Source organism: Euprymna scolopes, chromosome 25 (assembly GCF_053919585.1).
Source record: "Euprymna scolopes isolate OS-2025 chromosome 25, ASM5391958v1, whole genome shotgun sequence".
NCBI classification, from domain to species: domain Eukaryota; kingdom Metazoa; phylum Mollusca; class Cephalopoda; order Sepiida; family Sepiolidae; genus Euprymna; species Euprymna scolopes.
Genome location: NC_136506.1, coordinates 21,207,309 through 21,279,397, shown reverse-complemented (window position 1 = coordinate 21,279,397; position 72,089 = coordinate 21,207,309).

The following is a 72,089-nucleotide window of genomic DNA, read 5'->3' as shown; positions in this document are numbered from 1 at the left end:
TTAATAGTCATCCACATACTGTTTCTTTGTATCACAACTAATCAGTGCGACAAGACACACACCTTTTTCCATATATATTTATATATATATATATATATATATATATATATTACATGGGCATCACTACGTATCAAGGCCTTGAGGTCACTCGAGGATAAGGGTTAAAAAGTGTACAGTAGAAATTGGACAATATAGTAATCGTTAGTAATGGAAATTAGGTGAATTTGGTAACTTATATGGAACAGCTCATCAAAAACTTGTTTACGTTAGACTTGAAGACAGCCATATTGTAATCAGCTGAAAAGCAGGAAAATGGAAGACAATTCCGTAGGCGTGTAGTTCTAATAAAGAAGTTTTGTTCATGGAATCTACGTTTAGGTTGAGGTACAGATAAAGAGTGATGGAAATATTTATAGTGATTTCTGCTAGACGGGTGTTTCTTGTGAAAGTTTGGCGAGGGGGGACCATAGATTGAAGCTCAGCCGAACACTTGCCATGAAAATAACGATAAAGGAGAGACAAACTCGCAACAATTCCTCTGTGAGAAAGAGGTGGCAGGAAAGAGAAAAGGACATCCCCTACGAGGATACGAAGGCTATTTTTAACTCTATCAAGGCAAGATAAGTCCTTTCTAGCAACTCTTTCCCAGATATGGCAACAGTACTCCATCCTTGGACGTACCTGGCTCTTATATGGATATCAGCAGTGAGATATCTACTGGATCGATAGAAGGATCCCACCATTTTCCCAGCGGCCTTGGTAACGGATTTAATGTATGCGTTCCACTTAAGATCAGGAGTAAAATCAAACCCAGAAGCTTATCAAAACATGAGGCCACCCCGAGACGAGAGCCATTCATTTCAATTGATGCCAGATGGGGATCAGAGCGTTGGTGATGTAAAGATAAAAGCTCGGTTTTAGATGCATTAAAAGTAACCAGCCACGCCTTTTCCCATTGTACCAATTGCTCCAAATCAGAGGAGAGAGAATCAGAGAGAACTTATTCGTTTACGGCCTTAGATGTAATACCATAGATACTAGTGTCATCAGCATAAATGTCTACGAATGATGTAAGGATGTGATTTGGAAGATCATTAATGTAGATCAGGAAGAGAGTTGGGCCCAGGATGGACCCCTGAAGGACTCCAGCATTAATGAAATTTATTTATCTTCAAAGTGCACTTTTATACATTTTAGAAAGTAAGGTATAAAATTTAATTTAAATTGAATCAAAAAATTATCTTGGATTTATTTTACATTTTGTTGCAATTTAAAAACATTAACTTTCATTTAGCAATTAATGATATAGATATAACATTTTCAATGATTTTTTAAAGTGCAACAGAATGTACATTACATAAAATAAATCCAAGATAATTTTTTGATTTAATTGAAATTAAATTTTTGTAGCTTACTTTGTAAAATTTATAAAAGTGCACCTTGAAGATAAATAAATTTCAAATTGAATCGTGTATCTTTACTTTTTAAACCATTTGATGAAATGCTTTTCTAACTTGTATAACGAAGAATTATACTATTTCACTATGCCCACAACACCATCTTCCTTTGTTTTACTGCCTCCTTCTCGGAATTAATGTATTATACATAGGGTTTGAATTTCATTAAACACGAATATATTTTTTAAGTATTAATGTGGCTTTATTCCCATGGGTCAGTTGGAAGTTGCTTCGTATTTACATTCGACAAACATAAAGTAACTTAAAAATGAAAGAACACGTCGTTGTCTTAACCGATAACGTGTGTGCATATGATACTAATTCAATTAAAGGATATATTTTAGATTATTCGGACTACTGTTCTCATCTTAAATGTTTTTTACAACCTTTCGACCGATGTAACTTTCAACCTTTTTCGGGAATCTTCATGTCGAACTCCGGAATTTGTACGGAATTCCGAAGGAACTCGTTTATTTAATCCACCGTGTTAGAATATACACGTGCTATCAATTATAACAGAGTAGAATTCTAAAGTAATTCTCAATTGTGTGAGTGTGTATTTGTGCGGGAGTGTGTGATCGCCTGTGTGTGTTTTTGTGCGAGTAAATCTTTCCAAGTCCAAGCGGAAACTTCTGGCTGAAAGTTTGATATTTTTAACTCATATTCTTTACTCCCATCTTTAATAATATCCCACAGGTTTCAGACGCATAGGTATACTTTTAGGGGTTTTAACTGCCAAGGTGCGCCGGGCCTTGTTAAAAGCGTATCACGTCACAGAGATTTGTTTCGCTAAAATGTCACCGAGAGCCAGTTTTGTGTAAAAAAAAAAACGTGATTTTTATTTAAGACTAGCATTTCAGCCCGGCGTTGCCCGGGTGTTAGAATGTGTATGATGAGCAAAAACAAACAAAAAAAAAAGGTCAATTTTTTTTAACTTTGCCCCCTATTATGACCCCTTAACATTTATTGTTTTGGGCTCAAATCAAGTTATTAAGTTAGATCCATGTCCAAGGAACATATATCTAAAATGTCAAGTGTTTTAACCCAAAATTGTCGCAGGAGATTGATAGAGTTCTCAAAGGTCAAATCGTTGAACTTTGACCCCTTAACAGCCAAATTTCTGGCCAAAAACCGATCACAAAGATTTTCCCAAATCTCAGTACTCTGTATATCAAATTTCGAGTCTGTAGACTTTAAGTTGACAGAGTTATTCCGTAGGGAAATATACACACAGACACACAGACAGACACAAACACGTTCACTTTTATAGATATATAGATAGAAAGATTAATAGATTAAACAAAAATATATACGAATACATAAATATATATGGAAACAATTTTTTGTTTACTGTAAAGATTTTACGCAAATATTACGCAAGTATAAATGATGTAGAATATCTGCATGAATATAATTACTGGTAATAGTTGACTCTAGATGACCATCCCATAAGAAAACCCAAAAAACTAATAGGGGATTAATCAAAATGAATGTTTAAAAGAATATGGAAATTAGTTAGATATTTTGCTAGTGAATGCATTTCCACAACTCATATATAAGAAAATAGTATTTCCTTTTTAAATGATTAGAAAATAAGGTTTTTAATATGGATATCAATACACACAAAAGAAAAACGAATTTATAGGAGTATAGATAGATAGATGTGTATTTTGGCCAGTATTGTTGTTGTTGTTGTTGTTGTTGTTGTTGTTTCTTTCACCGTTACGCATTTCATATCATAAATTTGGCATGCATGGCACAAAAAAAGAAGCTCAGTATCTTATCTTGAAAAAAGAAAAACTCGGTAAGTTTCTTACTCGCACACATGCACTTCCTTGTTACCCGGAATTATGTTTCACGAAATTGAAGGAGAGAAGAGGGATAATGTATAGAGATGGAGAGTTAATCTGAAAATGAGAGAGAAGCAGGATGAATAAATATAGGGAAGATAATGATGACGGAAGAAAGTCTTTTCATATGTCTCATTCATTGACAATGTTGCTGAAAGGGAAACGATAACGAAATACCAGTCTCATGTACGACATGAAAAGAAACTGGAATCTTACGAAGATATCTATCATTGCAGTTATTATAGGAGAAACCAGATTCATGAAATGTCAAAACTACATAACAAATATACCCGTTGAATCAAGCGCAAGAGAAATTAAAACAATTTCACTTAAAGGAACGCTAAGAATATTAAAAAAAGACTCTCGGTTGAAATATATTAGTCAGTCGGTGAATGTTTGGCATCTGCTAGGATTCTCCATTCCCAAATTAAAACTGATAAGAATATATTTTTTAAATAATAACTATTTTATGAATCTATTCTAGTATAGTTTGATTTTAATTTGAACAAGACTTCCATTGACTAGATATGGAGTGTTTTAAAGTTGCAAAGCACTCTTACATAAGTTACACATTATTCCAAACAATTAATGTAAAATCTAGTTATTTCCGTTTAAAAATAACAGTTAATTTGATCTTAATAGGACCAACATTATAAACGTTGACTGATCCGTTCCACATGATTTCCACACACTAGTCGATCTGTTCTAGTAATAAAATAAAACAACGTGAAGTACTGATACTTATTCAATATGGCATTATGCTAGCGTAGTTACATCAATAATAAAGAAAAAACGCATGAGAGAAAATAACACACACACACACACACACACATATATATATATATATATATATATATATATATATTAATTTGTAACATTTCGTACGCTATCACACAAAACAGCCGGTCAGCCCAGTCCGATATATATATATATATATATATATATATATATATATATATATATATATATATATATATATATATATATATATATTTGTAACATTTTTGTTTCATCATTTGTTAATTAAATTTATAGATCAAAATTACTTTTACGAATTACTTTGATTTTAGCCCTATAGATGTTATATCTCTATCTAGAAACAATATATATATATATATATATATATATATATATATATATATATACAGATACTTATATATATGTGTGTATGTATATGTATATATATATACATAGATATGTATGTATATACATATACATATACATATATATGTATGTATATACATATTCATACATATATATGTATGTATACACATATACATATATATGTATGTATATACATATACATACATATATATGTATGTATATATATACATACATACATATATATATATATATATATATGTATATATATATATAATCGCACAATCTGACCCTTGTCTTCGTGGGAATGCAAGTAAGTATAAATTTTTATTTATTCTATTTTATGTAATATACAATTTCCTCAGTATTTAAGTTTCAGCATTCACCGACAGATTATGTAAACACCGTTTGTCTATTTTATTATTTTATATGAAAAAATATGAGTGAAACACTTTAATCTGTTTTATTTGTAACGAAAACAATATTTTAAAAGTATTTCCGGTTTTAGGACTGTAGAAAAATTTAAATATATAAAGCTATTTAAAAATAAAATAAAATGAGAAAGATGATCCCGTAAATTCCCGATTTAAAAATAGTTGTTATGAATTTGTTTTTATTGAAACCGAAAGCCGTAAACAGGAAGGTCTAATTTAACAATATCGCCCACACCTCAGCAGTCTGTTTTTTGCCTAAACTGGTACTTTATTTTTTTCAAACTAAAGACAGCCAATAAATGTTAATGATCGGTCTGTATTACGTTGCTTTATGATTGAGAAGGTAGTATGAAACGTTTTTCCCAATCTGTGAATAGTACTTTCCTGCTTTATGGACAGTCTTTAATATAATACAGGGCTTCACATCCATAACTAGGTCTTGTCGGTGACTTACATTTATCTCCAGTGAATATTTTCTCAGGGTTCGGTTAAAAATATTACGCTTTTTTTCTGGAGTACAGGATTATATTTTTTTTATGTTTCTCCTACGTACGCGACGCCAGATTCCTCAATGTCTTTTTAATATTTTTTCACGATAATCACTCGTTTGCTGTGTTGATGGAAGACCTTTGTGATCTTAGGCTTTCATCGCTAGTAATTCAGTCTTTTGCTGATACAAATCTGTGTCGTTTATTAAGCATTTGAAAACGTCAATTTAAAAATTTAAGCTATTTTTAAATTGTTGCAATGTTTATTAACTACTGATACAAATGTTAAATAGTCCTCATTATCTTTCTTTTTTAAATTCACCCATTTCTATTTCTTATGAAATGACGATGTTTCGAACTAAACATTTCTGTTAAGAGTATTAGAGTTTTAGACAAAATTAAGTCAAACGATTTCCGCGGTAAAATGTAATTCATGAATTTTTTGCGTTCTGTAGATTCCAGTTCTCCAAGCAATAAACGGTGTTTTAGTGTACGCTTAATCGGCACAATCAATGCTATACAGAGATTCATGCCTTTTTTAATACAATGCGAAAGTCTTGTATTCGTACATGACATTCTGTATAGCGTTCTAGAATGCGTTGTGTAAGGAAGCCATGTAAGTTTCCGTGATATGGTTTTGTTTGTTAAAAATTTTAATAATAAGACTGTATTCCCTTGTGATTTCTTGTGTTTTTTTCCCGCTGTTGCATGCATTTTTCTTTGTTTTCTTGCTGTGGTTTCAGTATTCTCTCTCTATTAAAAAAATGTTTCAATTTCATTTGACATTTCAACATTTGTGTCAAATTTAATTTTGAATCTTCAATTGTTCCTCAATCTCTTTTAAGGTAGTATATATAGGTTTGATCGTATAAAGACATAATTCACTGTTCCGCCCATAGTCCTTACTTTCCTTAACGTTCAACATTATGTAGATCAACAAAACCATTAATTAGACATCTCTCTATCTCAATGAAAAAAAATCACCATTTTCTTAGAAGAGAAAAGATTTCAATCAAATTATTTCCTCGCATTTAGTTTTCTTTTTAATTGCAAATTCAACGGGAAAAAGCGAAAATAGAGAAGTCCGTTTTGTTTCAATAAAATAAATCAACTTACGGATTTTTCATGTTTAATGTTATGAAAGCTTATTATCTTTTATTATTTGTTTTTTTTTATCAGTGAACTGTACTAAGAGTTGTTGTCTCCTTGAAAAAAATCTTTAGACTCTTGTAGGATTTAGCGTGACTTTTCTTATCATAATGCTCAACACAATATAGGCTAACAAAATAATCAATTACACTTCTCTCTATCTCAATAAAAGTTCCTCTTTTTTCTTTGTAGAAAAAGTTTAACTCAAGTTATTTTCTCACAATCTTTACTTTTCCCTACGCTACCCACTATGAATGATTTATCACTCGTGTTTTTTCAAACACTATCTGTTCGTTCGAATACTTCTTAGCAAGATCAATGCTGATTTGAGTTATCCCATTGCAATACCAGATTGCTCGTCCGAATAGAGTTTTTGTGGAATATTGAGGTATTTTATTATTTATTTTTATATTCAATTGTGGGAAAGCTGGAGTATTTAAAAATTTTGGTTTCCCTCGTGAGTTCGCGAGTTGTTGTGGCCCTAGGAAAGAGTCATTTAGAAAGACGCGAATAACAGGGTTGGGTAAATAATAATATAGAAAGAAAATGAATACAGAAAAAGTTTGTTCCTATTTACAATGCCTCCCCACGGGACAGGGTTAGACACCAGGATCGTTTTTTAATGTGGAGAAAAGGAACAAAAATAAAAATTGTCTCAGTCGTGAAGGATTTCTCCTCCACTGACAGAGAACAAGAACTTGAAGTGCAGCATCTGAAGAACTACACTTTGATCTTGTCCCGAAGGCCAAGTTTGTTGGATGGACAGCTCTCTCGTTTGGTTAGGATATTTTCCCCCACGGAAGTATTAAACTCTAGGTGAATATAAATGTTAACAGAATCCATTATGAGTGAACAGTAAATACCCATAACACATACTTAAGCGTGACATATTCACATTTTTAGTTATGATTCAATAATTAAACGCTAACAAATATTGTTTTGTACATATGTTTCAGAAAATATTTATTATATCCTATTCATCACAAACTAAATTCTTTCAAGGTTCATTAGAGACAAAACTTTAATGGACTTGTTAAATCATAAAACATAAAACAACCACATAAACAGAACTCTTCCATCTTATTTTTACCATTTTGTCTTGCAGTTTTTGTCTTAATAATTGAGCTGAATTTGACGTGCAATGTTTACTTGCGTTATTAACATTTAAAATACTTTACTTTTTTGATAGGTGTAATACTAAGCGATGTGTTTTGTTGCCTTATGCTAAGACAACAGTTATTATTGATATTGTTATGTTATTCGCATTATTTTGATTTTTCGGACTATGGTTCTCATCTTCAGTATGAAAAAAAATAGATGCTGAATATTTCGGTCGATCTAATCGACTTTAATCGGGCGTACTCAGGAATCTCTCATCGAAACTCAAGAATCTCCACCGAATTTCAAACAGAACCCTTTATGTAATTCACGAGGATATCATTCTCACGTTCCGCCAGTCATGAGTGGATAGAAACCTTAAATAATTCGTAATTGTATTTTTAGTGTGGGTCGCACTGAGGATTGCACCTTTTACCCCCGGAAGATTATTTTAAAAATTATTTGAATTTTACAAAGTATTTTATCAACCAGGTCACTGGTCCTAGCACATTAGAAAGTTCCCTAGTTCGACAAGACACATCAATAGAAGGTCGGAGGTTACATCTACCGCAAAATGGTAACACTCACATTCAAGATGAGAACAGTAGTACAAAGAATTAAAATAATCGTCCCCAAAAATTAGAAACGTATAACATTATTATCTTTGAACTTTCTTCTTTTAAAGCATATATACATACACAAATAGTAGTTGTATGGATTTACTAATTCCCATATTTAGATGATTCATTTATTTCTCTTCGCAGTACTTCGGTTATTCTCTCTCTCGCACAAAAGAATACAGTCGCCATTTCGTACGCTATCACACAAAACAGCCGGTCAGCCCAGTCCGAAAAGTTCAGATAATGTCATTCCAGTCTATTAAATCATTCAGAATCGATGTTTTTGTTGTGTTTTATTGCGTAAAAGCTATATTTAAATTATAGTGTGCTTCAGTACGATATGCTCAGTTTAAATAGCAAAAGCGCAAATCGGAGACAAGTTAGGAGTCATTAATTTGATTTGCAATATTGGCAGTGAAATTTCAAGCAAAGGAAAGGCAACGATGCTTGCATAAAAAAAGAAATACAAATCGCAATGCAATAAAAAATATATTGAACTCTCTCTCTCTCTCTCTCTCTCTCTCTCTCTCTCTCTCTATATATATATATATATATATATATATATATATATATATATATATAAATGTTTTTATTTGTTTTTGTTAGCAATACTTTCTTGAATGAATTACATTATGTATACGTGCATTTTTACCTAAATGTTTGTTGGGAATAATTTTCCCATTGACCAATCTGGTACCCACTTTAATGGGGAGCGGCATATATATTATTATTTTAAATATAATTATGCACTGACACGTGTTTCGTCGTCCACGACTCATCAGAGTGGCTGAATCTAGCGAGATTCATCCACTCTGAAACACGTGTCAGTGGATAATTAGTAGCCGAATGGATACGGCCTCCGCTAATCGAGCCAGAGATGTCTCGTATCGCGGGGTTCGAATCGTTCGACTGGTAGTAATCGTGACACCCTGCACTGAAGAATCCCGAAAGGATGAAACACTAGTATCTGTAGGTATTTAATTATTATAGTAAAAAAATAATTATGACAGCCCCTTTAAGAAATTCGTTTCTTATCGTTGAGCACTTTCAGTTGAATTAAAAGTCGGTCAATTTAGCTCTTATGCGTAGATCATCGTATAACGATTTGATCACTGTCTGCCTGACGTAATGAACATTTAAATTAAAATGTTTAAATTTCAACGCTATTTCACACGGTTAATAGCCGAATGGATACGGCCTCCGCTAATCGAGCCAGAGATGTCTCGTGTCGCGGGGTTCGAATCGTTCGACTGGTAGTAATCGTGACACCCTGCACTGAAGAATCCCGAAAGGATGAAACACTAGTGTCTGTAGGTATTTAATTATTATAGTAAAAAAATAATTATATATATATACATACAAAACGACATGAGAACAACATCCGTGCCGTCGGTTTAACATCCAGTGTTCACGGAAAGGCATATATAAACAAAGGCTTAGAAAATAGACCAATTACATATATATATATATATATATATATATATATATATATATATATATATATATATATATATATATATATTACAGAATATAAGAACTACATCTGTACCGTCGCTTTCACATCCAACATTTCTGCACTTTGCTTGGGTTCTCTATCATTTGCACTACTCATGTGTGTGTGTGTGTAATTCTGGGGGAATTAGACCTAGAGTCTAAAGAGCAGAGTTTATTTTAATGTATTAGTAAATGTACTAATACTATTAAAAGAAAAAACAGTGCTAGTTGTAATGAAGATATATAATAAGCTCGATATGTATAGATATCATAGAGCTATCTTAATATTAATTTAAATGATTCATGAGTTTGGAATTGAAAATCAGTTTACAAAAGGAAAAAAAATCAAGAGTTTGTACGATCGTTTGAACAATAATTTTATAAAAAACATTTTTTTAAAAAATTTAAACAAAGTCTCCTCATCAGCAAAAACAGGGTGGGATGGGGCATTTAAGACACAGAAATAAACTAGCATCTTTGTATTAAGTAAGATATTCCTGGAAAGATTAAAAAATAATAAAAATAGGTTATTTATTTTTTGGTCGATAAATAAAATTAAAATAAAATAGGGTGGAAAAGTTAGGTTAAAAGGAAATATTATAATTAATTAAAAAATATATTTACCTTTTTTTTCCGCCCGTTTTGAAAATTAGTTCTTATTTTAGTTCATCTCTTTCTTGGCATGTTGTACAAAGTTGTCTTTTAAGCCATATTATTTTAAATGAAACGCTGATAAATTCATAATTGCCAGTTTATTATCGTTGGAAACGCTATTTTAAACTTAAATTTATAATCAATTTAGAAAGGGAGATAACTGCCATTTTTTTAAATGTGACATTTAAATAAAAAAGCCTTTATCAGTCTAAGGGAGATAATCACTAACTATTTATTGAATTAATTAGAATAATAAAGTCTATAATAGTAATCCTATTAATCTCTGTGGTAGTAGTTAAATAATAATGTTTATAATAGTAATTATAATAGTTATAGCACTAATAGTAATACTTATATATATAAATTTAAAATAAAAATAGATAATAACATAAAATAGAAATGGAAAATAATGGTAATAACATACTATTTAAAACAACAACAACAATAATAATAATAATAATAGTAATAATAGTAATAATAATAGTAATAATAATATTTATTAAGTTATAGATTATAAATGTCTAAAATAGTAATCAGAAAATTTTATGATTTATGGTGGTTTAAACCTGTTGAATTTAAAGCAACATTTATGAATTCATCCCGTCAGAATTTCGTGTTTTAAGTTTAAGAGAATTGATTTGCTGCCATTATATTTTAATATAGTTTTTTTTTACACAGTGATCACCACTTATCAAGGCCCGGAAGCCACTCAGGTATAAGGGTTATTGCAAGTACATTACGTTAGTGTGGAGATTTGATGAAGTGTTTACTTAAGGGGGCGGTTCATTAGGAATTTGTTAACGTTGGACTTGAAGACATCCAAGTTGTAGTCCGGTGGGAAGCAGGCAGACGGAACAGAGTAAGGGCTTCGTATCTACAAAGTGCACAGAATCTTTCACCCGACATGTACGCTTTAAAAGATCCAAGTATTTTTCATTTTAAATTGAAGGAAATATTTTCGTCATTAAGTTGTCAAATATGTTTTGATAAAGATGCCTGGGGTTTCCAGGATTGAATTTTAAATGAGTGCGTATGTGTGGAGATTCTGTGTTTAATAAGTGCAGATGTGGACCCAAAGTAAATTGCATTTTGTTTAATATATTTATAATAATTGTTTTCAACTAGATTTAGAGTGGTATTGGAATGTAAAACGTTCGGTTGTATTTGATTGGTAGATTGTTAAATGGGGGTGTTGTCGTTTATTGTGTGCTGAATTAGTATGTATGAAAGGATTTATATAGTTACTGTTATTATAATTTATATTTGGGGTTTTAATATTGCGCAGCTATAGATTACACTCTTTACTTTGCATGTACCTTGTAAAGGACATTTATTTTTTTCTTCTACAGTTACAGCTTGGCATGATTTGCATATTTGTATTTCGTATCAGCCTAATTTTTTTATTGTTGGAATTAATTATTTTTTATGTAGATTTGGCATTGTTGAGTAAGATACTTTGATCGTGTTTTTATTAAAGATTTTACTGTACACATGAGTTTCTTTCTAATATTAAAAAAAATAAATCAGAACTAAATAGAATAAACAAAGAAGCAAAAAAAAATATCTTAACTAAACTGTTTAGTTTTACTTACGCCCCAAAAGCGACATCATTAAAGAATACATCGCGTCTTCGGGAATCCAGAGATTCTAGTGATTAAAAAAGGTAATAACCTACTACGAACATTATATTAGCGTCTCGATATACTAATTTAATGTTCGTAGTATGTTATCTCTTTCTATTTACATTTTTAATTAATAACATCTCCCGATCGAATAATTTACAATCTGGAAACCGTGACACGTGCGCATGAAATGGTAGTACGGTATTAATATATAGATACCTACAGACACTATTTCTCATTCTTCCAGAAGCATCAGTGCCGGAAGTTCATGAGATTCGAACCTCCCAACGACGCTATCATTGTCCCCATTTCCAAAGAACATAACCACAAGACCACCATCAACCGCATCGATATCCAAGCGGATTTAACCATGTATAAACGCATACATTTTAAAGGCTGTATTTGTTTGAAGTATGATAGTGAGATTGGCAAGATCATTCAATTAATTATCTTGTAAGTAGCCTTGTCTATATGTATTAAAGAGTTATATATATATATATATATATATATATATATATATATATATATATATATATATATATACCAAATGTTTCACACAAATATCTTTTATGTGTCTGGGAGTATACGTAGATATATTTTGAAACGGAATGCCTCCGATAAGTATCGAAAATCGATAATCGAATAAATATGACTGACGAATAAACGGGTCGATTTTTAGATTATTCAAGCTAATATCACAATGCTGATGATTTCCTGTAGTAACATAATATGTAACTTGCTATGGACATATATTTATACATTAAGTGTATTTTTATAGAATGAAAAGATAATAATAACTTATAGTTTTATAGAACTACTTAACGGTAGAATACATTTTATAATGTTTAGTTGGCCAAATAAATTATTCTTTATTATAATAATACTGTATCTGAAAACACATTGAAAAAATATGTATACTTACGGGGAGACCCGACATTGCACGGGATTTAATGATAATCAATTAATATTTCATACTTGTCATCAAAATCCGTAAAATCGCCCAGAAAGAACCTTCACGTGCCCTCATGCAGTAACTTAGTCTAAAATATACGTTATTCTACATTGAACTCTAAAGGACCTACTGTTTCTTTTATAACATTATTTCTTATTAACTTTTTTTCCAGTTAACAAAAGATATTAAGGGATTTACGTGCCGGGTTTGAACCTACAGACCACGTCATGAAAAACAAAAAACAAAACAAAAAAAAAAACAACAAAACAAACCCCCCAAAACAATAAAAAAAAAAACAAAAAAAAACAAAAAAACCCAAAACAATAACAAAAATAAACACGCTATCAACATACCCACAGTAGAATTTTCACGACCCGTTGTTCTATCATTCTTACTAAGCGACGGCATGGAAAAAATGGCCTTGACGATGATAAAGAAATTAAAATAGCATTTTCGATTATCAATTATCGGTGTTATTCTGAGATAAAGCTTAACTAATATCACTCCAAAACTTATAAACTGAGGTTCTGTAAATTTTTAAAGAAAATCTGTTCAGCCGTTTCTGAATCCATAAACAACGAACTCACACACACAGACAACGTTCTATGCATATAATTATAAAGATATTGATAGCGATTGTATTAATTCGGACCTTCGTAAGAGTTGTTTTGTAAATACCAGTCCTTTAAAAGTTGTTAACAAAAATTATGTCTACGTTTTAGTTTGGTTTTGGAACAGAAATCACTACATAGTATATAATATAAGGTTTTAGAGTTTGCTTAGCCCACAGAGATTAATCACACAACCCGCGTCTGTTTTTAATCTACAATATGATTTGCAGGTGATAAATTTAATAAAACGTTTATTTAGTTGCTTATAAAGTGAAACATAAGAGTATTGAGGCTGTAAATTACCTAACTTCAAATAGGCAGTACCGACCCTGGTGTCTAACTCTGTCCCTTGGGGAGGCATTGTAAATAGGGGCATCACTAGAGTGATAACGGTGGCTAAGTAATAAATAGTACGGACTGATAATCTGGGTGTGAAAAGTTCGAATTCATTTATTTCCGTAGAAACATTTTAACTTAACCTTCTCAATACACCGAGATCTTTCTAGAAAGAGTTCTAACTAGAAAGATATCAGGGAAATGAATGCAATCATAATTATCCGATTTATTTGAAATGATCAATCAACAGCAACAGCGAACGTATTGTTGATATTTATTAGTGGTATTGACCATCATCACATCAGGATAATATCTGCTCGACGGGAAAAGTATATGCTAGTGTACAAAAGCCATGATACCTTAAAATGCCTTAGCAACCTGGTCGATAATTTTCGATCAGGCCGCTTTACAAATTTTGCTATAAACTCCTACTCAAATAGAGACGCCAGCGACTGGGAGAATAATAATTTAGACCTAACGAGAAAGAATACGTTAAAAGAGATCGTATGAGCACGGGTAAAAACATCAGCAGCCGCCGATGGATATATAGCCAGCGAAGGTATTAGCAAAAGCAGCCGTTTGAGCACGTATGCAGATTAGCAAGTGTGTGCGAGCTTGCGCCACAAGACAAAGAATAAAAACACAACACGCGGTCGAGGAGAAAAGTAAAGTGCGCCGGAAAAGATGGACGTGTAAAGTAGAAGGCGAAAAATGGCGGCTTTGGCCAGTGTGAAGTCGAAAGAAAGAAAAACGCGATTCGGATTAGATGAACGCGTGACCCTGTGGTGGCGGCGAGAGACTTTTAAGCTGGTGTCAATACGGCGGGGTTTTGGTAATCTCATAAAAGGCGAAATGAACAGTAAAAGAAACCAGAAGCAGGCATTGTTTTGAAAGTAACGGCAATAATTACATTTTGCTAAAAAAAAAAATACCCCCCCCCCCAAAAAAAAAACGGAACCAGAATTTTTTATTTTGTTTGTTGTTTTGCAACGATACCAGACGGCGGGTTCCGAATGAGCTTTGCACTGTAACGAACACGGTTTGAGCGTAATGACCACATTACAATATCACAGCCCAACTAACAAAAACTGTTATAACAATAGTCTGATTTCTGCGGGAGTGATCGTTGAGGATCGTTCATCTCAATCAGCACTATTCGTGGAAACGTCTCGAGTGTGCTATTAGCATTCCAAGAAAATCCGGCAGGATATGGGATAATATATCGCGATATAGGTTTTAAATAAAAAACGACATTTTATGAATAAACTATTATTTGCTGTGTTTAATTAATGGATTATCCAATGTTTATGTAAATAATTTTATCATAATCAGAGAAAGACATTTTTCTGTTAAGTGAAATATATGGTTAGAATATAATTACATGACTTTTGCTTCCGGCATTCTGTGGAAGACCAATAAGTGTTCAATTTGAGTACGGGTCGGTAAATCACTTTTCCATAACCTGAAAGGAAAATACATTCTTTAAAATAAATATACATGGAGAAACGTTTGATGAAAACCGGTATTCATTTTTTGTTGTTGCAGATCATCTATTAGTTGGCCAGTTGTGTACAAATCTGAAGAGCGGCGCCAGCTTTCTATCATGTCTGAAATTGACATCATGTTCAACGAGCTAGATCAAATCTTCGCTACTGTACTGTACAACTCATGGTCCACACCTATTCAAGTTATGAAAACAACACCCTCAAAAATCATCGCCTGATTGCCACGGTTTACTGAGACGTGCCCAGGGTGATGAACACAAAGTTTCCAACCACAGTTATAGTCTTTGCTGTGGTTTCAAGTGAAGATCATATCATGCCGTTTCACATCTTTGAAGTCGGGTTGAAAGTCAACACAATCAAGCGGTCGCTGGCAGACCCTGGGTGTGGCAGCAGGACTCGGCGCCGTCCCACTATTCAAAGAGATTCAGACTTGGCTTTAGAAAGAGTTCTACAACCTTGTACTCTTCTCTCACTGCCCCCCCCTTCTCCGACCCGAACCTGCTGGAATACTTCGTTTTGTCATACGACGAGAAGATCATTAACATGACTACCAACAACACCAAAGCCAGTCTGATCGCCGCCACCCGTCGAATATTCGACGAGCTCCTGCCGGCGGTTGTGGAAAAAGGTATGCTCCTAGTCTCCGAACTTGTATCGAGTCAGTGATTGAGTCTGAAGGTGGCTACATTGAATAGATGTCAGTACTACTCTATAATCAAGTTACTTGAATTGAGTTTTTCGATAAAAGTTTTAAAATAAATCTGTATTGTTTTATCATGTATTATTCACAGTATTTTGTTCGAGTCCTGTCATATGCAACGTTTTGAAGTGTGCAAAGTTGAATCTGAATATTTTATACTGAATACAAAATTTCGAAAAGAATACTTTATTAAATTCCCTGGGCTAGATTGCTCTCGTTGCAAACGATTTTAAATAGTTCTTACTTATATTCTTAGTATCCCCTGTACTGATTACAATTTAGCCGAAATGATGTGGGAATAATAACCAAAATTGGAACAAGAGCCTGAATAATCCAATAATGTAAATTATTACTAAAAATATGAAACCTGCTTAAACCTGATTAACAAGGGACGGCATTGTTTCTTGTTTCTGTTGTTCCAGGATGCTTATCTGACATAGCGAAAGTATAGGAATAGCAATCTTTTATATTTGGACGTCTCAAAGACATAATGTGTTGCAGGAATAACATTTAAACTTCTTTGATGTTGGAACTTTACAAATGCATTGATTGTTACTGTTGTTACACATGCAAGTAAAAATGATCTATACTTCAAAAAAAAAGAAGAAAAAAAGAAACTCACTGTTTATTGTGTCAGTTATTCATAGATGCTTCTCTCGATTAGTAAGAAATATGGGAAAAGTAAGTTATAGGATATCTCAAATGACCTGACACATTTGTAGGTAAAAAATAATTTAAAAAAATATATATTTTTTGAAATATACGTTGAACGCAACTTTATTTTAATTATGTCAAGTTTAATTTATATCTGTATTTATGTATTTTATTAAATAAATGTTCTCGAATCATTTGATTTTTTTTTTGCTTGATGGTATTGATTGGTCCCCAAAGATCGCATAATCTAAACCTAACGATTTTTTATTGACAGGCTATTTGAAGTCAGCGTATTCAGCCCCAGCCCAAGATCTCTTCAAGAATAAAAACGAGTTATTCGTTATTCGTTATTCGTTCTGAAATTGCTGCTATAACGTCCAATAATAAATCAATCGAGTTATTGCAAACTTTCCTGAACGTCTACGATCGTGTATTACCAATGATGGGAAATATTTAGCCGATTTAATATTAAAGACTGCGTGAAATAAAATGACATTATATGTACATTTAAAAAAAAAATCTTTAATTGCTTTTTTGACCAACAAATGTGTCATATAATTTTTGACACCCTATACCTTAGGAAGTATAAAATACACATGGTTCCGGTATGACACTAAACGTGTTTGGTATTAGAAATACATCGATTGTTTCTATTGCAAGATATGCAAGTCCAAATGGCCTATATTTCATGAGAGTGACATGTTTAAGAAATATTCTCTGGATACATTTGTAATATTAAATGATGATAATACTGAAAGATTTTGATGTTTTTCAGTAACTGAGCATCAGCTATGTAAACAAATTATATATATATATATATACTCATATATATATATATATATATATATTTATATATATACAGAGAGAGAGAGAGAGAGTGAGAGAGAGAGCGAGTGAGAGAGAGTGAGAAAGAGCGAGTGAGAGAGAGAGAGAGAGAGAGAGAAATAAAAAGGAACAACCCGAGTTATGTGTTCATCAATGTTTCTCCTTTATTTTGAAACGTGGATGAACATGTAACTCGGTTTGTTCTTTTTTATTTCTCTTTTTCGTCGGAATACTATTTCCATTATTCTAATATATATATACTAGCAAAAGTACCCGTCGTTGACTGGGTTAAAAAACAGCCTACACAAAATGGACTCTGAGTTATTAAACTATGATAGGTTATGAAAAGGAAGGGTTGTAAAGAGATAGCTTAGAATTCGGGGTTATCAAAACCAAAGAAAAATATGATGAAAGTAAAAATAAAATAGATAAAACCCATAATTTATTATACCTGTTCATACTGAAACACTTATCACAATATTCTATAGATCTATATTAAAAAAATCTTGTAAAACTTTGTGACATATTCCCATTCTATGAGGGGTCAGGTGCGAAAGGACATCCCATAATTTTATTATCACATATTTCTTCAAGTTGAAACACAATTATCAAAGTATACTTACGCAGATAGATATGAAAAGTCTTTATTAAAGTTTGTGCATATTTCCATTCTATGGCGGCCAGGCGCGAACGTAGACCCCACAATTTTATTATACCATCCCTATTTAAGATAAAACATACTTACCAAAGTATTCCTATGTACATCTCTATCAAAAACACTTGTAAACGGTTTTTTTTAAATTTTTAAATTTTTTATTTCCATACTTTGTGAACCAGGCGCGAACACAGACCTCACAATTTTTATGAATCACCGTTCTGCAGGATCAAATATACCCATTCCTGTGTCTCGATACATCTATCGTTATACGTAATCAGTTTTTTTTTAAATAGTCAACCATGTAGGAGCCTATTCGTGACCAGACACACACACACACAAACACACATTCAGCTTTATATTATATATATATATATATATATATATATACACACACACACACACACACATATATATATATATATATTTGTATATATACTTCCACTCAGTATAGATCATGAAAACGATCACAAGATGAAGTAAGTGGAGCGATTGGTAACATATCCTCACACAAGAAGATCACGTGCAAAACTTTCTCACTAACTCGAGCCTTTTAATGTTTTTATGAAACAAACACATTCTATATTTCTGTATGAATTGTTTTGTTTGCATTCTCTGTAGAGTGTTTTCAGCGGCGATGCTTCCCTGTTCACCATGACAGATAAAGGTTACGCGGGAGAAAATTAATGACGCCGTCCACATACCAACAACATTGCCGACTGAGACCATTAGCATGGCAACATAGTTTGGTGAATCTTAGCGTGACATAAAACATTAGAAACAATTCGATATCGCTGTTTCAAATAGAGTTTGGACTTTGTGATAAATAAATATATCTATATCTATATCTATATCTATATCTATATATATATATATATACACTACTTAATTTACTCACATAAAATTAATATACGAAAGTATAGATTTATGCGTAAACTTTAAGTATTTACTTCAAACGTGCTGAATACGTAGGTAGAGCTAGTTAGTAAGTTATAAAATGTACATGGCGATTAAGCTACACTGAATATTCCGCGTTTCATCCACTCTAGGATTCTTCAGGCTTATGCACATAAGCCTGAAGAATCCTAGAAAACAAAATAAAACAAACTATAAACGCTTATTATACTTGAACTAAAATGTTATAAGCATAACACTAATTATTTGTAAAAAAAAAAACGTATTTCATCGTTTTATCTTACTTCATTGAAAATCTGGTAATGCTGTACAATATAGATATAGAATGAGTAGGCTTGTAAATTCGCTTAGGGAGAGAGGAAGAAAGGAAGCGAGTAGGGAGAACAAGAGGTAGGTCATATGAATACAGTGAAATTTCCCGGAAGGATGCTTCACATACCTTCCTGCAATAACTTACCCCAAAATATATGTAATTCCACATTGCACTCTAGAGAACCTACCGTTTCTATTATAAAATTATTTTACATAAACTTCTTTCCGGTAAACGAAAGAAAAACATTAAGAAATTTACGTTCGGGACTTGAACGTATAGACTACATCATGCAAAAGTTAAAACACGCTATCTACTTACTCATACCAGAATTTTCACGGTCCGTTGTTCTATCATTGTTGCTAAGCGACGACATGTAAAAATGGATTTACCGATAGTAGATAAATTAAAAAAAAACGGTTTCGATTATCGATTGTCGGTAATTATCTGGGCTATTGTGTGGAAAAAACTTAACTCATATCACTCTTAGTCTTATACACTAAAGTTCTGTAAATTTTAAAGAAAATCTATTTAGACGTTTTCGAATTCATAAGGAACGAACTTATATACACATAGACAAATTTGCATTTACATAATTTTAGAGAAGAGATATAGATATAGAAAGTGTATATAAGCTTGTTTTTCGTATGAAGATGAATTGGAAAAACAGGGTAATCTTTGTACATCTTATTTATTTTGATAAACAACGGAAAACAAATAGCAATACGACTTTATTATATTGTTGTATTAAGAGGTGGATTAGCAATAAAACAGTCATATTAAATAGTCAGTGATAGGAAGATGATATATATTGTTCTGAAAACGACAGCAGATAAACGTATAATTGTATGTGTTGTAGTTTAGCCAGGAGATATGACATCGACGTATAAACTCAGTCATGTTGTATCAGAGAGTTATCACACAGGTATATATTACAGTTCATATTAACATAAAGATATCATTATTTTATAATAATAAAAATATATGCTTCATATTTTTTCTTTCTCCAAGAGTACTATCTTCACTGCTGAGCTCCGTGATTAAACATGAAATGAGACCTATGTTCTTCCTTGTTTTGTGAAACCACAGAACGACACTATATTTTTAAAATATAAATTTATTTCAGCTGTCTCAAGTGGAGTCTGAAATTCCTGTCCACATGCTTGTTCTTCATAACGTCGCCTCCTAGCAGGAAACACGTCTGTTCACGTCCGTGACTAAACTCAAACTCTAACCCTTTCTCTAACCTTCCTGACCTCTTGACCTTAGTTCTTTATATCATCATTTAAAAAGCACACGTATCCCAAACGTGCGCACTTTACACGTATGCCTGCTCAATGTTATTTTGTTTATTCAACCTAGCTAATTTATGTAAACATCCTCAGTTAAAACCCACTGCTACACTTTATTCGATAAAAATAAATAACTCGAAATATAAACTATTTTAACAATAGCACTGGATCGATAGATACATAAATACATATGCAGATAGATCGATAATAACTAATTTCACTGTAATCGTGTTATTATTTAACAATATGTATATTATCACTATCGAAAAAACCTGGTAGAGAAACAGAATTATTAATACCAACCACCGAAAAAAGCAAGCTTTAGGGGTAGAACATCTAGAATATAGAGGCCTCAACACTGAAGACGTTATTTAAAAGCAGGTCGGCTGGCTCCGGTTTATTTTTATTTAGGGTTTAGAAGTGAGGTTGAAATATCATTTTCTTGGTTTGTTCGATACATTTTAATATACAGGGTGTTTCAAAAGTCTTGGAAACATTACAAATGTGTATATCTCATGAACTATTCCAGGTAGAAAAATGAAACTGGTGCCATTTTAAAGCTTGCTTAATCAAGTTTTTGGTCATACTAATGATTTTTGTCTTATCTTTCCAGGTGCAGTAATGGCGTTCTCTAAACAAGACAAGGCATTTTGCGTCCTTCAATTTGCAAAGACTGAATCGTGGACATGTGTTTAACGTGCATTTCGCAGGAAATTTAAAAAAGAAGCCCCTGAAAGGAAATCCATTGTCAGATGGCATGCTAAATTTGTGAAAGATGGGTGTTTGTGCCCAAGTAAGCGAACAGGTCGCCCTTCAACTTCAGAAGATGCAGTTGAGCAAGTTCGGACAGCCTTTCAGCGAAGCCCCCGTAAATCAGTGAGAAGAGCCAGCAGGGAACTTCAGCTTGCTCCAGCAACTGTCTGGCGTGTCTTAAGGAAACGACTGCAAATGGTACCTTACAAGCTCAAGTTGGTCCAAAAGTTGAAGGACACTGATAAGCCACTTTGCCGTGACTTTTGCATTGCAATGCAAGAGAAGTTGGAAGATAACGGCTTTGATGACCGGCTTGTTTTTAGCGATGAGGCGACCTTCCATCTGAATGGCAAAGTTAACAAGCATAACACTCGCATATGGGGTACTGAGAATCCTCATGAACTTCTTGAGCATGAGCGAGATTCACCAAAAGTGAACGTGTTTTGTGCAATTTCCAAGAAAGGTGTCTATGGACCGTTCTTCTTTGAAGAGGCAACTATCACTGGTGAATCCTATCTCAACATGCTGGAAGACTGGTTAATGGCTCAGTTGGAAGAAGCAGAATCTGATGACTTCATTTTTCAACAAGATGGTGCACCTCCACACTGAAGTCTTAGAGTACGGCAGTTTCTTAACACAAGGCTGCCTGGTAGATGGATTGGGAGATCTGGGCGAGGTGATGACGTTCTCATGCCATGGCCTCCTAGGTCTTCAGATCTTACCCCATGTGACTTTTTCCTTTGGGGCTTTGTCAAGCAACAAGTCTATGTGCCGCCCCTTCCAAGAGATATTGATGAACTAAAGGCTCGAATAACGGCAGTTGTGGGAACCATTGACGTCAAGATGCTGGATCGCGTTTGGCAGGAAATGAACTATCGACTAGATGTCTGCCGTGTGACGAATGGTGCTCATATTGAGCAACTTTGAAGATTACCCACAAAACTTGAAACTTTAACCTTTCCAACGGTTCCAATTTCATTTTTCAACTCCTAATAGTTTTTGAGTTATTAAAAATCGTTATGTTCCCAAGACTTATGAAACACCCTGTATAATATCATATGTCCATAACGAACGTCCATAATGAAAGGCTTCACCTAAAAAATGTTTTGTTTATTTTTATGATTAATTCTTCATCAGGAATTTGCATGCATGATTTATTTTTATTTTTTTGATGGTGGGGGGGGGGAGCAAAAGATGATTTGTAATGGAATCATTTCAGCGCTTCTTTTTACCGGAAATAATCTCATCTAAGTGGGCAAAAATGAGATGAATCTTCGTCGTTTGAAACGCATGTCAATCCAGAACTCATCCAACTTGAAATCGTTCACAGCAGATCACTGAAGCGGAAAAAATGTTTTCAATCAGAATTGCTAAACACCGTGATTATTTGCTATTTTGCCATATTAAAATGTCTTTCTCTTTGTTTAATGTAATTAAAAGCAAAAAAAAAAAAATGATTATTTCTCCATAGCAGCATTCCCCATAGATGATGAGTGTTCGAAACGGATATGATTCAATTGCATTATAACGATTAACGCCAGCTTCAAAACGGTTTCAAATATCCACTATATTTCTATCTATCTATCTATCTATCTATATCTATATATATATATATTTATTTATTATATATACATATGTATATATATATATTTATATATACATATATATAACAATATATATGCATATACATATGCATATAACTGTATATATTAATTATGTAATGTATTTTTTCATATTATTAAATCTTACATTACCTATCTAAATACATGTTTCCCCTCGATGAAAATGGCGATTAAACTGTCTACAATGATGTATTTTTGTACTTTACAATTTCAAATAAAATTAAAAATGAATAAATATTCAACATCAAAAAAATTATGTATTTGTAACATTTAATAATATAATGTTGTGTATTAATCAGTAAAATTTCATATTATCATTTATATAAATACGTACCTGTATATACAGTGTATCACAAAAGTGAACACGCCTTCCCATTTATGCAGATATTAAAGTATATCTCTACACGGAATAACGCTAATAAAATGACACTTTGACATAAGGAAAAATAGTTTGTTTATTGCTTATATAACAAGGTTAATCTATTTTCCCCTCAAAATAATTAAAAATATAACCATTAAAAGCAAAACACCTGTCAACAAAAGTGAGTACACTTCTTGGGGATAGTTATTAATATTAACATATACTATGTCAACTGTCAAGTTTTTTTTTTTGTTGCCGGCATCATTATCCAGAACTGGCTTTACTCTCCTGGAAATGGAGTTTACCAGAGCTTGACAGTTAGCCACTGAAATGCCTTTCCACTCCTCCAGGAAGACGTTGTGGAGCTGACAGATATTATAGAATTCGTGCACCTCCACCTTCCGCGTTAGGATCCCCCAAAGATGTTCTGTAGTCAAGTTTGGAGACATGCTTGGCCAGCCAATCACATTTTCCCTCAATCTCCTCATTAAACCAGTGATCATCTTGGAGGTGTGTTTGGGGTCATTGTAAATACCCTGCAACCCAATTTCTGGAGAGATCGATCATATTTTGCTGCAGTATTTCACAGTACACATTGGACTTCATGTTTTCCTCAATAAAATGTAACACTCCAATACAGACAGCACTCATGTATCCCCAGACCATGACATTCCAATCACCATGCTCGATTTTAGGCATGACGCACTTATCTTTGTACTCCTCACTTGGTCTCCGCCACACATTCTTTAAGCCATGCGAAGCAAACAAATTAATTTTCATTTTATCAGACCATAGAACATGGTTTCAGTAATCCATGTCCTTTCTTAACATGTCTTCAGTAAATTCAGCAGGGTTTTCTTGTATATCGTCTTCAGAAGAGACTTCCTTCTAGGGTGAAAGTTATGCACGAATTTGATGTAGAGTACGTCGTATGGTCTGAGTAGTAAGAAGCTGACCACCCACCTCATCAATCTCTGCAGCAAAGCTGACAGTACTCCTACACTGATTTTTCAAAGAAAGCATATTGATGTGACGCTCAATACATGCGCTTAGCTTCTTTGGACGACCTACTCGATACGTATTCTGATTGGATCTTGCTCTTTTAGCATGCTCGATCATCTTAGCTACTGCGCTGCAGCTCAGTTTCAGAATGCAAACTTTTTGTAACGTTGGTCACCTTTATGTAGTGCAACAATACGGCTTTTAAGACTCTCAGAGATTTCTTTGCCATGTGATGCCATGTTGGGACTTTAAGTGAACAGTGTGAGAGAATGTAAGAGATAAACTACAAATTGAACACATTTGCTCCCTATGCATACATGGGCCTAGTAACAGTAATTGGTCCCATGATAGAATTCCCGAATGGTAATCTATCTGGGACTAACCAGGCTCAACATTGTTTAACTTTAATGATCTACGAGAACCGCCCGTCAACGCGATTATGCCGTGTACTAACTTTTTGATATATATATATAATATATATATATATATATATATATATATATATACATATATATATAATCCACATACAGTACTGTTTTGTTATATCACAAACACCTTTCCCCAGCTGTAGATCGAACCTACAGCCGTCGCGTAGACAGTAGGCAGCTCTAACCATCCGGCTACGAATCGGTGCCGTAAATATTTCTCCTCGATTGTGTGTAAAATCCACGCCCGCCCATTGCAGAAAGTGCTCAAACCATCATTCATTTGTTTACAAACAAATAAATAATGGGGATCGCTTGATTGCGTAAATACGCCTCGGGTAAAAATATATTGCTATATTTGTATATTTTGGTAGCAAGTTGTTATGTAAACACGACCTAGTTATTCTTTTTTCCGATCTTTCTGGATATTTTTTCCATTTGCCGAGCGGACTTTTTAAATATAGCTGAAAGTTATATAAAATGACGTCCAAAAGTTGTTGTTAGGTCATATTCTTCTCAAAAGCGATTGTTGTTATTATCTTTGATTCTCTTCTTTTTTTTTTGAGACTTGGTGTATTTATAAGTTTTTTAATTGGTTATTTTAATTTCGATTTTCTTATTGTATTTATTTACATTCTTGCTAGTTATTAATTACTATTAATATATTTGTCCCGGTATTAAATGAGATCAGGTTTAAAAATGGGCTGTAGTTTTTTTATAAGTGTGGCTTCTAGTAATTTAAGTCGTCGTGTGCAGTTGTTAAGGTACCGAATTTTAGTATTGTTAGTTAAGATATTTCTAATGTCGGACACCTGTAGATTTTTTCATGTGATGTTAGGTGTTGTTTTATGGCACTACTGTTAGCTAAATGATGTTGTGTGGCCTATGTATGCATTGTATGAGTTTTTAGGGTGCGTTCGGAGATAACTGTATATATATATATATATATATATATATATATATATACATGTGTGTGTGTGTATATATATGTGTGTGTATATATATATGTATATATGTGTGTATATATATGTATATATATGCATATGTATATATATCTCTCTATATATATATCTATACACACACACGCGCACAAACGCATACTCATATATATATACACACGCACCCACACATACACACACACACATATATATATATATATATATATATATATATATATATATAGGAATCGGCATGCTTAACTGCTAAAGTAGTTTCCTACTCAGCATTGTTCAACATTTGAGTATTATTGCAATTTTATGTGGAAATTTTATGTATAAAATATTATATCTTCTAAAAAGCTACTATGCATGTACGTACAATTACTATATATACATTTATATACATGTCTTTCATTTATATATATATATATATATATATATATATATTACAATAGAAACATGCGAGTATGAAAGTAATATATTTCAGGTTAAACATGGAAAAGTAAAGGACTAGTTTTTATAACTGGAAAAGAAAAGGACAAAATATTCTCGTAAAAAAATATAATAATAAATTTATGACTTGAAATATTGCAGCACTAAGAATTGCTTATATAATGTTTAAAATTAAATTTAAAAAAAAGTCCTTAACGTTGCAATATTTGCGGATATAAATCTATCATATTTTTTACTAGAATATTTTGTCCTTTTCTTTTCCAGTTTTAACAACACGTCCTTTACTTTTCCATGTTTAAGCTTTACCATATTACTTTTCAGGTCTGCATTTTTCTATTGTAATCCATGATTTTTTCCGGGCTTTCAGTAAATTCACTTGTTCTTTGTTTAATTTCTGTCTTATTTTTTGCGCTCATAAACTTATTATACACATATGAAATAACAATCTTGGACACTCATCGGCTTTCAATAAAATCCCTCCATTTATCTCGGGTCCTGGATATGACCTTAAACTATATCCAGTGGTGAGGCTCCAGGTTGCGGGCTTTGGGGAGTGTGGAGCCACCCTTTAATTGCCATTGCTCCCAGGTGCACTGTGACCCGGAGTGGTAGTACCTGTTAGGGTCCCAACTATGGGTTAAATAGAAACCGACTTGAAAACAACAAATATATTCTATTAAAAAATCTTTCTCCAAAATCTTTGGATTCGGCATTAAATAACCTGAAAAAGGGTTGATAAGCCGTAAAACAAAAACAACCAACCAATCCATTTATTTCCCTTTCATTATTTCATTCTGTCTTTTACACTTGTTTTTTATCTTTTCGCCAGAACGGTGAATTGGTAGCGACGTGGTTGCTATGGAAACCAGTCATAAAAAAACGTCGCTCTGCCCTCACGTTTTTTTACGGTTTTGATCACCAGTAAATTCGTCAGAACTTGTTTTACTGAACGAAAATTGAATTTTTTTTTTGCACAAAATAGCTGAGAAGGTGATCTATAAACTGTAATTGCTTGAAATTTGGTCTGAAAATCAGTGAGCGGTGAAGCTTTAAAGCAGTTCTAAATGACTAAAACTACCACTTAACAATATATTAAAACACTATCGTGTGGATTTTTATCTTAGTGAGCTTATTAATATTAGACTTTTTAGAACATGTGAGCTCCGACGTTGTTCGATTCTGGAATGAATTATACGTATAAAGACACACACAGAAATTTTTTATTATTTTTATCACAAATCTATCTCACTTGAAATGTCAAACTTTTGCACAGTTATCTACTGTGGTGACAATGTTTTCGAGGAAACTTCACTTCATCAAATAGCAATATTTTTCAAATCGCAGGTGACTGTATTGACTGTGAACTTAAATGTAAGCGGAACCGCAGAGAATACATCCTCAGAACATAGAATAAAGTTGCTTATTTTTTGTTCAACGTAGGTTTATTTATTACTAGCGAGGTGAGGGACGCTCGGCTTGGCTCGGTCGTAAAATATTCTTTAATTTAATTTTAATTTGTCCAGATTTCGTTCATATTATTATTAAGTCGTGATTTCCAAAAATAAAATAATAATATTGGGATACTGGATTGGAAGCAAAAATATAGCATTCAAAGCTCGTAACGTTACCACTGTACCCATGTTACATGTATATTAACTGATTAAAACAACACTAAGATGGATATACAAAATGTATAGCGATGTATTTCAATTTTGACTCTTTATACCCCTTAAAATCTATTTTAACCGTCTAAAGACCCATAAACGAACGGTTCATAAAAAATCCAATCATTTGAAGCCCCTAACACTACTTGGCGAGTTTAAGTTTCGGGAGAGATAGAGTTTGAAAATATGGAAACAGACAGACAGACAGACATAGAAAGTTTTATAAATTAGATTTGCTATTTTTTATTATGCTAATTACTTGTTGGTTTATTTATTACTACTTGTTCATGAAACCCTGATGAATACAGGAGTTTGCAGAACATGTGACCAAATCCAAAACGTTTATTGGATGACGAACTGTTTCTATACATGCACACATCTAATATATAAACGGCTATATATCTCTGTATATCTACATGTCTGCCTGTCTCTCTGTCTGTCTTCATATTTTCAAACTCTACCTCCATTCAAACTAAACGTCGTAGAGGGGCGCCCGGGACCTCAAATGATTGGATTTTTTACAGACTGTTCCTTTATGGGTCTTTAGCCGGTAAAATTGTTAAGTTGTCAAAGAAGGTCAAAATTGAAAAAAAGAATCATTAAACTTTTTGTACATTAATCTTAGTTTATTTTTAATTTTTAATCAGTTTATATGCGTGTAACGTAACCAGCTTTGAATGCAACAGTTTTGTTTTCGATTCTAACTGATGGTACCTAAATCCTTTTTTTTACTTTGAAAACCACGACTCTATAATATATATACGAAATCTAAACAAATTAGCATATTATCTTTAAACGTATTTTACGCCCTGGCAAAGTCGGACCTCCCCTAATATATATATATATATATATATATATATATATATATATAATTTTATTATTAATATTATTTTATATTTTATTTATTTATTCAGTAATTGCGAGATTTTAATTATTTAAATTTTACTCTAATATCATATTTCAGAATATTTGACATGAGGATTGAGTATTCGTATTATTTGGATCCCTCGGACTACTGATAATGTCCACGACATTTTAGTCGATGAAACCTCCGACCTTCTTCACAAGTATCTTGTCGAACTGGGAATGTTTATTTCAAACTTGGGAATTTCTACGGAATTTCGAACAAAACCCTTTATTTACTTCACGGGGGTAGCAAGCTCCTGTTCTGTCAACGATGACTGGAATTATATCCTAAGTAATTCGCAATTAGATTTTTCTGTTACCCACATTGAAAATTGAGACTTCCACATTCAGGAGAATATTATATTTTACAATTAATTTTTCAGGTACTCTAACATCGTCATCACCATCAGCAGCATTGACATCATCGTCTTCGTCGTCGTCATCATCATCATCATCATCATCATCATCATCATCATCATCATCATCATCGTCGTCGTACTCATTATCGTCATCATTGTCGTTATCATCATCATGATGACCATGATCGTCGTCGTTGTACTCGTTATCACCATCTTTGTAGTTATCATCATCATCATCATCATCGTCCTCGTCATCATCATCATCATCATCTTTATTATAATCGTCGTTGTTGTACTCATTATTCTCATTATTGTCGTTATCATTATGATCATGATCATGATCGTCGTCATTGTACTCATTATCGCCATCTTACATCACAATCATCATCATCATCATCGTGGTCGACGTTGTACTCAATATCGCCATCTTTGGCAATATCATCATCATCATCATCATCATCATCATCATCATGGTCGACGTTGTACTCAATATCGCCATCTTTGTCAATATCATCATCATCATGATAATCATTACCATCATCGTCGCCATTGCACGCCTTATCGTCATCATTGTCGTCATCTTTGTCGTTATCATCTGTTATTTTATATATTGATGTATTTGTTCTTTTTATTATTCTTTTCATTCCCTATATTTTTATTTTTTTCTTGTTTCACTTATGTTTTAATTTTTATGGTTCTTCTCATATCTCCCACTTTTCCACGGCTACCTTTTTGTTCTTCTATAAGTTTTCATTGTTAATTCTTTAAAATGTGTGCTCAAAGGCCTAACAGACTGTGAAAACGGCGATGTCGTATTTAAATATTGTCGGATTTTTTTTTCTGATATAGCTGAGAACCCCTAATTTTTCTCCATCCATAAAATACCAACTTGTGTTCAAATAATTGCATACAACAAGTCACAAAATCACAAAATGAATGTTGGCACGTGGCAAAATGCCCAAAGTGGAAAAATTCACGAGTTCGACTAGATACACCTGTAGAAGATCAACGGTTACATCGATCAAAACGTTTTGATAAGACATGCAAGATGAGAACAGCAGTCTGGAGTATCCAAATATTACGAATGATTAACCCTCATCTAAAAAAGTCTGTAACGCAACACGTTTAGTAATACATTTAGCGGTTTCGTCAAGATGAATTAATATATGTGTTTGTATACACTTATATATGCGTATTACGTTTTGCAGAAAAAAAACCCTCTTAAACTAATTGAGAGATGATTGTGAACTTGTGGATATATATTCTTGGCACCACGAAGAATAAGATAAGCCAATCAATTTCTTGCTATTTCTTTACAAGTGGGGCATCGCTTCTCAATGCTATATAGCTATTGGGGAATAAGGATCAATTAGTGTCAGTGGGTCGATTAGCCAATCTAATAAGGGGTAATGATAGACATTAGGGAAGAATTTGATTATTATAACTACTAGTTTCCATTAGACTTGTAAACGACCATATGTTAGTCAGCTGTTAAAAAGCGGAACGATATAAAGATTGACAAACAGGCAGTTCTAGAAAAGAAACTTAGATTGAAATTGAAATTCGCATTAACTTTTCGGCACAGGTTAAGAGTAGGAAACATTGTTGACAGTGTTTGTAGCTACATGTGTATTTGTTGTTAAGCTTTTTTCAGAGACGGCATTATACTGAAGTGAAACACCTGCCATGAAAATAACAACAAAGTAGATAAAGACTAGCAACTTCTGTAAGAAAGAGGTTCTAAGGTGAAAAAAGAAAACCAGTTAGTGGATTACCGGATTTGAACACTATTAAGGCAAGAAATATTGCTGGGTGAAAACAGTACTAAATCTTATGACGTATTTGATAGTAGAGGATTGTGTTGTCTAAGTTCACATCTTTCACTACAGTTCAAATCAAGAAAACAATAGATTTACATAAAATCTTGAGTTGGATATTACATTAAAAAAGAGACTCATAATCGGATATATGTACGTGCAAAATTCTTAACTATTAAATTTCAAATTATATATTTATATATATATATATATATATATATATATGTATATATATATATATATATATATATATATATCGTGGCGTAACGGTTAAAGCACGTGACCAGAATATATATCGTCTGGGGTTTCAATCTAGCTACATTTGACGATCAGTAGAACCGTGAAACACGTGTTTGTAGAATACTGTTTTATAAGTAAAATAATCTATTATATAAATTTCATGCATCTGTTGGTGTGTGTATGTATGTATGTTTATCTGTCTTTCAAAACTTTTTACAGAGGCGACGGATTTTCACGAGATCGGTATCATTTTGAAGCGCGAACATTCGGGGGACAAATATCGAAAGATTGGTAAAACATATTAATTCCTTTACTCTCAACCGGGCACTTTTCTTCAGGGATGGGTCGCTTTTTTGCCGATATTTTCGAAAGTCATCACCTCTATTCGATTGTCTAGCCTTAATTTCAACATACGTCACTTTCGATTTGGCGATGGGCGCAACAGCTAACGTGTAACTTTTTTTTTTTACTTTCTTTTCCTCATTCGCGGTACGGGTTCACGCCTGCCTGCCTTATTTTTTTTGCGCTCACAATTTTCGTTTCTTTTTTTGCTCAACCAACACCCTTACACACACCTCCACTTTCTAAGCCTGCCTGCCTACTACAAGTTTCTTTTGTTTCTCAACACACCCCTACAAACACCCGGGCAACGCCGAGCACCCATGCTCTCACCTATCTGATTAAATGTATGAATGTATGTTTGTATGTGTACCTAAAATTTTCGACAGAGGCAACGATATTCACGACATCCGTATCGTTTTAAAATTCGACCCTTCAAACGACAAATATCGAAAATTTGGCTAAAAATATTAATGCCTTCGCGCTCAACTGGGCGCTTTATTACAGGGAGGGTTCACTTTTTTCGCCGATATTTTCGAAAGTCATCCCCGCTTTTCGATTGACTAGATTTAATATAACCCTTCGTCACTTCCGGTTTGGCGATGGACGCAACAGTAATGACGTTATATTTTTTTTAACGTTATTTTTCTCCTTTGCGCTACGGGTTCGATCCTGCCTGTCCCCTACAGCTTTTTCCCCCTTTTTTTCTCAACGCACACCTTTAAACACCCGGGCAACGCCGGGTACCCAGACTAGTAAAAAATAAATAATATTTGTTTATGTTTCCATCCAAACATATCGGCAGTCTTCTAAGGAAATATATTTTCCTATATCTCTGAGGTTGGAGACGCTAATAACAATATTATGGTTCAAAATCGATATATATTACGGTATTATTTATAATGTTATCCAATTATATTCACGGGTATTACCGTGGGTGCCATAAGTGTTTGATACAAGGCAAACAGTTAATTTATTTTTTATTACACTAAAACAAAAATAATACACAAATGCTATTGTAATGTATTTTTGTATGGTGTTTGATAAGAGATTTGTATTTATCATACAAAAATACATTACAATAGAACTTTGTTATTGTTTTTGTTTTGTGTAATAAAAATAAATCATCTTTTTGCTTTGTATCGGATATTTATTGCACCCGTTATATATACTGTATTGTATTTTGTTACTAATTGTTAATGCCGCCCCGCTCCGGAGTTCTACTGTACATAGATATACGAATGCTCTATTAAAGTTCTTTTTCCTACAAACATTGTTTGTAAAGGAGTTCCAAACATAATGTTCTTCTCCCTAATAGGCTTTTTAAATATATTATTGCATATATTTCTTTTTGATCTCTTAAACTGGCTTTTAGAACAATAGTGACGTCAGCTTCGAGAAGGTACACCATTCCTCGTAAAAGCCAATGTGAGAGATTTATTTTGGCTGCAAATACCATGTGACTTTTTCATATTTGTCGGGTTTACTTCTAGTGAAAATTATCCTCGTGCCAGATTGTTTTGACAAACCCCTGCACAGAAAGACTTTAGACACTCAAGGATAGCATCTAATAGGTATTCAACATTTCTATAAAGCTTTCCTAAATCACAACGGACATGGGAATGGAATATGTGCGTGAATGCGTGTGGGTGTGAGTTCAAGTATAATATACTTTTAACGTAAGCAGTTATGATGGCGGCCATAATGCAGGTCTATACATCACGTGCCTCTGTTTTTGCATTTATTGCGTCGATAAAACCCGCGAAAAGGCGCTCATTAAATGCACAAAAAGCGGAAATAAAATGGACGCTCGGTTGATTTCTTTTTCAATTTCTTTTTATATCTTGCTTTATTTGATTTGTTTATCTGTCTAAGGAATCCCACGTGCTGAACAAGTTTCGCGCGGGAATGCCGATTCCTCGCTGAACATTTAATAAGGATTGGAAGACATGCACAACAATTAGCCGATAACAACCTCTTGATAACGCGCAAGCATTATTAAACAAAAATAGTGTACCGTGCATTTATATGGAAGTGATTAGTTTACTGATGCGTAACGGACACTACTACTACTACTACTACCATCACCACTACTACTACTATAACTAAAACGTCAACAAAATAACAACTACTACTAAAAATAATAATACTAAAATTAAGATATGTTAATAAAAAAAGATAATAGCATATATTACAGAGCAATCTCCCATCTGAACTCCAATCTGTTTCTCCTAGCCAAACCTTCATAAAAACACTTGACTAGCTACACCCATTATCGCCAGTTTCCCTCTACTGTCTCTCTCTCTCTTTCTCTCTCTGTGTACCTAACTAAAAACGAAGAATCCACGAACACAACTTTCAAGTCTAGTGTTAACAAGTTGTTTTTTAACCGTCCCCTTAAATAATCAAATGGTAACCAACTTACATGATTAAAGATTACTACACTAGCACAGCACATTCATTAACACTTATCCTCGAGTGGCCTTCGGGCTAACATAAGTGGTGACTTGCTTTGTAAAACAAAAAAATACAACAAAAAGACGTGATTAAGTAATTCAAATAAGAGCCAAGAAAACTCTAATTATATGTTAAATGATCTTTTACATCTTTGAAAGCGTTGTTACAATTTGGAAAAAAAAATGCAATTTAGAATACCGGTGGAACGCTGAAATTTAAAAGTAAACATATATTGGTTAAACTCAATTTTTGCTGAAATCTTATCTTCATCAGAGATTTGTTTTGTTCGCTTAATTTCTAATTTCTCTATGTGGCAAATCGTCACACAGACGATTCAAGTCCGTGCATTGTTTAAAGGGTAATTTTAAATGTTTAATTTCGAGGCGGTCGCGTTGCAGCGTAAACCGGTTGAAATGATTTTATTCCTCTTTGGAATCATGGCAAACTTTTAAGAGTCATTTAGTTCTTTTCTCCTAAAAAATGTACAACCAGGTTTGGCAAGTGGAATTGAGAAGGAGGAACACTGTTGCCTGCAAAAATGTCTATCATTCCTCGATAAAAGGCCCCTCAAACGATTAGCAATACACTTCTCAAAGAGAGATGGTAAAGCCTAGAAGGATGAGCATCCTAGACCTGGACAGAACTAAACTCCCACTGCAAAACCAACAGTGACAGTATCATTAGAGAAACGGTTCACTGTTGATTTTGGGGGTCCAAGAAAAAATCCCTAGGCACAAAGCTAAGGCAACACATGATTTTTGAAGATAAAATTGAATTTGTTTATGATCCAAATTTTCGTCGATATCTCACCTTTATCAGGGATGCCATTTTTTCTCTTGATCAGAATTTAAGCAGTCAAACTGAAGCTTGCTTCTAAATAAAGATCGAAGCATTTAAACTGATTGGACTTCTCTCGACTTGACCGCTATAATTGCCGTCTAAAGCAAGACTTTAACTTCAATCTACTGTGCTACTGCATTCCAGATAGAGGAATGACAAGAAATAGAAGAAAACAGCCGCGCATGCGCGGTCCCCCTCTTGTGTTGCATGTGAGATGACGCCACAAAAATAGTGAAGAAATGATGAATGTGAGAAGTGTGAAGGGCCAATGTTGCCTTCACAGTTTCACCAAGTTTCAGAAAAATCTAATGGATGGGGCAAAAGTTATGGGATCAGTTCTTTTGCAATTTGGGGGCATTTGTGACCCTTTTTGAGTTCCTGGAACGCCGAATCCAAGTGAAAATGGACACACGATGCAGTTTCACACATTAAGATATGTATATTTGCATTCAGCACCATAGAAAACTACTATATAGTCATACATATTAAGTTCTTGAGTAATATGAAAAAACAGTTCCAAATAGGCATGTTTTTAGTCCCAGCGGTATGAGAACCAGAATTTTGCCAGGGTCACACATACTGAATTCATTTTGAGAACAACACCCTCCACATTTTGGCCAAGTTTCAGGAAAATCTAATGGATGGACCAAATGCTATGGGGCAAAAAGTGTCATTTTTGGCCATTTGGGGGCATTTTTTACCTTTTCTGAGCCCCTGAGGACGCCGAACCCTAGTGTAAATGGATAACGCTGCAGTTTCAGGTCTTAACACATGTATGTTTGAGTTGACCACCGTGGAAAAACACTATATAATCAGATATATCAAGTTTTGGTTGAGAAATATGAAAAAAGAGCCACAAAAAAGGTGTTTTTAGCACTGATGTGACCGGGGACGCGAAGCAGAATTTTGCCAGGGTCACCCATACTGGATTTATATTATGGGCTCAACAAAATCTAATAGATGGATCAAAATTTATGGGGGAACATGTGTCATTTTGGGCAATTTTGGAGCATTATTGACCCCTTTCAGCCCTTGGGGGCGCAACGGGAATTTTTGTTAAAATAATTTTTTCACAGTGCTTATCTATTTTATAAAATACAATTTGTAGCAAAATTTCAGGAAAAACTAATCGACGGTTATCTGGCAATAGTCCGGACTTACGGGCGCGCGGACGCACGAAAGCACAGAAGCACGGACGCCACTGAAAACATAGGCCCCTCACGATAAATCGGCGGACCAAAAAGAAATCGCTGATGAAAGTGAGATATTACTGATAATTTGGATCGTAAACGCATGTCACTTAATTTGAAAAAAAAACATTCTACGTTTTACTGAGTTTCTAAATTACAGATTTATATATATACTAAACTAATGTGGATCTTGCTTGCATGCTTTTCTCTCTCCTGTTTATGATGACATCTATTAAAATGGAGGTGGTATAACCATGACTAATTGATGACGTCACTAAATTATGAGGTCATCCATTAGAAAAGGAAAATGAGAGATAACTGTAATATTGCATTACGTCATAACGTGGTATCGTCATCCCCGACAAGGAGGGAAGTAAGATCATTTATTAAATAATGTTTGTTTTTGGATCGGGCGCGGCTACAAAATTATGTAGAATCTGGGTTGATCGATGGAGAACTAAAGTCTCTCAGTGGCCGTTGACAATCAGCGGGATGAGGGTTCACATAAAGACCCCAATCATCAACGTTCTGACCCCCGCCTGAAATTATTTGAAATGAATGGATCTAATCTTAAGGAGGCTCCATGTTTTGAAAAGCATTTTGGTCTGACCTTTTCTCCTGATCTGACAAACTGTTGTCAAGATCGCTAGAAAAATAGTAAAAAATTTAGATCATTCTACAGCTCGATTAAATATCTTTTACTGCCGATGCAATGCTCTCTCTTTTTTTACAAGAGTCAATGAGTGTACAGTAGTCAATGGGCCAATATAATAGTAATCGTTAGTAGTGGAAGTTTGATAAATTGAACTACTTAAGGGGATGGCTAATCAAGAACTTGTTTACGTTGGACGATCAAATTGTAGTCAGCATGGAAAGCAGGGAAACGGAAGTGAGTTTCCCAGGAGCGCAGTTCTAAGAAAAAAATCTTTGTAATACTGTGAGGTTCTGGTTTCAATCCATCAACCACTACTCTTATTGTCCTATCAGAGAGAAGTGTTTTAGTAATCGATAAAACATTTCCAGCTATACCGTATCTGAACGTCTTGTAATGTAGACCTTTATGCCATAATCTATTAAAGACCTTTAATATGTCAAGAGTAATTGCACTAGAAAGAAATCCCCCGTCGAGGGATTGCCTAATCCTTTGGGATATAGCCGTTAGCAAATCTGCTCTAGATCTAGCAGAACGAACACCGTACTGCATGCAATTCTCTACTTATATAAGAGCCAAGTACGTCGTACTTTGGAGTACTGTTGCCATATCTAGACAAGTGCTGTTAGAACCACATTATGCTGTCATTACAGTGTTCAAAACTGACTTCATAACCCTATAAAGGATTCACATTTTCTCTTCTCTGAAATCTCTTTTCTGCAGAAGAGAAGCTGCGATTCTATCTCTGTCGTTATTTTCCTGGCAAGTTCTCGTCTGAGCTTATTATCTATGGTCCCCTTGGAAAACTTTCACGAAAAACACTCGTCTATATTAAACCACTATCTGTAATTTCCCTCACTCTATACCTGTTCCTTAACCTAAACGTAAATTCCACGAACAAAGCTTCTTTTTCTAGAACTGCACGCCTGTTGAAGTCTCCTCCATTTCCCTGTTTTCCAGCTGACTTCAATATAAGCATTTTAAAGCTCACCGTAAACACGTTCTTGATAAGCATTTGACTTAAGTAATCCAATTTACCTAATTTCTGCCATTAACGATCACTACGATATTGCCCGATTGACTACCTTAAACTCATTAACCCTTTTCGTTGATTGACCTCCGGACCGTGATAATTGGTTACTCTTTTGTAAAAAAACAAAAAGATATTGATAGTTGGACTAAAGACCTTGAGCAATGCATTTGTGTTTACTCTTATTTCCTATCATTTTTATTAGTAGAATAAAGTGGAAGTTTATGAAACATTTTTTCGACATTATGCATCTTTTTAACAAACGGATTAATTCTAACTTTGTAAGAGCAAGGTTACAAAGAATTATAATATCCACACTATATCCGCATCACTATGTATTCAGTTACTGTTATGATTGTATTTCTAATCTAATTTGTTATACTCGTTATTTTTGTTATGATTTGTATTTTTCTTAACTACATTAATACGCCATACGGTAGATGCAATAGGTATCCGATACAAAACAAAATGTTAATTTATTTTAATTACACGAAAACAAAAAACAATAACAAAGTTATATTCTAACGTATTTTGTATGGTTTTTAATAAGAGATTTGTATTTATCGTACAAAATGAAACATAAGAAAAACACTTTGTTATATTTTTTGTTTTCGTCTCATAAAAATGAATTAACTTTTTTGCTTTGTATCGGACACCTATTGCACCCACTGTATCTTTTTTATAGTTTATTTGCTAGGATGAGAACATTTGCTGCTTGATGAGTTACTCCTTATAGACTACTACCACTTCTTGTCATATTTGCTGCTTGGTGGGTTACTCCTTATAGACTACTACCACTTCCTGTCATATTTGCTGCTTGGCGGGTTACTCCTTATAGACTACTACCACTTCCTGTCATATTTGCTACTTGGTGGGTTACTCCTTATAGACTACTACCACTTCCTGTCATATTTGCTACTTGGTGGGTTACTTCTTAAAGACTACTACCACTTCTTGTCATATTTGCTGCTTGGTGGGTTACTCCTTATAGACTACTACCACTTCCTGTCATATTTGCTACTTGGTGGGTTACTTCTTAAAGACTACTACCACTTCTTGTCATATTTGCTGCTTGGTGGGTTACTCCTTATAGACTACTACCACTTCCTGTCATATTTGCTGCTTGGCGGGTTACTCCTTATAGACTACTACCACTTCCTGTCATATTTGCTACTTGGTGGGTTACTTCTTAAAGACTACTACCACTTCCTGTCATATTTGCTACTTGGTGGGTTACTCCTTATAGACTACTACCACTTCCTGTCATATTTGCTGCTTGGCGGGTTACTCCTTATAGACTACTACCACTTCCTGTCATATTTGCTACTTGGTGGGTTACTCCTTATAGACTACTACCACTTCCTGTCATATTTGCTACTTGGTGGGTTACTCTTTATAGACTACTACCACTTCCTGTCATATTGCTTGGGTAAGTTTACCGCTTATAATTCTATGGTTCATATAAACTTCATGCCTTTACTTTCCGACATTTGTTCTGGTGTGCGTCTCGGTCATTATTATGCTTGTTCAAACTACATGCGGTTTCATATTTTTGCGTCGATTATAATGCCAACGAATAAAATTTTTCTTATTGTGTTTGTGGTACTATATCTCGGAAATACTAAGTCGAATTAGCTTAAAAGTTGTTCGGCCCTTTATTATGGCATGGTGCAGCGAACTAAGTATTCAGAATAAGGATGGATCAGAATTAGTATTTATACCAACAATGGACGACCATATTCAACATCCATTGTGTAAAAAACACTTATTCTAAATCAACTGATTATAAGTTCTGCTCGTTTTTAACAGTCTGATATATCAATTATTTTCGCACACGTTTTTCAGTGAACTTGGTAAATGAAAATATGATGTGGTTTAGTGTATCATTTATTTGTTTACAGTGTCTACATCTACGGCTTTCCTGAGTTTTGCCTATGTTTGCTTTCATATCATTCGGCGTAATCGCCTTATTTTGTTGTATCAGTCTACAATTATTCTATTCATCTGATGGCTTCCTTAGTAGAATACATCTGTTTCGTGTGTTTTTTATATGTTTAGTATTATAATGAACTCATCTATGTAGTTTTTTTCAACTGTTCTTGCACAAGGTTCGAGTACCTTCGCACACTTCGAAAAATTATTGGTAATATAATTATAAACGTCGTGTTCCATATAACATTTGTTTCTCTAGCCAATTCCATATTATTATTATTATTATTATTATTATTATTATTATTATTATTATTATTATTATTATTGGCTCACAGGGAGCTTTCACACAGGTTATCAAAGATCTCTTCTTGAATACAGCCTGTGGTGTTCCCTGGAATCTGAGTGACAACAAGTCTCCCAGGATTTCCAGTACTCTCCACCTCTTTCGATAACATTTACAAATAGATTTGCATTATCGCGACAGCTGCTTGACATTGATTTCTCGCAAGCAGTGGTCATTGGTCTTCACTGGAAGTTAAGTGGCAATAAACCTATACAATTTACTTCACAGTGTTTTAATATTTTACACAGCCCCCCTCCTTTAAGAGCGGGTTCTTTCATCAAAGTTAGTGAAGATTGACAAAGAATCAATTAGAATGAAAGCATCTGGAGGAGAATGTTTTATTATCATTGGTTCACAAGGAGCTTTCACACAGGTCTTCAGGGATAATCCCCTGAAAACAGCCTGTGGTGTTCCCTGGAAGTGTAGTGACAACAAGTCTACCCAGGTTTCCAGTAATCTCCACCTTTCGATAATATTTGCAAATAAATTTGCATTATTGCAACAGCTGTTTTCCATTGATTTCTCGTTGGTAGCAGCTATTGGTCTTTGCTGGGATTTGAGCGGTAACAAGCCTCCCCAAGGTCCCAGTTCTCTTCGCACTTATTCGGCTTAAGTCTGGTCAGTTCATCGGTCTTTCCATCCTTTTTGACTCTACTTGGTTATTTGGTCTCGCTCTTTGGGGGGCAGTGGTATGGCAATGGGGGGTAGGGTTGGGTTAGAGAACTTATAGATATGCGGTTTCAGTGTTCTTGGTTCCATGTAGTGTGTCATGTTTTGCCTTTGCAGCAGTTTGTCTGACCTGCACTTGTTGCCCCCGTGTGTTACTTTTCACATTCAGCTGTTTTCATGATTGTCGTTCGTTGTATTTTTCCAGTAATTCCTTTGATTCCAATTTCTCCCATTCTTTTCTCAAAGTTTTTCGGGATTGTCCCTACTATTATAGGTATTATTTTGATTTTCTTCATCTTCCATATCCCTTTCCGCTCTCTGGCTTGCTCTGAATTTGCTCCGTTTCTCCCTTACTTTGATATTCACCCTGTGGTCAGCTGGAACAGCATTGATAATATGTAGTGGTCTTCTATGTAACAATAAGTCTCCCTAGATTTCCAATAATCTCCACATTTTTCGATGATTTGAATAATTTGCTTAATCACAAAAACACTTTGCATTGTTTCGTCGCAGGCAATGACATTAACTGGATTTTGGGTCACAATAAACCTCATCAAGGTCATTATACTCCTAGAATTTATACACTAGGAGTATCGGTAGTGCTGCCCCCCTCATTATCCATTAGGTGTTCTCACACAGAATATTCGAAATTACTCTATGACGATCAAAGGTGGTGTAACCTATAGTCTCGGCGACAATAAACCAAGATTCCAGTATTCTTCGTACTTATCTAGTTAAGATCTGGTTATTACTCTCTCTCTCTTTCTCCCTCTCCCGTTGTTGTTGTTGTTATTGTTATTATTATGATTATGATTATTATTATTATTATTATTATTATTATTATTATTATTATTTACTCACTAGGAGTAGTCACGCAAGCCATCACACAAAGATTTCACTTTGAGAACAACTTGTGGCTATCTCTGGAGTCTGAATGCCAATAAGTCTTCCCAGATTTCCAGTGCTCTTGACCTCTTTCGATAAATTTACATTATCGCAACAGCGTCCTATAATTGATATCTCGGTGGCAGCTACCATTGGTCCTCACTGGAATTTGTGTGGCAATAAGCCTCCCCCAGGTATCAGTACGCTTTGAATATATCCAGTCGAGGTTTGGCTAGTGCTTTCTCTCCGAGGTCTTTCCATCCTACTTGATCCTCCTCACTGATTTGGTTTGGCCCTACTGTATGGTGATGTAAAAGCGGGGAACAATGATGCGGGGAGGTTAACATACAATTATATAGTTTCAGTTTTCATGATGTTCCTTTGTGTTTTCAATATTTAGCAGTTTATGTATGTTCGACGTGTGCCTCTAGCTTATATATGTTTGTCTCCGCATTCAAGGCATTTCCTTACTATTTCAACTGTTTGCATTATTGTTATACGTTGTATATTCGCAGTCATCCTTCTAATTCAAACCTCTTCTGTTCTTTTTTAAAGTGCTCTTACTATTAATGATGCTATCTCGACTTTCTTCATCGTTTATATCCGTTTGAGTATTCTGGCCAGTTCCGTGTATTTGCTTCGCTTTTCTGTCTTCTTGATCTTCATTCTCTGGTCAACTGAAACGAAAAGATCTACAATCTGGTAGGACTTTTCCTTCTTGTTAATTATCATGCCACCCAGTTGTGTCATATTTGGTCAACTGAAACGAATAGATCTACAATCTGATATGACTTTTCCATCTTGTTATGACATCCAGTCTCCTTGCTTAGATGGGTTTATCTGTTTGTATATCCATGTCCCATATGATTTTGTGACTTCCATTTTCATGTACAGTTGATGGTTTGTGCTTATACCATTTGTCCTGATGTTTAAAATCAGTTGTTTGCATGAGTCTCAGTTTACTACCATCTTAAATTTATCGTGTCCATTTTTATATTCGTTTTAGCTAGTTTGCTGCATTCACTTATTATGCGGTTTATCGTTTCGTCTCTTTGCCCAGAGAGTCACCATTTGTTGTTTTACTTGTATCTTGTCGATCCTTACTTTTAAGTGGTTTGTTCAGATCGCGTTAATATTTGCGAAGGATTTAGATTCTCTGGTTAGGTTTCGTTTCTATAGCCATGTCCATGTGTGTTCGTTAGTCTCAGATTTTGTCACTCTTATTAATCGTCCGTGTAGCTGGTTCTACTTCCATCTTATTTTTCTTGTCTCATTCTTTATCTCTTTTATTTTCCTGTATTGTCAGTGCTTTTTGCTGCGGTTATTATTATTATTGGCTCACAAGGAGCTTTCACACAGATCTTCAAGGATCTATCTCTGAAAGCAGCCTGTGGTATTCACTGGAAGCTGAGTGACGACAAGTCACCCCAGGTTTCCAGTACTCTCCTCCTCTTTCAATACAACTTGCAAATAAATTTGCATCATCTCAATAGCTGCCTCTTTTGCAGTAGTTTTTGGTCTTTGCTGGGATTTGAGTGACGCTAAGCTTCCCCAAGATCCCAGGTCTCTTCGCACTTATTCGGCTGAGCTTATTATTATTATTATTATTATTATTATTATTATTATTATTATTATTATTAGGGATATGCAAAATGAAGAAAGTCACGATAACACCACTAATAGTAGGTGCGCTAGGAACAATACTAAAAAACTTAGAAAAGAGAATGGGAGAGATTTAAATCAGAGGGATGGCTGAGAAGATACAACGAATAACAATAATACAAACTGCAGAAATATTAAGGAAAAACCCTTGAATGTGGAGATTAATAATACACTTTCATTACTGACAAAAAACTGGACACAGAAACGGCTATAGGTGTAAAAAACAAAGGAACGTCAACTGGAATCATGAAAAATGAAACTATATAATTGTAAGGTGGCTCTGCGTTCCGGCCACCCCGTTTTTGTGTGTGTATATGTCACCATAAACTTGCACCACACCAAAGAAGTAAGGAGGGACCTTGGGGAGGCTTATTGCCACCAATATCCCAGTGAAGATCAACGGTAGCTATCAACGAAAAAACAATGTTAAACTGCTGTTACGATGAGGCAAATTAATCTGCAAAGTTTATCGAAAGAGGTGGAGAGTACTCATTGATAACCCAAAGTTGTGTACTCTTCGCACTTATCCTTAGGGATTTTGTTACGGCCCTTCTTCTCCTTTATTTTCTTCTTCTTCTTCTTCTTCTTCTTCTTCTTCTTCTTATTATTATTATTATTATGAATATTATTATTATTATTATTATTATTATTATTATTAATATTATTATTATGAAGATTATTATTGTTATTAATACCATTATTTTTGTTATCAGTATTATTATTATTATTATTGCTACAATTGTTGTTATTGTTCTTCTTATTATTATGATTTAAATTTTTTGTTATTATTATTGTTATTATTATTATTATTATTATTATTATTATTATTATTATTATTTTATAGCGATACCTCCGTTCCGTCTCAAGAAAGAGTGGATACCCTCATAAAAATATGTGCGCGTGTAATTGTGAGACAAAGTCTATGCAACCCTTAACAACACCTCTCCTGCATCGGCACTGCTTGACTCTAGTGGCAAGAGGAAATGATATACGACTGGAAACAATGCCGAGATAAGCCGAGAGCACATATAGCATCTGGAACGTCTAAATAGCCACCCATTTTAGTACTGACCAGTTTCGACGTTGCATAACATTGATGATCTTACGGGAGCCGTTATATCAACGTAAATTATGTGAATTATTATTATTATTATTATTATTATTATTATTATTATTATTATTTGGAACGCCCTGTGATTCAAAGATCCAGGTAGCCCCGTGGAAATGATTATTTTAAACAGGCAGTTTTGCTTCCTTGCATTGAGTACAAAGTTAGTAAAAAAAAAAAAAAAAATCTGCAAGCGATGTACACATTTGATTCTTTCAGGTCGATATCATTGGTTTTTATTGCTTCCTTCCAGCCATTTCCTCCATTCTTCATAAGCCGGTTTTATCTGATATCTGATTCCATTTATTTAGCGACCATAACTCCGTCGTCCTCACAAGAACCATTAGTAGCTGCCGACACATCTGGAAAGAACACGCGCTCGTCAAGGGCTCGACGCTCTCTTACGCATAAAATACCGGAAACTCATTGTAATGATGAACGTTTTTATATCTTGACTGCAATAAAACGAAAAGAGCGCCTAATGAAGGCTATCCCGTACAAGCGCCCTTTTCCTTTATGCTTCTATTCCACACAGGCTATTATGAAATAAACCGCTAAAAGTAACAAACTAAATTTATTGTCTTTTTTTACGTTTTAATATGTCGATTGTAATCGGATTTCGCTTTATAAACAAAAGCACTTGGAAAGCGTGTACCAGCACTATTTAAAATACAATTTGGGTAAAAATACAATCTCCAAATTGAAAATCATTCATGATAAAGCTTTGTTTTATATCTACAATATAGTTGTGCTAAATAAAAATTCGCATGCACATTTATTCAGAAAATGTGAATATATCATGTTATTAATAATTTCAAGAGCAGTTGTGTCAGTATGCATTTGTACATCCATCTAAGACAAAAAGAAAGCGACAATATAAACAATCACAAACTTTACATTTTGTGGAACGGCGTTGCACGGGATAATTAATATCTGACGTTTAGAAAAGAAAATTGACTTCTTGACTGTTGCCTGGTGTATATTTAGTAACAGGGATCTGTTTTCTAGTCTATATTAGAGTAAATTAAGTAAGTAAATTTTAAATCAAGATAATAAAATTCTGTAATATTATATTATCATGACGTGTGAACGCCGAATAACCTGGCTGAATATAATTATTGGAAAGTTTTTAGAAAATGTGGATTGACAGCTTGGAATAGTTAGTCATGCATTTTATTCATAAACAAAAATAAACCAAGTGGGTTGAAAAGAAAACTCGGAGTAGTTGTAAGATTTGATTAGAAGTTGACTTACGTAAAATGTCACCACTTCGTATCCTTGGATATTGGTTTGAGGTTTGTTGATTTAAATATAAGCCAGCAGAGATCAAGGGGAAGAATTGGCGACAGGTGCTTTAGCGAGCGAACGACCTTGTCGGAAGCAGACAGAAAGAACGAGTGAAAATGGAGAAAGAGACCCTGCGTTCTTAACTCCGACAATGAAACTTATAAGACGTATAAAAACCGTGTAAAATATAAGTCGTTGTTATGGTGTTCTTTCCGAGTTTGGAATAATAAGAAAGTATGTGCCTTTAGTCTGACAGAAGCCGACATATTGTTATCTGTATGATTGTAAAGGTAGCTGCATATAAAAAGTTTATGTCTCGCGTTTGATAACTACGTTTATTTGTGAAGCAGCATCCGCATCCACAATGAACAGATTATATACATGCAGGAGAATGGGTATTTTTATATTCTGTATACACGCATTTATTAGACATAAAATACACTTTTGTATACACAACTAGAGGGTACATAGGCCCATATGGTCTGTATTATATAAGTAATACAAATAGGTGCATATGCAAGGTGCACGTATATATATATATATATATATATATATATATATATATATATATATATATAGATAGATAGATAGATAGATAGATAGAGAGAGAGAGAGACAGACTCCGGGTCTTCTTCAATGCCAACTTGAGGAATTTATGTAAACGAGTTGTCTGTGTGAGCGTGAGTTTCTGTCTAAAGAGAGCTATGGGCAGAGAATGAAAAAGAGGTTTCGAATAGGGAGATCCAAACAGCGACGGAAATAGAGTTATTAAAGTTTTAATAAAAATATGTTATAATTTTGCTTCGGACAGCTTTGAGTGCTTAATAAGTGAGATTCTATAAAAGTTTTCAAAGTAAGTTTTATAATAGTTTATAGTTTCTTCTTGGTATGCAACTACTACAACTATATATCGTACCTCTGCTCTGATTATTATAAGAAATGTGAGGGGTAAACGAATGAACGCACTAAATGCAATGGAAGAAACAAAAAAATGGCCATCAATCTGTAGTTGATGAAGCCATAAAGACATGGTAACATTTAACACTAAAAGACTGTTAAAGGGAACAGGATTGTCTGCTTATGTTATAGACGATCCCGTCCTCATGTGCTGTTAAATGAATTGAATTATAGAGTGATTAAGAAAGAAAAGAGTAGCACAACGATGACGAAAACATACCGTTATATATTAGCGAAAAAATGTAGATTTATTTACATACATTTACATGAGAAATAATCAGGATATATAGGTAGGAAATAAGAGTTCGTTGAGAAATAAGTAACGTTACTTGCGATTGACGAGAGGCTGATGGGTTAGTCAAGAGAACTGGTTGGATGCCGATGCTAACCAGGAGTGGTTCTTCGTTACATGTTGACTGCTTGAGGGTTCAGCACGAAAGAGAGAGAAATATGAGAAATAGGAAGTCACGTGACTGTGTCGCTCTCCGGTTATCAGAGTTAAAAGGCGACAGCCGAGTTGTCTGGGAGTTTCAATTCCCACAAGATAAAGCTGTTTTTTTTCTTTTAACAATATCAGAAAAACCTTATCAGCCAGCGATTACTATGACAAATAACATTCTAACCGAGAGTTCATCGTTCAAACTCTTTAAATAACACGATTTAGAACGAATATAGCGAGGATATTCCCAATACTGCTGCTAAGAAAGTAAGCCGCTCCCTTTACTGTGCTAAGAAAATTACACACATCTGAGAATGTAATACCTTTACAATGTTACCATTCACCAATGGATAGCGCATTGTTGCCACATATAGGCTGGTGCATCTATATTGTGTTTGCCCCTTCTTAAAAAACAAGAAATGATTTTTAAATCTAATAGACCTCGCACTAGCGACCCCTCTTTAACGTCTGTCCCATCGCCGCAATGTTTCATTTTTTTGCATGTTTTGCTTTATTGGAATGTTCTCTTATAGAATTTATGACATAGTACCTTGTTGACTTACATACCCTTCACAAGCAGCAAATTTCCACTCCTTCATCTTTGATGTTCTTAGATGCCGGTAGCATGCTACTTAAATAGTTTCTGTCTTATGACTGCAAGACTTCAGAATCCTCCGTGTTTTTTTCTCCCTGGCTGTATTGACACCCAAAGTTTTAAATGGTTATAAAGAAACATCTCGCTGTGTAGCTGCCCATAGTGTTTTATTAAACACTATCCTAATTAGTATCCCTTTATATCCAAGTGCCTTGCTGGTAATGAAAAAAACCCACCCCTCGTCCAAAAGTTTATAAACACTTGCAAAAAAAATGAAATTTTACTTTCCATGTAATAAAAAAAGAGAAATATAATTCTTAAAATAAAGATAATTATTTTCCAAGACTATCTACCATCGATTTGTAAGCTTTCACATATGGGCATAGTACCATTCACCCGGCTTGGAATAAAAGAATTCTTAATACGCTTCCTGCACTTCATCGAATGAGTCGAATAGTCAGCTCTTCAGAAAGTGTTGCATTGAGCGAAAATGGCGCTAGTGTGTTGTAGCACACTCAGGGTTGTAAGCTGGATGTGGACGATCCTCAATGCTGTCGAGCTCTTCACACTTGTCTTTGGTCTTCCTGGCAGTGTGTGTCCTGCTGCATCAAAGCGCGTTTTCGATTAATCAGAGCCGGGTACTTTTGCTTCAACTTTTTGTAGACCCGCCCCAGCTGCTTACAGTAAAGTTTGGCACTAATGGCACGACCGTTCGAAACCAACTCAAAATGCATGATTCCTTCAAACTTCACGTCCACGCTAATCAGCCAATTCTCGAATGTTCGGTGAAGGCGCAATATTCAATCCCGTTGGCAAGTCTTCATCATCAAAGGCCTTCACGAACGAAGTTCATCTTTAAAACCCATGTCAACAGAATCGAAACGCTTGCACCACTTTTACATCGGCGAATATACAATTGTTCCTTCACCTATGGCAGCGCAAATATTTTCTACGGTTTTCCTGGTTGAAAGACAGCGCTTCCAGCAGTACCGGAGAAAAACACGCAACTCAACCTAATCAATCGACATCTCGAATAAAAAAAGATGAAGATCGCTATAGCAATAACGCCCCCCCCCAAATATTTAAAATGCATCAAAATTCAATTTTCAAACCTTTGGGACAACTTAATGGATAATGCTAAACACATTATTTTTAAAGATTCAGATTATTTAGAAAAAGTGAAGCAAAGCAGTGTTGAAATGTTTATTAATTTAAAAATGGATCTGCTCAACACTCCATTATCACGACAGCAATTCACATTGGGAATGAAATCATCACCTATATAACTATAAAGTTTAGTTTCCGGTCCCCTGATAAAGAAGGGTGGGCTTGTAAATTCACCCTTGCCCGTTCGTCCGTCTGTCCGCTCGTCTGTCCGTATTTTCTCAATAACTACGCCTTAGAATTTTGGGGTATTTTACACAAACATTAAACATGATATATGTAAAAATGAAACACAATTGATTTCTCGGGAAAACTCCGGGTGCCCCAACCCTAGGATGGCCTTTCAGGTTAAAATGGCTAAAATCAACACTTTAGTGCTTATTAAAAAAAATTGATGCCTTGGATTTTTATAAAACTTTCTGAAAAATTGTAACTAACTGATTTCTATATAATCCTTTTTGTCTATACTTCGCGACAACTCTTGTATGTGCCCTAGGGGCTCTTTTAGGGCTAATAAAAACATTCCATTATTGTGACTATTTTACAAAAATTTGTCCAAAATTTTTTGTGTATGACTATTTAGCAGTTTTGTATGGCGCTGAACTCAAATTTAGATATGTTAAGGCCTGAGGGACTTTGGGGGCTAAATGAAGGTTGGAGGCAAATGATGGACTCAGTCATTTATTTATTTATTTATTTTTTTGCATACTGAAAAACAAGAATTTACATATGTTAAGGTCTAAAACTGCACTGTATGATCATTTTCACCAGGATTTGACGTCCCCTGGGGGCTTCTGGTGCTAAATGAGGGTGGAAAATGCTGAACTTAGTAATTTTTATACCTCGTTCAATGTGCAATCATTTGCACATTGATATTAAACACCTACTCTTTTTACTTAAAATTATTTAAGTACAATTCTTAATGTACTCAGTCATGGATATGCAGAAGATTCACTGAAGTTTGGCTAATTTACATATTCATTTTAAAAACGCGCATTTTTAAATTAATCATCCATTTTATGTTTTTTTTATTAAATGGTTGGTTTCGTTTAATTATTTCGTTAAATTCTATTTATCCATATTAACCACTCTCGTAGAATTTTAGATGACTCCATTCTAGCGCACAGATCTGAAACAAGAGATTTAACGTTATTTGGACCTCGGCGATAACTTTGATTTCGTTTTTAGCCTCTGGAAATAGCAACCAAGGAGTAAAAATTGAAAATGAAATATTTGATCTTCGTAGGAGTAAACTGAGTAACGTCACATCTTTTTAGCTTAATTTTAAACCTTTTTTCATTTATCTGCCGGAAGCTCAGACAGTAACGGCGGAAGTTGAAACCCTAAATAACATCTACGTCTTGAGTACTGAATGTCTGGTTTCGATCCTAGCTCGAGAAATCATTCCTAAATATATATATATATATATATATATATATATATATATATATATATATATATATTATGGACAATATAATTATCTATATGGAATTTGATCTAAATTAATAAATACGAAGTCTGAATGAATTAAAATTTCATAATGAAAGAATTTATGACCATGCAACCATAGGCGACCTTCGAGTTACTAATATTCTTATTGATCTGTGCGGTAAATAGGTTGCAGTAGCGATAGTGTAATTCTATACGCTAATAAGAATAGTGTTTACTTGCCATATTTACAACATATTTTTGTTTACACCTAACCAGGCTCTAAACTACATATGATAAACTGAGAAGCATCTTTGAACAATATCTTCCCACATCATAACATCGACAACAACTATGTACTTTAATTTTTAACAATGCTCTATCGCATTGTAGATTTTCAATTTGACACGATCTCAGATCATCAATTGTTTTTTTTTTTATTATACGTCTAAAGAATATTCCCTCAGCGAAGTCATTCCGGGGACGGAATGTACTCAACAAATGAAAGTAAACATAGCAAAAATGGATAATTAATTAATAATAGCTTGTTCTTAAAAGGAATACGTATATTAGTAAGCCTTCTGACTGGATACATTAAGAAATTTGCTTTAATAATTTTAAGTTGAAAAAGTAGGTGATTAGTATCAATGTTTAAATGAGGTAAAACTTATACAACTGCTACACTAACATGGTTGCAAATCAGCTAATATACACGCATATTTATATTCTTATCTTGTTATAACACACACAAACGTACGTTGTGTCAAACAAAATACATATGCCTAATATCTTTCTACTTACAAAAACCAAACATTTGTAAATTAATACACTCCGTTTATGTATTTGTCAAAAATATTTAGGATAAAATTGAATAAAATTGAGAACAAGGATGACAATCTGGTATAAACTGACGACTGAATCAAAGTGAAAAAATCCTGTGAGATTTTATCCTTTATTTTACGGACAAACACAGTTGTGTCAACATTTCTATCCTGATCCGTTACTTATCTTAACTTCGGCTGATTTTATATTTAAACTCCTCTTCTTATAAGTCTACTTACCTAAAATATCCAAAATTTAAACGTGACTATTTATAACGTGTATAGCAAAGTCCCGTTGTCACACCGATTCTCGCAAGATCACCGAAGTTAAGTAACGTTTAGCCTGATCAGTACCAGTTAGGAGACAATTTGGGAAGGCGAGGCCTTGTATTCTACCTCCTTGGAAAGTCGGGCGTAAGGCCAGCACCCTAAACCAGACGAAAGAACTCCTCGCTGTAAAAGCATCTAAAAAGTTGTGGATGACCTATACCCCCCCCCAGGGGCCCAAGGCTATGGATGGATGGGTGGATGGATATTCATAACGTGGAACTTACATGTTAACACTGACTGAAGTTTTTACATGCAAGTCACGCAAAGAAACAAAAGGAATGAAATTTAACAGAAAAAAAAGTCAATTGTTACCTGTCGTTTCACCACCACGCCGCCTAACACGTATTTTCCAAGCTAGTTATAATGTGGTCAACTATTTTCTTTGTCTACAGCTATAACAAGCTGTAATTCGTTCTACTGTATGCGGCCGTTTGAGGATCTGGCCCAAATTACAAATTCCATCTTGTTTAAAAGTATCTCTTGTGACGCAACCTGGCTAATAAAACTCCGCCATGTTAACCCGAGCTTAATAGTCGCTCTTAACCATACGTGTTTTTTTCTCCTCTTCCACTGATCCTTATATCATATATATGCATTTACCGGTGACGTCACGCTCGTTCCACGGCTTGGTCATTTGCATACATGCCAGTAGCTTCATAAAAGGTTCTGATACAAGATGATGCAATATTCCACATCAAATAATACATACTTGATTTTTTTAATTGACTTTCATATATGCGAATTTTTGTATGTGATTTTATCAATATTTATTGTTTGAGGCTACCGTTAACATAATCAGGTTTCGCATCCCTATATATTATTTGTATGCAAAGTTTCTATTTGGCACTAGATGGACAAGGCAATCACAGCTTGAATAATGCGATATGGACGTGGTTAATATCGTAACAAACGTGTGATAGAAATTGACAACAAACCAATCGAAATGAAGAGGACGTCTGACCTAACTTCTCAAGATAGGAAAAAAGAAGTGCCAAGGAGAGACTGTTCTCAAAAACAAGCATTGGCTTTAACAGGCTAGAAACAGAATATGTTGTTAAAGAGAAGCGGTATTGCTCCAGCGGGTCAAGGACAAATTACGCATGAGGTTGGTGATGATAATATATAAGAAAACTAGACAATTGAGACAAAAATATTTTTATAAAATGACATCTATTAATGAAATAAGCCAGGCTTGATTTGCCATAAAACGAACAAACAGAAAATGAGTGTTGACTCTAGCAGACCAACGACAGAAATCACACGAAATTGGTGATGCTTATATATAAGAAAATTAGAACGAACTAAATAATAAAATAATTTTATACTGACTTATTGTGGCATTAAATAAATCATCCTAGTTTGTTATGCCGTAAAAAAAATAAGAAATGTATTCCCAATGCACGCATATTAATTCTCTCTGTCTTTCTCTTATAAAAAATATATGTAAGTGTAAATTAATATGGCCTTTTTAGTATGTTTGGAAAGAATAGGGAAAGTGTTGTGGTGGCAACCACTAATTTGCATATGCGAATAACATAACACTATAAATGGCAAGCCTAGGTTGGCCTTGGTGTGTCTTACTCAAATGCCACCAGAAGTGATGCCGAAGAGCGTACATGTCCTCCCACCAAGACTCTCTGACTCGACACCGTCATTTGTACATATTGTAAATATACCTTTTCTTTAATACACTTATTATTGCGTTATCTTGTTGGTTGCGTCTTCATTGTATTTCCTTACTAATTATTGTTCAACCTTGCAACCACAACAGACAGTATGCAACAGAGACAAACTACGAAGAAATTACTTCATCTATAATTATTTTAGAAGAATATTAGCAGGCCACCCGGTTTAGCCCAATCGAAAAATTCGCACAAATATATTTGAATTCATGAGGATTTCTTATTTATTATTATAGAGCCAATTCGCTATTGATTGTTATCAAATATATATTAATGCGTAATTTCAAAATTTATAAAAGAATACGACTTCGATACCGTACACTATAATAGAAACCAGGACGTTTAACGCCTTAGTCATTATATATCACTTTAGCGTCATTACCGTCTGAGCTAAGGACAGAGTAATACAAAAAGTGAAAAATTAAGCGACATTAAGTTATGAATGTTCAAATTTGAGAATCCGCAAACGAAACTGTACTAGTAATGTTTTATTCGACTTACTCTGACAAGGTCAACTGTTTTGCTTTTAATTCTGACCCCTTATCAGCATTTCTTGACGGCTAAAAACAAAATTTAAACTATGCTACATGTCCAAACACCCTATACATCAAATTTACACCCTGTAAACCAAATACTGGGAGAGGAGTTTGAAGAGAATTTTCGCACACTCACGGAGACAGTTGTATATATATATATATATATATATATATATATATATATATATATATGTATATGTACACACTATAAATGTGGGTGTTAAATGTTTTTATTTTACGCATTATAGATTATGCATAAATAGAATTCAAATTAATGGTAAACAGACCTAATTATTTAAAAGGAAACCATTAAATATTAGTAAATAATTAATTAACGCCCGTTTTTTCAAATGTATGTGCCAATTAATAAACTTTCACGCAGTAACTTGCATACCATTACTGAGTATATTAATTGGTTCGTGTAAATAATTTTAAGTAAAAAATGTAGGCTTTTAATAGTAATTCCAGGGTTAGAAAACACTAAACTTTATAAGAATATAGATAGATATATAAAATAGGAGAAGATAGACAGATAGGTAAATAGATATACTTTAAAAGTAAGGAGAAAGAAATACTTGAATTTTACCTGATGCACGTAATCTTTTGTTTCTTTTGTTTCCATATTCATTACACTCCATTAAGTGCACATTCCGTAAGCCTATTTTGTCTTTTGTTTTGGGTGAGATTTTGCATGCGTTTTTTTTTCTTTTCGCTATTAAGACAATATTTTCAGTAATTTGTTTTAACAAACGTATTTAATTAGACGCGTTAAGTGCGCCATATGCCGAGGATTTACTCTTCTCGGTTCGTCCGTTTTTCAACAAAATCGCTTCATCGGGAATAAATTGTTCGATGTTTAATGGCGGACGAAATTATTTGGGATTTTTTTTTTTGTTGTTTAAAGCTAATTACGATTATTAAATGAAAAATCTAACATCAATTTACAGGATATTAACATTCGTTTTTTACAAATTAAAAACAAAAAATGACTTTTCCAAATGAAGGAATGATAGTTCGTATTATTTAGATTATTCGAACTATTATTCTCACGTAGTACTATTTTTATAACGTTTCAGTCGATGTAATCTCCAAACATGTTCACGTGCATCTTCTCAAACTCAGGGATCATTCTGTCAAACTCGGAATTTGCGCGGAATTTAGAACAGTGCCGTTTATTTATCCTAGGTGTAACATCATAGCAGAAGACCTAAATAATTCGCGTTTATATTTAAAGTGTCATGTGAACTGATGATTTAAAATTCAATATTCATAAATTGTTTGACATAAAAACCGAAGTTTACTAAGTAGTTTATTCACAACGCAAACACTTCTCTTATAAATTTGGGAACCTATACCTACTTTATCAGTATACACTATACGGATTACTATATACGTATATATATATATATATATATATATATATATATGTCTCTCCTTATATATATATATATATATATATATATATATATATATATATATATATATATGGTCTGAGGTAGTGGCTTGTCTAATGAGCCGTGATACAGCAAAGCAGTACTGTATGTAGATGACTATAAGGATCCCTATCTTGAGTTAAGCACAATAGGAAGTGATATACACACTGCCATTAGCGTATGAGGCCATGCTCTTTGTGTAAAGAAATCGAGCTTGGGCATTTGGACGATGTCAAAACATCGTTAATTCACTACCCCTGCAGCAGCAGAATAATAGTGGCGGGAATTAACTGCCGTTTAGGCGGTCGGGTTTCGATCCTGGCCTGGGGCGGTTGCTTTACTAGCTGCACTGATGAGTTGTGACACAGCGAAATAGTACTGCATGTGGATAACTATATATATATATATATATATATATATATATATATATATATGTATATATATATGTGTGTGTATGTACATACATGTATATATATATGTGTATATATATATGTGTGTGTATGTATATATATATGTATATATATGTGTATATATGTGTGTGTGTATGTATATATATATAGTCTGTTTATTATACAAACAATATTGATTACATATATGCATACATGTTTTAGTGGAATCCCAATTCAAGGATACCACTTCATCAGACCAAAAAATAACAAAAAAGAACGATATTAAAAGGAGAGTCAATAATATATATGTTTTTATAAAATATTCTGGTGTGCTTTATATTCTGAAAGGAAGTTGAATGTATACTTGTGTAAAGTAGGAATTTTGAAAGGGATGTGGTAAAGGAGCGGGTTCGGGTTGGGGTTGAAGGAAGAGCGGGAAGTACGATCCCATGGTGTCACGTTTGGCCAACTAATCTTCTGGCCGATTTTAGGTAAGATTGGAACCACTATCTTCGGAAAATGCACCTGGAACTGTAGAGGTTCAACGTCTCTATCCGTTTCGCCACGGGTTCGGAAGGTTTCACTTTTTGGTTTGATTAATCCATTTTTTTTTTATCTGATGTTCTATTGTAAGATCGGGAATAGTATTAATATTATTTAATTATTGGAATACATGAAGATTAGTAACTTGTATATTTTATTGATCTATTATATACGACAACAACTATGGAAGGCAGTAATTACTAAAGATACAGTTAAGAGATTCAGCATTCCTATCCGCGATTAACAACATGATGAAGCCCAGAGGAATAGTTGTCGAAACGTCGTTAAACAACAACTATAAAGATGAGGATAATAGTCTACAAATAAAAAAAAAAAAATACAAATCACTGATCTCAAAGTACTCTGATAATTAAAATGATATATACTATTTGGTGCGGACCCGAGAAGAAAAAATGTTTGAACCATACATCCATGCCTTCGATGTATATACAAAAAAATCTAAACAAAACAAAAACAAAAACAAAACCAAAAACAAAACAAAAACAAAGAACCGAAAACTGAAAAATAAAAGAAAGCTATTACTAAACAGAAGCTTTCGGTTGTTTTTAACAATGTCTGTTTATATGAAAAAATGTTGCCAAAATATACGTAATATAATATAAAGCTGAACGTTTGCGTGTGTGTGTGTGTGTGTGTGTGTGTGTGTGTGTGTGTGTGTGTGGTTACGAATAGGCTCTTATATGGTTGACTATTTTTAAAAACTGATTCCATATAAGGATAGGAAATGTATCGAGGATCAGGAATGGTTATATTTGATCTGGCAGAACGGTGGTTCATAAAAATTGTGGGGTCTGCGTTCGCGCCTGGACCCCAAAGTATGGAAATAAAAAAGGAAAAAAACGTTTACAAGTGTTTTTGATAGAGATGTACATAGGAATACTTTGATAAGTATGTTTCAACTTAAATAGGGATGGTCTAATAAAATTGTTGGGTCTGCGTTCGCGCCTGTACTCCATGGAAATATGGTACAAACTTTAATAAAGACTTTTCATATCTATTTGCGTAAGTATACTCTGATAATTATGTTTCAGTGTGAAGAAATATGGTATAATAAAATTATTGGGTGTTCGTTCGCGCCTGACCTCCATAGAATGTAAATATGTCACAAAGTTTAACAATTTTTTTAAAAAGAGGTGAGGGTCTACAATCATACTTTAAGTTTAATCTAAATTCAGGTTAGCTTATATTTATTTTTTGGAGTTGAATCATATAGTGTCGAATAAATTCACCTAATAAATTCACGTTCTAATTAAAGTAAAAGCCAAAAAAAAAAAAAAAAAAAAATTCGGAACTTTAAACAATTCTCGACACAAATTTTGCATAACTCTGTGTTCTTCCTTTTTCACTTGCAAGTGGCACTCTTTCGAAAATAGATAAATAGATTAATAATAACAAATAAGAACGTACTTGTTATCGTGTCAAAAGAAGGAAAACATCCTGCTCACGTAATGACGTGTCTTTTTAAAAACATTTACATAACCTTATTTTTATTAATATATCTGTTTAAGCATTTTTTTTTGGTCAGTGTACATTACAATAGTACACGCCAGAATCCGACCGCGCTATACTACACCGTTCAATATTGTAAAACTGAAACGAAGCTGTTCTGCTTGAAAAGGGCGCCATTTTCTTCTTATTCATATTTATATAGATTCTTTGCTTTAAAAAAAAACTAAAGTAATTACGTGTTTACTTTTTTAATATCCCATTTTGCTGTTTCGGATTATTTTAAAGTAAGAAAAACTTCATTAATTTTCAAAACTGTTTTTGTTTCTTTGTTTTTCTATATTTCGTCGATAATATTTAGTAAGAGTGTTTAGCAGAAAAGCCAACAATCGACTACCTGAAAAAATAAATATACAAGAAATAAATGTGATCATAGTCAATACAAGTTCAGTTCATGTTTTTTTTTGTTTTGACATAGTTATTTATGTTCTTTACTTGAAATAATTTCTGCGAACCGAAATTAAAACGAAATTTGAGGCGATAACTACTTAAATGAATTTTTATATAAACTACACATGCCATAATCGAATATTTCTCAAGCACAAAATAACAGAAAACATTTAAATATGTTTATAAATATTCCTTACGTTGACGGAACTCTCTTTAATTGTAAACACAGAATGGTCAGGTGCCCCTTCTTCAAATTGGAAACGGAGCTCTCCAGTTCAAAGTCGCTGTCATTTTGATTTTTTTTTAAACCGGTTCGTGAATAAAAAAAAAACAATTATACAAACTACTTAAACATAAAACCAATGAACTTTTCTACCATAAAAGTAACTTTTATTGACTATGGTAACATTTATTTCTTGTATATTTATATTATTATATATAACATTTTCTCTTTGTAAGGAAACATCATTTTGTTGGTCAATCTTGGCTAGGAATGGAAACAAAGTTGATATAAAAAATATATTTTCGCGCAAATTATCTTTACTTTCATCATATTTTGCTTAGGGTAAAATTTTTGAGTATACAAAACTTTACAACCCACTTCTTTTCATAACCTGTCATACTTTCAGTCCATTTTCTGTAGGCTGTCTTTGAACCCAGTAACGACGGGTACTTCTGCTAGTATATATATACCGAAAACTGAAAAAAAATAAAAGAAAGCTATTACTAAACAGAAGCTTTCGGTTGTTTTTAGCAATGTATGTTTATATGAAAAAATGTTGTCTTAATATATATATATATATATATATTTATATATATCTATCTTTATATATATATCTTTATATATATCTTCATATATATATATCTTTATATATATATATCTTCATATATATATTTATATATATCTCTTTATATATATATACATATATATATATATGTAACTTTGTGTGTTTTAATTCGTTCCTTACAGACTCAGAAATAGCTGAACAGATTTACTTTAAAATTTACAAAACTTTAGTATATCAGTCTGGGAGTGACTTTAGTTAAGTTTTGTCTAAGTATACACCGGATACTTTCCGATAATCGATAATCAAAACAGTTATTTGAATTCATCTCTCATCGGCAAAGGCATTTTTTACACGTCGTCGCTGAGCAACAATCATAGAACAACGAGCATGAAAATTTTACTTAGTGTAAGTCAATAGCGTGTTTTTTTTGTTTTTTGTTTTTTTGCATGACGTCGTCTGTAGGTTCAAACTTCCCACGTAAATTTCTTAATTTTTTTTATTAACTGTAAAAGATTTTATAAGACAAAAAATCCACGTGTGTCTGTTTTCTTGTTGTTGATTCTTTTTGCGCATGACGTGCTCTGTAGGTTCAAACATCCCCGTAAATTTCTTATTGTTCTTTTCGTTTACTAGAAAAGAAGTGTATATAAAATAATTTTATAAAAGAAAGAGTAGGTTCTCTAGAGTGAAATGTACAATAACATATATTTTGGACTAAGTTACCGAATTCATGCAGTAACTTAGTCCGAAATATAAGTAACAGGCAATTTCACGGATTTTATGACAATAAAAACATAGGAGTGTGAAATATTCGTTGATCATCATTTAATCCCGGGCAACGTCGGGGTTTTCTGCTAGTCATATATATATATATATATATATATATATATATATATATATATATATATATATATATGCCCGAAAATCATTTCTTAAAAGGCATGAAAATAATTAAAGCAAAATACTTATTACAAAATTTTAAAATTAAGGTACATTATTTAATTTTAAATTCATAAATTTCTAAACTGCACTTATATAAACTTTACAAAGATTGATTTCAAGAAAATAATTTAGAACATTTTCAATCACTCCTTTCATATCTTAACCTTTTTTGGACCGACCATAGCATATTCTTTACGATTTCGTTCATTTTTAAAATATGAGTTCACCATAGCTTAATGACTTTATATATAAAATTTGAACTTTATACGATATCAGTTTTTTATTTTATTGTGTGTTCCATTTAAGGAACATTGGGAGGTTACAGGTGAACGACATTGAGATTCTGACAATTTATTCCTTTGTAAAATAAGTGATCTCTTATAAAGCTATAAAATAAAATTCCATGTATAATATACTAGATCTAAAATATAAGAAAAGAAGTGTTTATTTGATATATTTTCATTGTTTCTTATGATATTTTTCAAAACACAATTTTCCCCTCTCCGCATGTAACCGATTATTACACTTTCTGCACATATTTTTAGTATTTTTGCTGCACACTTAGCATCTCCCTTGTGTTGTGGACCCTAACGTATGCTCCATTCCATCAAATCTTACATTGGCGGGCAATGTTCCAGCCGACATAGATATTCTTCCACGTTGTGATCCTGCCTTTAGCAAACACAGTGTGATTTGACTGCGAAATTCCAAATGAGATAGTATTTTTTGATCGGTTTTGCAGTGAAGCCTCCATGCTGCTATCACTGACAAAATTATTACATTGATGAAGAGTGGCCAGTACCACTTTTTACCCCGTATACTAGGTCGATAAGATTCAGCTAGTCTATCCATTAGGTCGACACCACCCATTCCTTTATTGTAAGAGTGTACGAGATGCAGCTGCGGAACCTGTTTTTCTCCCCTTTTGACACGACGTCTTACCTTATGAACAGGATTATGCTTTTCCCAATTGGTTGCGATTGTTACAATTGAGTTGTCATGCCATTTTGCAACATAAACTTTTCCATCAGAACAATGATCAAAACCTCCCCTTTCCTTTTTCTTGAGAATTTTGCTGCAGATGAGCTTTTTCGTTGCATTAGATGTTCTTGTTTCTCTTACTGTTCCAGTTGCTCTAACACTTTTATCACCTGGTTCAGACAGTAGGTTGTAGCTTGTAAAAAATTTATCAAACTACAATTCGTGCCAAGTAATATCCGTATTCGACATTATTACATCTACCATGCCGTTGATTACCCTAGTACCAAGGGGCAAGTTTTCATGGTTATCCTCCTTTCCCTGGTAGACTTTCATATGATAAGGAAAGCCATCATTGCCGTAAATACACCAGATTTTATATCCGAAACGTATTGGCTTCCCTCTGATGAACATTTCAGCACTGTGACGTCCATAATATGGAACCATTGACTCATCTATACTGAGCAGTTTGTGAAAAACACCAAATTGCACAAGATTTTCATTCATCATATCATATAATGGTGAAATTTTACTCATTTTATTACCTGCAGTAAGCTTCAGATTATCAGCAACGTGTGAGTACTTTTTTATTTCAAGATACCTGTTTCTAATCATAGTTTTAGCAACAATTTCTACACGAAAATCAGGTTGGGTTGATCAATACAGTTTCTCTTGTGGTACAAGATGATATCCTGATAACAAGATGATCCCTAAAAATTGTTCCATTTCATGTTCTAATATTATGAATTTTTCAACGTTTTTATCCCTATTAGCATACATGTTAGTTTGAAAAACTATATGTTGCAACATTTCGGTAGAAAATATTAGCTTCCAAATTTCATAAGGCGTCATTCCTTCAAGTTTTTCAAGCTTCTGATCTATAACGGCATTTCCAACTTGCATTGGCTTGCTAAATATAGCACTCTTCTTCCAAACAATGTTACTATTCTGTTTCCTTTTTTTTTTTTGAAGTGGCAGGATTTCATGATCAGACTCGCTTTCCGTATTTTCTTCTATTTCAATTTCTCCAGCCGGCTCATACTCAACTTCCGGGTCATCGGGAATTTCCTCGATATCACTTTCTTGATCTGCTGCATCTCCTGCAGTAGGAGGTAGCACAACAATGGCTGCAGGATCTGATGATTGCTCATTTACCTCACGAGCTTCAGCAAGTGTAGAAACTCTTGTCGTCTTTCTTCCATAAAATTTATGAGGATCCATCTATGAAAAAAAGGATGAATATTGTCAGAAATATAAAATTTATATCTATAATTTTTTAAATATTTAGTGCGTACCTTATAAAACGTACAGTATTAGGTAATACAATACAAGATATATGTTGCTACCTTTGGAGCAGTAACCCCCCAATGTTTTATAAATGGAACATTTTTTTTATTTTTCTCATATCAAATTTTTTGTTAGATATATTATATTTTTAACAGCATACATACACACCTTGATTGCTGCTGAAGGATATCCTCTTAATCAAAAACTTCTCTCAGGTTGCTTTATGGTTATTTTAGGCCTTCCAATTCTCATCCAGAAAAACAGTGATTATAGCTCTATTTTAAATTCCATTTATTTTAACTATAAGAATAATTTATAAACGTTTTCATAAATCTGGAGTAAAATGAAGCTACTTTAATAGAAATAACCTATAACAATTGAATTTAAAGCAAAATTACAATTTCTATAGTATGTTGAAAACTATGTTCCATTTAAGGAACATTGGTACAAAAAAGGTTAAACATGATAATACATGATCAACAATAAGTCATTTAAAAATTATATTTCAGCATAAAAAAATGGAGCATCGTAAAATATTTAACTCAAATTAACAAAGATAATTAAGAGTTCTTTTAAAATAAAATATTATGTTTCCCATGGACCTTTATAAATTTTGAAAGAATAAAAGCACTTACGAAATTCCAGCTTAGATTTGTTTCTTTATTTAATTCTTTTTTCATAAAACAACGCATATTGGAAATTGGAGGTAACGGACCATTATTTGGGATATAATCTACAGCCAACTATATAAGGAGTTAAGCAAGATGCCTGTTCATATTACATTGAAATTTCTGCATGTTAGTACAGGGAAGCAGGAAGCAGGAAGGAGGATTCAAGAGAGGAAACTATTCAACTAGAAGAAATTCCGACAACGAACTTCTACACTGAAAGATTTAGATTTTGACGCTAGAAGCGTGTGTCAGGGCTACGTACGTACGTACATGGGGTACTAGTCAATGAGTTCGTCAGATCAATCTCTGTTGCAATATAGCAACGCTGCGACAGAGGTTAGAGCTTCAACGACTTTGGCACTGTTGAAGAGTGAGAGGCTAGTGATGCATGCACTACCCCACAGATAACAAGGATACTTCACGCATAGTTGAATGATATCATTGCAGAAATGCGGGATGCTCTCTGGTGTGGTAGAATTTTTAAGCAATCGTACCACACCTTCTTTACAGCAGCATTTGTAATGTTCTTAAGTTCAACAATACTTTAAATTAAAACATTTTGGTTTTCGACACATGTTGGCCATTTGTCTTTGTGTGCCTCAGTGTGTGAATTCTTCCCCTATGTATTCCGAAACGGCTGGGCGCATTTCTTTCAAATTTCACAAATGTACTTCATGTGTGTGGGAGTGTTCCAGTATAAGTTTTCTATCGGAATGGTTCCGATAAGTATCGAACATCAATAATCGAAAAAAAATCAGATTAAAGAAGGAAGAGTCAAATTCTGACGAAAGTTGACAACATTATACAGCCTAACAGCACAATGTATTTGGAAAATGTTATCATCGCAGAAGCAGAAGAGCCAGGCGTATAAATATAGCAGTACGATCTTTGAAAAGACGGGCGGCTTCAATCGGAATGTTTTTGTTTTGATCTCAATTAAACAATGATATATGGAATTTGCATTTTAATTATTATAAAATAATTTCATAAAATCAACAATAGCTTCTCTACAGACTGTAATGCATTGAAGACTAAACCTTTGCGTGGCGGCATGTAACACTTCACCCTGGTGCATGGCAGTGTGTCACTGAAAAGACGAGGAAATCGACGGATTTTATTTAAAAAAAATACGATTTTACATAAATTTTAAGTAGAACGAAATATTGAAAGTGCAAAATAGTTGTTGATCCTCATTTAATCCCGAGCAACTGCAGTCATCTCTACTAGTCTTTTTTAAGCGTGCACTCGTACAATTTTATTTCTAATACTCCAAGCACTAAAACTGTTTGCCTTTCTTTCCATTCCATTTTCTCGAAAATTGCTTTGCCGATCTGGCTGAAATTTTGTATAGAACCTTTGTTATGAATAGGTGCAGCAGACATTCTTTCGACGCAAAGTTAGAATTAATAAGGATTAATCAATATTAGTCACAACAATACTATATTTAGTCTAGAAGTTTTGTTTTAATTTTTACACCATTCCTCTGATCTGACTTAAATTTTGTATGGACGTTCGTTATGATAATGTAAAACAAGAGTAATATTAGTGTGTCTGTTCGATGCTCGGTTAGGAATTAATAGGGATTAGTCACGGCAGTACTATATTTATTCTAGAAGTTTTCTCCGAAACTACCCAACCGAGTTTAATTAAATTCTTTACGCATTTTTGATATCACTTGCTGCAGTGTACTAAGCATTATGGTATCCGGTCGGTGAGCGATTAATAGGGATTAATAAGTCTTCGTACAAAAAGTAGAACAGGTGTAACCATGCTAATCGGTCAATTTGACACGATCTCTTTCCAACATTTCATCCGTTGTAAAGATGTCCGGTCAATCCGCTCAGTCATACTACTATTATGATATTCGGATAGCAAGTCAGACAAAATGCGTGCATCCATATTTATTTTAACTATATTCGAAATTTAGTGAGCGATAACCTTTTCGCCTCTCTCCTCCCTCTTTCTCGCAGAAGAGACGTTGTGAGTATGCCTCTGCTTCATTGATACATTTACGGTAGATGTCGACTGAGATCCAATCTGTAGTTTCTCATCAGAAAACATTTGTCTAGCTGAAACAACTGCCAACAACTTTCCTCAGGCCCTATCTGGGCCATAGAATTAATTATGATAGTCATATTACTATTATTACTACTACTGCTGCTACTATTACTACTACTAATATATTCTAAGTGAGAGTTTTCTAAAGGTTAAATTTAAATCCTCAGTACAGACGATACTAAGAATACAATTACTAACTACATCTACACGTTCATGACCAATTTACGGAAAACAGTCTACGCAGACGATTAATGAAATGCTTTCGTTGGAAATTCATAAATATTCTCGAATTCACCATAAAGATTTCCGATTTCGAAGTGATGTATATTAAGAAAGTCAGTAGATGAAATATACAATGAGAATCCTATTCAAAATTACCGAAAAATAATCTAACTTATGAATGCTTTTCTATATAAATAAGATAGTATATGTATGTACGTGTGTGTGTACAAAATTAACCGATAAACTATTAAACGGCTGGTCACATAACACTTAAATGAATAGGAAATAGTTGTAATACACCGAGGATGGTTTACTATGAATAAAACTTTGTTTGGTCAGATTAATAACGCGTACAGAATATGTCGCCAAGTTGTAAGAAAAAATGCTTATTTCACTTTGCAGATATATTCCTGTTAATTTTGCGGATGTGCAAATTCATTCTGAGCTTGAAGTGGTTTAATTTTCAATTATTCTTATCCATCTTTGGATAGCAAAAACGTTAGGGCACACGGCTGGAATTCTGAATGTTTTAGTTTCCATCCTAACTGATGTCACTCAGGTCATTTTTGAAACTTTTGAAACATAATATATACATTAGATTATTAAATAAAGAATTGGCTCTGCAAAAATTAGTGCGAAATCAGCAGAAAGTAACATATATTTAAGCGTATTTTATGACCGGGCAACGCTAGGCGCCCTTCCTTCATCCGTTAATTAATAAACATATTCGATACATAATATGTTCTCCGTCTTTTCTAAAAAAAATATGCACATAATCGTAGACAAAACATATTTGCATTTATATTCATGTCTAGCAATTTCAAAGTCATTTTATTCATTTCAAAGACTCGTATAATCCCATGTTGGTTCAGTTTCCGTTTCTTATATATTCATAGACATTGTCTATTCGTTTGTTTGTTTTTTTTCATTGAATCAAAAATTTGTTATATTTTCCTTTTTTTTTTTAAACCTTTTTTCTTAATTCACATTCATGTTTTTGTCGGTCATTTATTCATAATTATTCAAACTTATTATTTTTTTTTCCATTTCTTCTCTTTCATGCGTTTATTTTAATTTCCATTTATTCATTTCTATTCACTTTCATTGTTGAGTCCATTTTCTTTCATTAATATTTAGTCACTCTATTCATGTGCATACGTTTTATTCGTTTCCATCAACAATTAATTCCTCATTCATCATCCCATTCTCATCAATCATAATTTTCCATCTCACCATAACGGCCATCTTCTTTTCTTTGTCATTTAGAAAGATTCATAATCATTATTGTTCTGACATTTTTACTTACCATGGACATTTACACACATTCGATTTAGTCTACTTTCACTTAAAGTCTATACATGAAAAATGCGCTCAATTTTCTCAAAATAAAATCTAAATCATTATACATTATATTTTATATATGAGACATTATGCCATAAAATTCAGATACCAAGCCAGACAGAATGTGTTCATTCATATTTATTTTAACTATCTTCCAAATTTAGTGAGCAATGACCTTTTCGCCTCTCTCCTCCCCCTTCTTCGCAGAAGAGACGTTGTGAGTATGTCTCTGCTTTATTGATTGGTGTTAGACTCAGCTCCAATCTCTTGTTTCTCCCCAGAAAACATTCGTCTGGCAAAAACAACTGAGAACAACATTCTTCAAGCCCTATCCGAGCCACAAAATTAAACGACAATTCCAAGGGCATAGCGTCCCCACTAAAAATATCCATTCGTATGACACAATACCGTCTGTCTGCTTCCTGGCGTGCTATAACATGGTCGTCTTCAAGTCTAATGTGGATAAATTCCTATTATGATGTCTATTTAGATAATTATACTCTAACCAATTTTCTACTGTAACTAGTATTATATACTAACACTTAATCCTTGAGTTGCCTCCAGGCCTTGATAAGTGGTGAGCCTCTAAGTGAAAAAAATTGGGGGTAGCGTTACGACTGAGAAGTGTGTCCAGTTACAAATGTTTGATATTAGATACGTAAAGAACTATAGTACAACCCCCAGGGAAAAAAAATATTTTGGCGCTCAATTCTACATTTTATATTGGAGTAAAAGTTTACCTGTTTCCAGAACATTAAAATTAATTACGCGGTATAAACGGTTTCCATGATTATATACCCTTACTAATTAATTTATAATGGTATTAAATCTCACGTTTACAATACATATTGTAGTTATGATTAAAACATAATATTGATTCACTAAAAGATATATATATATATATATATATATATATATATATATATATATATATATATATATATATATATATATATATATATATATATACACAGAGTGGCCCAAAAGTAGGTTTACAGTTATTTAATATTTGAATTTCTTTAACTAGGTTATTTGAAAAAGTTCAAATAATTTAAATATTTATTTGAAATTCGAACAGCGGGAAATTCATTATACCTGTTAACATACAAACAAATGATTTAATCTCTCAGATGCGCAAAATGTCCTTCAACATTGCAATATTCTTCAACTCTCTCCAGGATTTCTGACACACAGTGCGACAAAAATTCCGATCTTCATCAATTTCTGTGAATGTGGCATGAATGTAATCTTTTAAATCATTTATTGTTTTGGGTTTCTTCTCATAAACCTTGTTCTTAACAACACCCCCAAAAAAGAAACTAAAATACAAGCAATGGTTGACGTTATCTTACTTGAGTAGGAAGACCAACAATTAATAAAATAGTAATCAACGTTTCGTCCCTATTTCAGGTGACATCATCAGGATTTCATAGGAAAAATGTAGAAGAAAACGATTACACACCACATGCGAGTAAAAAAGAAAAAAATCCTAAAGTCCTTCCCCTTCTGGGCAGAAACTATAAATGTGCCTGTGAAAAGGTTGGATATTCTATTCATACACATTAAAACGTTGTTCATATACATATGTACATGCACATTTACCTTTTTTTATCTTATTTATTTTGTTGAACTTATATAAGCAGAAACGGTTAAGGATATATAGACTGATTACCCAGGATCTACATTCATATTTTGCTCTCTGATTATTATATTTCCTATTATAGGGGCTAAATTGTAGAAACCTTTTCTTTGCGTGATGGTGCTAGTATTTGAAATAAGTTCTGATTCTAGAAGCCTTTGTTTAGCTCAAAAAAGAAACGTTTCAGAAGGGGAAGGACTTTAGGATTTTTCCCTTTTTTACTCGCATGTGGTGTGTAATCGTTTTCTTCTGCATTTTTCCTATGAAATCCTGATGATGTCCCCTGAAATAAGGACGAAACGTTGATTACTATTTTATTAATTGTTGGTCTTCCTACTCAAGTAACATAACGTCAACCATTGCTTGTATTTTAGTTTATTTTTACTTTATATATATATATATATATATATATATATATATAAACATATATATATTATATATATTATGTATATATTTATGTATAATAAAAAAAAACTTCAGAATAAAGTTATCTAACAAACCAACTGGTATGGAAACCTGTGATTATAGGTCTTACACAATATTATTGGCAGCAATATTCTATACAGACTACCCCATCTTATAAAAAATCCTTTTCATTAACTTGTCTTAATTAAAAACTTGTAATTGTGATTTCCATATCTTACTGACTTCAACAAATAAAGTGTAAACCATTATAATTATTTGCTTATATTTTCTCCTCTGAAGAGATGGTAGACATCGAAATCCTATAGGATTAGGAGTTATATTTCAAATGTATTCGTTGCCTTACAATAAAAATCGTTTGATTTGAAATTTGACCATTTCACGTCATAAATTTAAAAAATTGATTGAATGACTAAAATTTGATATATATATATATATATAATATATATATAATATATATATATAGTATATATATTTATATATATATACATATATATGCATGTATATATACATATATATGCACACACACATATATATGTGTGTGTGTGTGTGTGTATTTAGTAAAACTTGCCTTTGTCTCAGTTAAAATTAAGAATCATTTTGCATTTGTGCACTTACGCATGGCGTCGCCTTTTAAATTGATCGATGGCGAATCTCAATTTCCGTTTATATATCGAGTAAAAGTTTTGGTAACGATATTTTTCAGAATTTGCACCAGAAAATCATCTTTTTATAAAACTGACATAAAAAAAAATTGCAAAAAAAAAAAAAATTCTTTAAATAAATGTCTTCACTTTCATATTATTTCCAGATTACATTTTAAAACTCCATATTATTTCTCGGAAAGTTCTCATCAATTTAACGGACAGCCTAATTATTTTCCGATTAACTGTGTCGACTGTTTTTTTTTGTGTTTAGCTTTATTCATTGTGTTTTGCTTTTAGTCATTTGTGGTTTAAAAATAGAAACGATTAAAATCGAATTTTGTTTTTGAATTGTTTTTCTTGTGTATCGTTTATTACAATTTTTTCATTTCGTTTTTTTTTAAAAATAATTTCGATTTTTTCATATTTTATTTTAAGCAACCATGCAGACGATGTTTAAAATTACAGCGGGAAAAGAATTTTAATCAGTTTCGAGTGTTGCCAACTGTGCATTAACTTTGTTCATAGTACGCAGTTAATATACCTCTACATAATGTTGACTTGATAAGTATCAGTTTCATCGGCTCCATCTTAATTATTTTTAGTGCCTCCCAGAGGAATAATGAACAGATAATTTACAATATAAACTACATTAGAAAATCATCTCGTGTTAAATTATTATGACGCTCTTATCATTTAACGTTTGTTTAAAACAAGTTGTATTAACTCGTGTTTATATAGAGATCGCGACGTTTTTGTATACATCATTGTTTAGCGGCGTTTATATTTGCTTTCTTTTTCATATTGTAATATTAGAAAAAAAGCAAAAAACATGGTGACAGGTATCGCGGTCTCTACAACAGCATTCGAAAGATAGAGCGTGTTATAAACAAATGTAAAATAATTAAAATCTATAAATCTGCAAAAGTGAGAATGTGTGTGAGGACACTTCTCAACCTACATACTCCACGAATTCTTGATCTACAGATTTGTTATTGGTATATAGGATATTCAGACATGTGGAAAACTTTTTAATTCGTTTCCATTCGGATAAAGGTCGGCGAAGAGGTCAAAATTGAAAAACTCGTACGCAGGAGTGATTGAATCTTATCTCTTTATTAAATGTTTCACGAATGCGCATGCGCAAATAGTTTACATTACATATTCCTTGTGTTAAAACAAAGTAGTTTGAAAACACCTTTTAAATATTGCTTCCCACTAGTCTCAAGGTTTTGGTTTCGATCTTAGCTGGAGTATTTCTTTTGTTTTTTTGTTAATACCCCGATGCACATGTATTAAGATCTTTCCGTTTTTTTATTTCCTTTTTATTAAAAGAAATTACACAATACGTTTAATATCTATTTTCATGATTATTTTCCGACCGGGCAACGCCGGGGAACCTGCAAATAATATTATAATTTACCTTTATATCCAATAAAAAAAAATAATGTGAACATTCACTGAAACGGGGAGACAGACAGGGGACAAACTCAGCAGTTAACATTGTTAGGTGTCTGCAGTTTTTTTTTTATTATTATTCACATATAGTGTAAACAATCTTCCACAGCTTGAGTGGGGTTTTCACCGTATCAAATCCCGGTATGTAACCTTATTTCCGTTCTTTTACTGGTCTCAAATGCTGGAAGTCTTTAAGCAAAAATAAAAATGACAAAACACGAAACATTTGTTTTATTATTTATCAAAGTGTAAGTGTAGTTTCCTTTGATACAGTTCTGCTGTAAAGATGTAGTTAACTGGTCAACTTTCCAAAGCGCTAAGTCAACTGCAAGTTTCATTCTGCCTGTTTTATTCTTAGATTCTCTCCGGATCAGGAACTCATTTTAACCCAAATGTATGTAGCCGCAATTATCTTCCCAACATTGAAGTTATCATAAAGAGTATACTCGCAGTCAAAATGCGATGCATACACACACCCAACACATGAATTCATTTTCCTAACTACCTTTTTTGCTTTACTTCTATTCAATTCCAACTAAACCTACTAGGATATAAGGGATTACTGTTTAGGGATTATGTCATCAAGAACACTAAATATGGAGTCGAGTTTCAAAATGTCTGTTGGCATTTAAATTTACAACTAATTAAATGCAAAAAAGGGATAGGATTCCAAAACTAGTTGCTTGAAGGAATACAATATTAGAGTAGAAGGCAGTCTGGCATCAAGCCACCTCAAAAATGAAGACAAGACATATTGCAACTTCTCGAGTTAGTCAGCGATATCTAGATCGAGGGGAGGCACAAATGCTATGAGTTCAGTAGAAAGTTATTCGAAATCTAGTAAAATCTGTATATCAGTTATATTAACGCAAAAATTCTGATTTAGTATTGTGTTTGGTCATAATGCGTTTCATGTAATCCTAATGTGATCAGAAGTTTTGAAGCAAAGAAAAATTAAAAATCCCCGCAGGAAACATGATGATAATCCGCATTGGAGGTGTAAACTATGCCATAATAAAACCCTCGCTGTGCTTGAATCAACGCTATGATAATGATGGAGTCAATTTAATGCAAGAGCCATTCATATCGCTCAACACTGGCATTTTGACACTGCCCATTCTTCACGAGGTTATGCCGACGTTATATTGCATCATAAAATTGGTTTCGACGTCCACGGTTTAAGCGTGAAGCTGTCTTTAGATGATGCAAAGCAGGCGACACATTGAACATAAATGTCTTTGCCAAATGCTATGGCATGGCTGGATCTGCCACATTCTCGGTATTCCTTCACGTGATACGCGTAATTTTATTCAGGTTTGATAACCCATCGAAAGCCACACTTTTGAGCGCGTGGATGTGTGTCTGTTTGGATAAACATTTGGTGCTGAGATCGTAAGTTTATCATATTCTTGCCAGATAGAATCTTCAGCAAATGCCTAGGTTACATTTACATTAAACCCACGTATAATAATAATATTATTAATAATAATAATAATAATAATAATAGAGGATGAAGAAAGACGCATATGAAAACGATGAAGAACCTTAAGATAACACAATTAATAGTAAGTAAAAAATCGAAAAAAAGCGCGATTACAATAAAAGCAATAGCCTAGAGAAGATACTATGGATAACAATAATAAAAATATCGAAATTATTAAGCAAAACCCTTTAGTGCGTAGACTAATATATATATATATATATATATATATATATATATATATATATATATATATATATATATATAT